Source organism: Salmo salar, chromosome 19 (assembly GCF_965601325.2).
Source record: "Salmo salar chromosome 19, fSalSal1, whole genome shotgun sequence".
Taxonomy (NCBI): Eukaryota; Metazoa; Chordata; class Actinopteri; order Salmoniformes; family Salmonidae; genus Salmo; species Salmo salar.
Window position 1 is genome coordinate 26,998,999 of NC_138309.1, and position 66,336 is coordinate 27,065,334.

Here is a 66,336-nt window from a genome sequence, read left to right on the forward strand (position 1 = left end):
CCGTTTTTTCTTTGTCATGGGGTTTTGTTTGTAGATTGAGGGGAAAAATATTTAAATCAACTTTAGAATAAGGCGTAACAAACGTAACAAAATGTGGAAAAAGTCAAGGGGTCTGAATACATTCTGAAGGCACCTCACACACATGGTTATGGGCTTTAAAAAAAGAGGAAACCTTGTCAGATATTATTTTTATTTAACAAGGCAAGTCAGTTAAGAACAAATTCTTGTTTACAACGACGGCCTACCGGGGAACAGTGGGTTAACTGCCTTGTTCAGTGGCAGAATGACACATTTTTACCTTGTCAGCTTGGGATTCGATCCAGCAATCTTTCAGTTACTGGCCCAACGCTCTAACCACTAGGCTACCTGCCACCCCTATAGAGTTGAAATGTATTACATGTTGAGTTTGCATCCCAATATTGCATCACACCACTTGACATAGAAACACCAAAACTGTTTAGTAATTATGAAATATATGAATAACATTCCACCCATGAGTCCACTAGGTTATTTAACTGCAGGAAAGGGCTAGTGGAATCCATTTGGCATGTGCTACTGTATGTCACTCAGGTACTGTATACAAATACAGTACACTATTTCACTTCATGGTGATCCAGAGGCAGCAAGCCAGGGGCCTCTTTCATAAAACGTCTGTGAGCACAGATATGTGCATATGATGAAATCCACCAGCCACAAGTGATTTAGAAAGCTTGAATTTGAAATGGAAATTTGCAATTTATTCAATATATTTTGCATGAATGTTTTTGATTTGTAATTGAAATATGGTAGCAGAAAATAAACGATGTGACCAGTTTCTGAGGGTGTCCTAATATAAACATTTGATACATACAGGGGGAATAAAGTGCATTTTATTCATCAAAGCAATTAAGCGCTAAAGGAAAGAGGCAGCTTCGGCTATGCAATATTTCCCATTCTTGTTCTTTTTGAATTAATCCAATCCAAGGCAATTAAAAAAATGATATTCAGTCTAACAACACTGTACTTTTGTTTTGACCACAACCCAATATTCAAGTGCCTGAAACACTTTTGGTAATTATAACAACACAGAATGAAAGTCTATCATTCTAAACAATAACCCCCAAAAATTGGGTTTGGAATGAAAATATTTTTTGACAAAATCACTACGCATTTACAGTACCCATTGTTTACTTTCCAATTCAGAGCAAAGTTAATTGATCTGTTACAGAAAAATAAATCATGATTGTCTTTTTTGAATGGGCATTACACAACTCACTGTAGGATGTTCTGTCCATTTCTGGGGATGGAAGATAGGTGACAACTTCCTAGTCAGGAGGAGAAACTCCTAATAACTCAGGGAGGATCTGTGTTCAAAGACGTACTCCAACGATTTTATTTTACTTTTCATGTTGAAAAACAATATCCACATATAAAAACAGTAATTTACACACACTTAAGGGCGAGGCCAGATTGGCCTGTTGATTTGTTCCATAGTCATGATTTTCAATAGTTTCTCATTGGGAGTAGTACATTGACTGTCAGCAGAGATGCTACGGAGATGCACACAATTTTCATCCATTGAAATTTTGACGGGCCGACGGATACGTAACCATCATTTAGCTAATTACAGTACCTACCCCCACGCAGTTTACGTAACACACTCCACGCATGCACAGACCACGGACCAAAATGTATCCGTTCTAACTTGGTGTCCGTTCTCCACGGATCAGTCTCACACTAAGGGTAAAAAAATATGTCAGGAAAACTTCATGGATCTTCAAGGAGCTGGTCTGACAGTGCCTTCTGATGTCATCGACCTCTCCCCTTGCTTGAGGAACAATAGAGTAAATTACCACCCCCCCACTTGTGCCATGTCAGAGGACAACTGTACCGCCTATTGAGATGTGGCTTTTGTTAAGTAAATCAGGTGATAAATAAAAGGAGCTTGGAGTACGAATTTTGACAGGCCAGAGCCTGTCAAAAGTAGTGCACTATATAGGGAATAGGGTGCCATTTGGGATGCATTTGGTGTTTAAATGAAGGCTAAGGCTGCGGAAAAGTTGGATCAGCAGCCACTCCGTTAAATGAAAGGCAATGGAGGGAGACGGGCCACTGCCTCCACAGTCTTTAATTAAACCCTTAGAGACTGGAGCCTGGTTCCTAGGAACAAGGGCCAAATTACTCTGTAGGTCATGTGCATGTTTCTTAGCCCATGAATAATACAACACACTGTAGACATTCACACAGAGAATGTCGCTGTCGCCGCCTTCACAGCTCTGCCAATGACAGCCTAATCCAGAGCTGTTCTGAAGAGGTCTTTTCAATGAAGGAAGGTGTGCAGTTTCAAAAGAGGGTAGCATCCCAAATGGCACCCTATAACCTATTCCCCACACTATATTCCCCAAAGGCCTCTGGTCAAAAGTATTGCACTATATAGGGATCGGGTGCAATTTGAGACACAACCGAGGATTTCACTGGTCTATTCTGCTCTGTTTATGCTGCCCAATTTAGACCTTTTTTTCGATTGAACTTTTCCTTGAATTTGAAGCAACCTAGAATACAGACTTTGAAGTAACCTAGAAGAATAAGGTGTTGAACAAAAATAGGTAATTTTGAAGTCTGAATGCTTTTTTCGACCAAGGACTGTGGGAAAAATTAAATCAACACGTATAAATTGCAATATTCATGAAAAGCTAGTGATGCTTGAAATGTTTTTCCACTTAGACCATGTCACAATATAATGCATACAATTCATAATTATACAACTACAGTACACATGTAGCACAATGAATACAAGGCCACGCGTCATATTGAAAGCAGCATTTCAGATGCCATCAAAATGATCACAATGAGAGAAAGGATTCAATATGAGAGAGAAAGGATTCAATAGTCCATTACTTCACTACCTTTGAAACATAGTGCTTTCTATCTTTATTAAAGGATAATGTGTCATATATCCCTCAAAAACCACATAACCATATGAATACATAGCCATTATCTGTTGGACATGAAGCTTTACTGGTGGATGTTTACAGAAAATGAAACAATCATTCCATCTCCCCTGGCATTGGGCATGAATAAAAGCAAATTGACAATAAACTAAACAAACAAACAAAAAAAATCTGATAAAATAGTTATGAAAGACATAAACATGTTCAACACTGGGACTTCCATCCGAGGTTTCCATCCCAACCAAAGCAGTGAAACGTAAAAACCAAGTGACAAGCCTTTGTGAGAGGCTAGAAAGGGAGACGGCTACTCATGCAGTTATATGGGCACAATTCAGATTACAGTAGAACGATGCTAGAGGGGGGAAAGGAAGCTATTGTACATGAAGGGGTGAGTGACTGCCCCAATACAGCAAGTCTTTACTTTGCTATTACTATTCTCTTTGGTGTAGATAGCAAGAATATTTCCCTCAACACAGACAAAAGCTACAGTATTTTCCTGTATGTTTTCTGCATCAATCAGATGCATTTTATAATGACCTTTTTACATCAGCAGTTGTCACAAGGTGCTTTTGCAACTCCATCTTCTTCTTTCCTTTTTGGTCTTTAAGCCAAGCTCTGTGATCTCTCTGGGCACTTCACTCTCTATCCTCATATTGGTCTTTAAAGGGACAGTTCACCCAAATTCACTTAAATCATTTCTATAAACTCTCTCTTTAAGGTTTAAAGACCCACCTATACCTAAAATGGCCGTCAGCGTCTCTGACATCATTACAGTACTGTTGCAGGCTCTTCCAGACCATTCACACCCATTAGACTTACTTCGACCCTGCAGATCCCTTTAAAAAAAACTAACTAGAAACATTTCTGAAAGTACGTTTGATGAAATATTGAGCATTCCATTCAGAGGAGACCAATTATGACAGCACGTGTGCATGCTCATGCTAAGGTCCTCCGGGCCAACCATCTATTTGTGATGAATACAAAATAATGAAAAACAGAACTGCCCCTCTCTACTGACATCTGGGGGGGGGACGATAAATAAACTGCAGAGGAGCCATGAGGAGAAAACAGAGGAGCTGTTGGTTGAGAAAACAGATCTTGAGAAAGTCTAATGTCTTCCATAAACGACATCTAATAAGATTTGCTGCTTGCGCTGAGCAGTTGATAGGCAAGGGGAGGCCTGGCACAGTGATGGGGTGGTGGGCTGGCATGATCAATGTAGACGGTTTTAAGTAGGTTTGCAAAATTCCGGTAACTTTTTTCCAGAAATGTCATTCTCAGTCCCTCTTGATTCCAGGAATCTTGGAACAGGAATTTAAGGAAAAACCTACTTAGTTGTGTTAATGTCACATCTACCGATGCTCTTCCCCTCCGGGTGACACGTACAGGGAAGGGCAGACAAAAGGCGGGGCTTTAGAACGAGGCACCAATTCGAGGAGCCAATCGAGGTGTTCTCTTCTTTTTGAGCTCCGCCTCCTGTCTCCAAGGATATTTGTTCCTCTTAGTGTCCATGTGTCCTATGGAAAAATTGTTGTCAAACGACAGGGAGGGCAAACGACCATATTCTATTGGGTAATAATCTACAGAAAATTGCATGCTACTTACCTCAGCAGAATGTATATCCACATTTCTAGATTTTTTCCTCAAACCTTAATTATTGGCATTATAACTCATCAGGCAAAGCTTAAACAATGTCCTGGTAAAATTGCAAACTCTGCTTATCTTAAAAACTGTGAATTTGCTCAAATCCACCCTCAGTCCACCCCAACAACAATGGAGGCCTCATTACAACCCTTGTGTGTCAGTGTGTGTGAGATAATTGCAGGGCTTTTGTGTTTGACCCCGTGATCCCTGGAGGAAAACAGAGGATGACCTTTGACCCTGAGTCATTACACTGCAGAACAACAGAGCCCTCTAATGAACTCATTCCCCTCAATGTTGAACTCAACCAGTCAAACATTGCTGCCTTTGTCAATGGCCCTTTGTTTAGCCACCCGCTACAACAGCAACCAATTAGCCGGCATTATTAAGGTGTTAGCTCGTCTTTAAACAAAACTTAGCTTGGCGGCCGTTGATTAATCCATGCGAAACAAATACCACCTTACGTGTAGTCTACAGTCAACAACTTTAGAGACTGCTGTTCTAAATTCATCAACAACGTAAAAGTTTGAAATAAATATAAATATTTGTCCCTTTCAGTCTCAGCAGAATCCGTAGTTATTACAAACCTCTTGAAAATGTCTTATTCAAATTTCAAATGCTGTGGTGTAAAGTACTTAAGTAAAAATACTTTAAAGTACTACTTAAGTACTTTTTGGAGGTACAGTATCTGTACTGTACTTTACTATTTATATTTGACAACTTTGACTTCATTACATTCTTAATGAAAATAATGTACGTACTTTTTTACTCCATACATTTTCCCTGACACCCAAAGTACTTATTACATTTTGAATGCTTAGCAGGACAGGAAAATGGTCCAATTCATAAACTTATCAAGAGAACATCCCTGGTCATCCCTACTGCCTCTGATCTGGTGGACTCACTAGTGTAAGCGTGCTATCTCGTATTTTAAAAAACAAGAAAATGGGACCATCTGGGTTGCTTCATAAGTAATACAAAATTATTTATACTTACTTTTGATACGTATATTTGAAAAATACTTTTAGATTTTTACTCAAGTAGTATTTCACGGAGTGTCTTTCACTTTTACTTGAGTCATTTTCTATTAAGGCATCTTTACTTTTATTCAAGTACGACAGTTGGGTACTTTTCCCACCACTGTTCAAATGTACTTTATAAGCCCTTTGTACATCAGCAGTTATAACAAAGTGCTTTACAGTCTACTCTAGAACACCTGTCCTTAGTCTCTAGACAGCTCACAGACACCAATGACCATTATGTAGGCAAATTTGCATCAAAACATTTCACAACCGGCCTGTTCCTGGGTCTCTCTATGCGGCCTCCCCACAGCAGACGTTTTCTCCCCAGGAGAGAACACTAGATTGGGGGACACACCTCTGGCGAGTCCCAGGCTCTGTAGCCCGCGCTCCTCGCCTTCCTCCAGGGGGTTCTGTGAGGTGTTCCTCAGGTAGCGTTGGTGGGAGGGGAGACCAGGGAAAGCGTTCTGTTGCCAGTCCTCATCTTCCAGACCTGTGGGGGTAGTCAGTTTAGTTAAAGGACGTTACTCTGCTTGCTTAGTGAGTACCACTTTCTCCTGATTCGACTCACACCGAGGCTCGAACCCAGGACTTCTGTCTTACAAGCACACGTAACCTCCTTCTCAGAAGCGTCTAAGGAGTCGGTGGCACCGAAAGTTAACTGTTCGGTGCGCAAGTGGCAACACTTCAGGCTGAGGAAGAAGTTTCACACATCCCCGTGTGCTACACAAACAGAACACACATCTGTAAACCTAAAACTAGCTTTACTTTGCAGAGATAGGGGAATGACGGTCCCAGCTCTGACACCTCCGAGTTGTTTTCCCCACGAAGGGCAACATGATTCCCCGGGAGAATCAGATCAAAAAGGCCACCCATGGAGAAGTGGATGATTCTGAGCTGTCCAAACCATTTTATACCTTTGAATTATGATTGCGGGGAGGGAGAATCTCCTTTATGTCGCAAAATGAAGCCTGAGTGTTGACCAGTATTAATCACACAGCACAATTACAGGCATCATCTGTTGTGCTCGTTGAATAGGGACTGGTCAGAATAGAGATGTTTAAGTACCATTTGACATCCTTGACACAAAGAACACAATCAAAGTGAGAACAAGAAGCTCCTCTCATGACATGTTGTCTACAGAGAACACAAGTGAGTCAAACCTCTGTAGCTGTGCCAGAAAAACAAAGAGGATAAAACGCAAATATCTTCAAACATCCCCTCTGGCTGCAGCAACCCTTTCATACCGCAACCATAGACTTCATTCATATTTCATGTGGGTTTGTTTTATTGTGATTAGTCATGTAAATAAAAATGCATTTTCCCTTGGTAATTTACATTTATATTGAATTAGTGGCAGCGTATATGGGAAGAGAGGGGAGACTTATTATGCATTGAGATTATACGGGCTGATTTTGTCGCCATTGTGTTTTGTAATTACGGCGGGGGGGTAGAGAAGAAAGGAGCCAGATGCTCTCTCATGCCGAACCGGTTTCATTTAGCGAGAGATCTGCACCAGCTTTCAAACCCCCTCCATCATCCTTCCATCATATCCAACAGTCAAGCCTTTAACAAATCACATGTTATTAGAGTGACATATCAAACCAGTGGATGTGCTTAGGGACGACACAGCGACACACTGCCCAACTTGCTTGGAATAAGAGCAGGCCAGAGTGCTGCACTGGATATAAACTGCATTGAACAAAAATTGCCTTGGAGGACCTCTCTCACTAATTATTCAATCTAAGTAGTTGTTGAAGCTCCATTTCCAGAGTTATCTAGCTCCAAATCTTATCCCTTTTGCAGACATGGCAGAAAAAAAAACAGGTGGCAAGGATGTTGAAAGGTAGTGGAGAATTGGATAAGCCGGTCCTTACTCAGGCTGTAATAAGCCTTGTCTGAGACAAAGGAAGAAGCATGGTGAGACTGTCTTTCTCTCAAATGGCACCCAATTCCCTGTATAGTGCATTACTTTTGACCATACCCTAATCAGAAGTAGTGCACTACATAGGGAATAGGGTTCCATTTGAGATGCAGATTTCACCTGGATGAATAGACTTCTTATTACCATGAAGTCAGCGATTGAGACCCTGGCAAATGTTCAGTCTATGTTGCGATAGGCCTGCCGGCGCAATAGTCTTTTAAATGCTGCCAAACAAATCAGATGCCAAAGTCCACTTCCCAAATGGAGGTTTGACACCACAGAGTGATAATCCCCCTGGGTGGAATAACAAACACAATTGGTGGTTTACAGTTTCGGTAAGGCCTTCCCCTGGCTCCTTCCAGCTTTGAAAGACCACTAATCCAAGTGATTATTCCCTTTTGCAGACTGCCTGAAGATCTAATCAGTTTTGCATTGGAGAAATGGAGAGTAATTGCATGTTACCTTGTGAAAATCCAAGGCTGTGCAGCACATTGTCAACATGTCCCTGTTCTGTGGATCAACATTTGATTGTATTATGGAGGTGGTTACCTCTGCGATAAGACTCCCGCCCCACAGAGCAGTGTAATCCATTATCATTTAATGAATTTCAACAAAACAATATCAAAGAACAATGACAACAATGAGCTCTTTTAATACTTATAAAGGCTGCCTTTTATTTCCTAGATCAAAGACTTAATTGGTACTACAGAGCAGACGTTCCCGCTTCTCCATGCATACATTTAGAGCTATTGTCTGAAGGGCGCCTGTCATTTGTTTTGTTTCAGTCCTGTGTGTACAGGTCTATTTATAGGCTGTTTGACTGACAACATCCAGACACCTGACACACATACAGTGCATACACCACACACACACACACACACACACACAGTGCCCGCACACACACACACACACAGTGCCCGCACACACACACACTGTGCCCGCACACACACACACACTGTGCCCGCACACACACACACACACTGTGCCCACACACACACTGTGCCCGCACACACAAACACCTGCAAAAACATATAAATAAACCAGTCATTGCTATTCTCAGAGAGAAACACAATTTAAACCAATCTCATGTGTTGTCTAGAGCTGTTGCAGTGACCGTACTACCGCCACACTGGCAGTCATGAGTCATGACCGCAGTAAAATTCCACATGCACTCTGGTTATGTGTTGCTAGTACCCAACTCGGTGACGATCATCAGGTCCTAACTGCCTGGTACTCAGCGTTCTGTTGTCCCTCTAACCACTCTGACATCAATTCAAATGTAATCGAAAAACCAGATCAAAACCCTGTCATCAAAACAGCATTTTGCTTTAAAAACTCACCTCACTGTGATTGATCACTTTGAAGAAAGAAGTTCAACAACCGGTTGAAACTGAGTGGAACATGGTCATTGTGGATGTTGTTCAAAGCCTAACACAACGAAAATGGACAGCACTCTCTGAGGTGACGATTCATTCAAAACACCCATACGCATATTAGAACTTATGCATAGCATACGCCTATACAGTTGAAGTTGGAAGATTACATATACCTTAGCCAAATACATTTAAACTCAGTTTTTCACAATTCCTGACATTTAATTCTAGTAAAATTCCCTGTCTTAGGTCAGTTAGGATCACCACTTTATTTTAAGAATGTGAAATGTCAGAATAATAGAAGAGAGAATGATTTATTTCAGCTTTAATTTCTTTCCTCACATTCCCAGTGGGTCAGAAGTTTACATACATTCAATTAGTATTTGGTAGCATTGCCTTTAAATTGTTTAACTTGGGTCAAACATTTCGGGTAGCCTTCCACAAGCTTCCCACAATAAGTTGGGTGAATTATGTCCCATTCCTCCTGACAGAGCTGGTGTGACTGAGTCAGGTTTGTAGGCCTCCTTGCTCACACACGCCTTTTCAGTAATGCCCACAAATTTTCTATGGGATTGAGGTCAGGGCTTTGTGATGGCCACTCCAATACCTTGACTTTGTAGTCCTTAAGCCATTTTGCCACAACTTTGGAAGTATGCTTGGGGTCATTGTCCATTTGGAAGACCCATTTGCGACCAAGCTTTAACTTCCTGACTGATGTCTTGAGATGTTGATTCAATATATTCACATAATTTTCCTACCTCATGATGCCATCTATTTTGTGAAGTGCACTAGCCCCTCCTGCAGCAAAGCACCCCCACTACATGATGCTGCCACCCCCGTGCTTCACGGTTGGGATGGTGTTCTTCGGCTTGCAAGCCTCCCCCTTTTTCCTCCAAACATAACGATGGTCATTAGCAGTGGCTTCTTCCTTGCTGAGCGGCCTTTCAGGTTATGTCGATATAGCACTTGTTTTAATGTTGATATAGATACTTTTGTACCTGTTTCCTCCAGCATCTTCACAAGATCCTTTGCTGTTGTTCTGGGATTGATTTGCACTTTTCGCACCAAAGTACGTTCATCTCTAGGAGACGGAACGCGTCTCCTTCCTGAGTGGTATGACGGTTGCGTGGTCCCATGGTGTTTATACTTGTGTACTGTTGTTTGTACAGATGACCGTGGTACCTTCAGGCGTTTGGAAATTGCTCCCAAGGATGAACCAGACTTGAGGTGGTTTACAATTTATTTTCTGAGGTCTTCGCTGATTTCTTTTGATTTTCCCATGATGTCAAGCAAAGAGACACTGAGTTTGAAGGTAGGCCTTGAAATACATCCACAGGTACACCTCCAATTGACTCAAATGATGTCAATTAGCCTATCAGAAGCTTCTAAAGCCATGACATCATTTTCTGGAATTTTCCAAGCTGTTTAAAGGCACAGTCATCTTAGTGTATGTAAACTTCTGACCCACTGGAATTGTGATACAGTGAATTATTTAAGTGAAATAATCTGTCTGTAAACAATTGTTGGAAAAATTACTTGTCATGCACAAAGTAGTTGTCCTAACCGACTTGCCAAAACTATAGTTTGTTAACAAGAAATTTGTGGAGTGGTTGAAAAACAAGTTAACGACTCCAACCTAAGTGTATGCAAAGTTCTGACTTCAACTGTACATGAGCCAAAACGTAAAAAAAACTGAATTCAAATAATGATTGTGTCATTATACAATAAATAGTCTACCGCATATTATGCACGGCAGAAAAACAAAAAAATACTTTAGATGTCTTTGGTACATAATTGGTCTAGCATTAGCCTATACTCTAAAATTAAACAAATTCTAGTAATCACCTTTGAGTGTGGACTGTATTATTATATATACACTGGATGGACTGGTTACCTTATGCTACACTCCAAATGTTCTATCCACGAGTCTGGGAGAGAACGTATAGGCCTAGGCGATGCTGTTGGTTCATTGATTGTGCAGGGCGGCTTACAGAGTTGACATACAATTAAATTGAATAGGCTGACACATTAGCTTCAGCTACAAAATATCACACGCACACACAAACTCATGTAAACAAACCACTCACTGCTATTCTCAGAGAGAAACACTATTTAAATCTCATGCAGACTTTTGCATTGATAATAGTCGATTACGTTGATGGGGGTCGGAGGTTGAAGCCCAAACAACGGTGTGTAGACTTATCCTGAGCAGTCAAATCAAATCCAGGCCTACGTAAGGTTTGGCCAACACACATATCCCCCCCAATAGTTTCTCCCACCTCATGTTTTAATATATATTACCTGGGCAGACGGACAGCAGCAGTGATCTGCTGAGGTGACACCATATAGTGACTAGGTCGCAAATGGTACCCTATTCCCTGTATAATAGTGCACTGTATAGGGAATAGGATGCCATTTGCGATGCAGGCAATGTCTGTGCCCTTGTTTAAACAGGGTTAGGCAACAGCTGGGTTGTTTCCAGTGTTCGCTTCCATCTCCTCAATCTTTCATAAAGCAGCCGGCAGCCATGGGGTTGATGCTGGCGGGGACAGTCGCGCGGAATGCAATTCAAACAGTATGCCGCCTACTGCAACCAGGAAGCCATTTTGTGGCCCCGGGACAGGAAATCAAAACATGATCTGTCATTAGTGATGGATGAGCATGAGATCCACCTGAGCGCTCAAAATCATCCAACCTTTCAGTTTTCAATCATAAAAGCTTACTGGTGTTCATTTTTCACATTTTTAGCTTTGAGGAAGTTAACAGCATGACCAACTGCAAGACCAATAGAATCCTCCTGGGCTCAAGGAGGTGGTGGCAACTTGCCCATAAAGTGGCTTGAGACATGGATAGTAGTATTATATCATTGCTCATTCCACCTAGTTGTGGTAGTTAAACCAGTAGGGCTAGTCAACACAAAGCAAGACTAATGCAAAGAGAGTAGTACACTATATGGGAAATTGAGTGTAATTTGACACGTACCCTAGAATCTACCTTAAACTGTGCTAGCCACATTAATAATGCATACACACCCTTAAGATGAAGAAATAATATATACTGTCATATCAGACATTTGGGTTACAGAGTGTGTAGTTCAGTGTGATTTTGACTTTGGGCCAGGATATTTAAAAAGCACAAAAAATAAAATAGCCTACCTGTTACTAAGCTGGAATACATTTTACCTTACATTAATCAAATACAAGTTGTTTGCTGCAGTCAAGTAATACAAGTATAAAATAACAAAACAGTTGACCTGGAGAAGGTAGAAAAGAACAGTGATGTCATCATTTCCTGTTAATGTAGAAACAGTGCCACCTAGTGGCAGACACATTCTACAACACAGCGAGAGAGGAAGGTTTAGGCTACACTCAGTCTTCAGGCTGGCCTTTAGGCCTTTCAACATTTATTGTATACAACCTACATAATTCATTTGTAATAAATACATCTTCAATTATTAATAATATAAGAAGAAAAAAAATCACTGCTCTATTGAGTTAAACAAAGAAATGCAATGGCAGTTTTCAGTCAGCAGGAGGAGCTATTGCACCATGGAAAAATACTTCTTACCCACTTGAGAAAATCTCTAAATTCAAGCCCTACATTAATTATGACTACGTTTTCATACCAAAGCTGTAATTTGCCCCTGGCTCAAGCAGTTATTAAAAAGCAAAAATACTAAATTCAAGCTGCTTTTCTGACATTATAAATATACAATTTTTCCCACTGAGGGCAAAATGTGTAATAGCCTAACTCAATTAAATGTCAGGCCTTATCGGGAATTGTTAGCATTTTAAACAACAGTGATGTGATAATTCTGGTATTGAGCCTGGGGCCTGACTCTACGCACCCGGTCAGCTCTACCACATTGGAGGGTATGCTAATCTCCACTCATCAGCACATCTCACACACACACACACACACACACACACACACACACACACACACACACACACACACACACACACACACACACACAGGTCACCTAGCCACAAGGACAGAGCCACAGTGTCAACTAGCAACTGCACTACTTGCAAATGCTCAGCCACCGCTTCAATCAACCTTCAGGTGAGAAGAAAAAAAGTCTAGAGCTGCAGGGTGAGTGAGAAATGGCTGCCACAGCTGAGGGAAGAACAAAATGTAGCTACAGCGCCAGTAAGCCAATGTCGTAAAATGCAGGGTTGTATTCACTAGGCACCAAATGGAAGAAAACGGACAAACGGAGCGACTACCTGAGCTTGTCAAATAAGAAACGCTTCTGTTACAAAACGTTTCACTACAATGTGCAAAAATACAACAGAAAATGTTAGATAAGGAGTAGGTCTGTGTATTATTTATTTATTTTAGAAACATTTCCATTGAGAGGATAAGGGTTCTTACACAAAACAAACCGGATGGTAAACTGCTATGAGGGACCTGTTCTTTCTGCTTTCTTGTTGCTAAACAGTGACAGCTTTCGCTGATCATGTAACTACTCTCAAAAAAATGCACTTGTGTAAATCAACTAACCTCCTTTTGGAGCGGCAGGGTAACCTAGTGGTTAGAGCGTTGGCCTAGTAACTTAAAGGTTGCAAGATCGAATCCCCGAGCTGACAAGGTAAAAATCTGACGTTCTGCCCCTGAACAAACACGCACTTCACCTTCTGCCGCAGGCCAGGGCATAATAAACAGCTGTAAGCCCTTCTGCTCACTGCTGCCAGTCTACCACCATCTGTGCCACCAGTTTCAGACAGTGGCACGGATGCACGGCATCTGAAGATAACACATCAGCCCGGCGCTGAGAGGGACAATACAACCCCGGTTACATCACAAATGGCACCCTATTCCTTATTTAGTGCACTACTTTTGACCAGGGCCTGTAAGGGTCTGTTCAAACATAGAAGTAAAACTATTTAACTAGTGCACTACAGGTAACTGCCAAAATAAAGGAAACACAAAGTGTCTTAATATAGGGCATTGGGCCCCCATGAGCCAAAGTAGCTTCAATGCACCTTGGCATGGGATGTTAATTGGTTAACTCAGGAACTAAAACTGTGTGGACGCACCTGCTCTCAATACACTGTACTTTGTATTCCTCATTTACTCAAGTGTTTCCATTATTTTGTCTGTTACCTGTATGTAGGTTTCAGGGTACCATTTGAGAAGCAGACCCATCTCCAATATAAGGTATTGTGTTGAACATCCAAACAGTGTTGATTTGATTTTAAACCTAGCTTCCCCAGACAACACACCGGCAACATCTTACAAAACAGCTTACATATTACTAGATGAAAAGACAAAAACACACCGTCTGCATCCCAAATGGCACCCGATACCCTATTTAGTGCACTTTATAGTGAATAGGGTGCCATTTGGGACACCTCTGTGAAGGCTGGGGAAACTGAGGTGAGAATGTGTATGACTCCCATTCTCTAAGCAAACGCATCATCAACACATTTAAGGCTGCTAGGAGAAGACAGGAAGGGCAAGGGAGGTCTTCAAAAACATGGGACACAGCTTAATGGATTCAAGATGGGTGTGTGTGTATATATGTGTGTGTGTGAGAATACATACCTGTTGTTGAGATTAACTCCATTCTTGATTAAAGGCAACTAACACTGACATACTGTATCTTACGTTGAAGCTAGCTAATAATTCCATCTTGCAAATCATGATAGTCCATGAAGAGACAGCTATCACTGAATGAATGACACAATGGACCACTGTAAGAATGCAGGTGTAATCCAAAAGCATAGCAGTAAAACTATTTTATTAGTAGGTTAAAATGAACACTTGTGAGTATGATGTGATTAGTGTGTGAGTTTCATTGAAAGGCAGCATGTGTGGTTTCTTTTTTTCTGTGTGTTGGTGTGAAGCAGGTGACATCAAGCAAGCACACACAGTTTGTGGAAGTAGGTGTTGGGACGGCTGTGAAAGTGTCACTCAAGCCAAACAGAATCATCACAGACTCATTGTGACTGCAACAGACCTTAAAAAAGGGTCAAGTTTTAATAACCGTTTTGTTTTTACCCAAAATCCCCTGTATTTGGTCCATATACACTACCGGTCAAAAGTTTTAGAACACCTACTCTTTCAAGAGTATTCTTTATTTTTACTATTGCCTACATTGTGGAATAATAGTGAAGTCATCAAAACTATGAAATAACACATACGGAATCATGTAGTAATCAAAAAAGTGTTAAACCAATATATTTTGTATTTGAGATTCTGCAAATAGCCACACTATTCTTCTTCTTGGTAAAATAGCCCTTACACAGCCTGGAAGTGTGTTGGGTCATTGCCCTGTTGAAAAACAAATGACGGTCCCACAACACAGCTGATTGGCTCAAACGGATTAAGAAGGAAAGAAATTCCACAAATTAACTTTTAAGAAGGCACACCTGTTAATTGAAATGCATTCCAGGTGACTACCTCATGAAGCTGGTTGAGAGAAAGCCAAGAATGTGCAAAGCTGTCATCAAGGCAAAGGGTGGATATTTGAAGAATCTGAAATATAACATATTTTGATTTGTTTAACACTTTTTGGGTTACTACATTATTCCATATATGTTATTTCATAGTTTTGATGTCTTCACTATTTTTCTACAATGTAGAAAATAGTCAAAAATTCAATAAAAACCCTAGGGAAATGAATGAGTAGGTGTTCTAAAACCTTTGACCGGTAGTGTGTGTATGTATAGAAAAAGAAATACACACACACACAGTGCTTTGCAAAAGTATTCAGACCACTTGGATTTCTTCACATTTCATTATTTTTACAAAGTGGTATTAAAATGGATTTAAAATTGACATTGGAAGAACAATTCTAAAATGTTTTAAAGATTCATAAAATTTGTACAGCTATAATATATTAGTTGCATAAGTACTCAGCTCCCTGAGTCCATACAGGTTAGAAACACCTTTGGCAGCAATTACAGCTGTTAGTCTTCTTGGGTAAGTCTCCAAGAGCTTTGCACACCTGGATTGTGTAATATTTGCCTATTATTCTTTAAAAAACTCTTCAAGCTCTGTCAAGATGTTGGGGATCATGGCTAGAGAGAAAATGTTCTAGTCTTGCCATAGTTTTGATTTAGATCTGCTTGAAATACTAACTCTGCCACTTAGGAACAGTCATTGTCTTCTTGGTAAGCAACTCCAGGGTAGATTTGGCCTTGTGTTGTAGGTTATTGTCCTGCTGAAAGGTGAATTCCTCTTCCAGTGTCTGGTGTAAAGCAGACTGAAGCAGGTTTTGCTCTAGGATTTTCCTTGTGCTTATCCCAGTTTCATTTTATCCTGACAAACCCAGTACTTGCCAATGTTAAATCATACCTATACCATGATGCAGCCAACACCCTGCTTGAAAATAAGGAGGCAGTTACTCAGTGATGTGTTGTGTTTGCCCCAAACATAGGGCTTTGCATTTAGGCCAAAAGGTTTTTTCCTTTGCCACTTTTTTTTTTTCAGTATTACTTTAGTGTCTTGTTGCATACAAAATGCATGTTTTGGAATATTTTGTATGTTTGTGTTCTTATTATGACTGTCATTTAGGTCATTATTGTGGAGTCACTACAATGTTGTTGATCCACCCTCAGTTCTCTCCCATCATAACCATTGAACTCTGTAGCTGTTTTAAAGTCACCAATGCCCTTATGGTAACATCCCTGAGCAGTTTCATTCCTGTCCTGCAACTCAGTTCAGAAGGATGACTATTCTTTAGGTGTCTGGGTGGTTAAATGCATAACGCACAGCATAATTATTATTAACTAGGTCATACTTAAAATAGATATTCAATGTCTGATTCAATATTGTTACCAATCTACTAATCACTACCCGTTTGAAAAGTTCCCTGGTCTTTGTAGTTGAATCTGTGCTCGAAATTCAATACTTGTCTGATGGAACCCTTACGGGAAAAAAAACACATGAATTTCACATGATCACCGCAACTAGACAAAAACGTGCAGGGGACCATGACACAATGTTCTAAGAATGTCCTTGGGGATGTCCCTGGAACAAACCGGGAACTAGATAAAACCTGCAGGGGACCATGACTGTTTAAAGTGAACTCATGTAAATGATGCACTTCAAAGTAATATAGTCTAAATTACATTTGACAGCTGGGTTTTCACGTGCTCAAATGTTGTAAGTTAGTGTAAGTTAAAAGCACTGTGTGTGTATTATAACAACCCATTTTGGTTTGCAGGGAGTCACAAGTGAAATCTCATGTGAAAATGTGAATCCATATGTGATCCACATATGTGATCCAAATGATTTCACGTGACATGTGAAACATGTGGTTTGTCTGTAAGGGACCTTACAGTAACTTTTTATGTGATTTGTTAAACCAAATGTGACTCCTGAACTAATGTAGGCTTGCCTAAACAAAGAGGCTGAATACTTATGCAACTATTATAATTTTATATTGCTCATATAAAAAAAAAAAGTAATTGTTCCTTCCACTTTGACAGAGTATGTTGTGTATATTGTTGACAAAAAATTACAATTAAATCCAATCCCACTTTGTAACACAATAAAACAAGTGAAGAAATCCAAGGTGTCTGAATACCTTTGCAAGGCACTGTATATTTAGTCTGTTTAGGGTTTATGATGAACTGATGGAACAGTTAGTCAGAACACGAACAGCCTTGTCAATCATGCTGAAAAAACACTTGTATTCAAAAACAAAGACAAAAGCAAAAACAAGTTCACATTAACACTATATAAATTTATTAACTGTCTAAAATGGGTCATCTAAAGCTCATGAACATGAACAGTATACAGGTTAGAGAGATGAGGTTAGATTTTCTTTTAAATAGGCAAAGGGTTAAAGCTGAGATAATTTGACAGTTAATAAAAATAAAAAAAATGAACAGACGCAAAGCCGTCAAAATGTACATCTTGTTGTGCCCCTGGCTTCTAGAACTAAAAGGTAAAAGAAGTCCACCCACGGAAAAACTGTAATACAGCAAAATCAGTACAGCAAAAAAAGTCATAAACAGTGGTCCTAGTAAGAGAATGGTCCCAAAACAAAAAAGGTAAAGCTGGAATTAATTACAACCCTATCTGATCGTCCCTCGCTCCAGCGGCTAAACTAAGATGAGAACACATTTCCTCGCTGTGAAACACGGGAACTACGAATGTCAACAGGGGAGAGAGAGGAGAGAAACCAACCCGCCGTAAGATTGCGACCCTGAGCAGCATCGTCACGCCGAGTTAGTTTGGTTTGTTTCCAGTTCAGGTGTGAGCATTTCAAACGTTGTGCAGAGGTTATCACTTGTTATCCAGTCTTAGGCGCTGCTCCTTACCGTTGACGGTTAGAGACTTCAACTGACCGTCCTCCTCCACCTCCACCCTCTCCTGGCCATTCTCCACAATCCTGCATGAGACAAAACAGAGTTAGGATAAAAGACAAGAGTTATTTTAATCATGCATATCTGTTTTTGGTAATAATTTAAAGGGTTTATAAAGGGTACGTTATTGTTAAGTGTTACACAATTCTTCAATATTCAAAACTTGTCTTGGTGAATTGACCACAGCCAAAGTAAATAGGAAAACAGCCTAGAAAAATCATGTTTGTTTTTATTTTGAGGAAACTATTCCCAGGTCACAGAGTGAAGACAGGAACAAGTTAGTGACAGATGACTACATTGACTGACTAGCTGTACCGTTTTGTGGTGATTTGTCTGCCGTTGATAAACTTGGTAGAGGTGGATACTGAGCGGATGTTGCCCATCCCCCCTCCTCCGCTACCCCCGAAAGATGAAGAGGAGATCGTGGAAAAGCCCCCTCCACCCATATGCCCCAGCGAAGTGAAACCTAGGAGTGAAACACACACACACACACACGATTTCATTGTACTGTGTACACTACACTGTAATCTGTGCATATGACAAATAAAACTTTGTTTTGGCCTCGCAAATGTTGATCTCAAAATGAAGCTAATTATATGATCTAAATAGCATATTTTATAATATGCAGTGAGATTTATGTTGTAACAATTTCCGTGAGGAGGAAGTTAAGCTTAACCAGAGTTTTGGGAGACGCATGTTAGAAATACAGTATTACCGTGCTGCAGGGGAGGCCCACCTGAATCAAACACTGGGAAGCCTGCCCCGAAGGGGGGGAAGCCCCCGAAACCGTGGAAGGGTCCCCCGGTCCTGCTCCGGCTCACCCCTTGCTGTCTTTGACCCCCGCCGAAGAAGTCATCGTCCGCTGGGGATAGGGGACAGACAATGACAACACATTAGTCTAGTTCAAGTTAATTACACCGAAAAATAGTCAATAAAAACTGAAATCCATGAGCATACAAAAGGCATAGGCCATCTAAATACATATTTACACAGAACAAAAATAAAAAACGCAACATGCAACAATTTCAAAGATTTTGATGAGTTACAGTTCATAAGGAAATCTGTTCATTTAAATAAATTCATTAGGTCCTAATCTATAGATTTCACTTGACTAGGCATAGGCCATAGGCCACTGTGGAGCTAGGCCCATCCAATCAGAATTCGTTTTTCCCCACAAAATGGCTTTATTACAGACAGAAATACTCCTCAGCACCCAATGTCACAACAATGGGCCTCAGGATCTTGTCACGTTATCTCTGTGCATTCAAATTGCCATCAATAAAATGCAATTGTGTTAGTTGTCTGCACCTTATGCCTGCCCATACACATGGTCTGCAGTTGTGAGGCTGGTTGGACGTAGTGACAAATTCTCTAAAACGACATTGGTAAAGAAATTAACATTAAATTATCTGGAAACAGCTCTGGTGGACATTCCTGCAGTCAGCATGCCAATTGCACGCTCCCTCAAAACTTGAGACATCTGTGGCATTGTGTTGTGTGATAAAAGTGCACAATTTACAGTGGCCTTTTTAAAAGCTGAAAGAAATAAGATTTTCTTCCGTATGGAACATTTCTGGGATCTTTTATTTCAGCTCATGAAACATGGGACCAACACTTTACATGTTGGCTTATTCATTTACATATTATTCCATAGGTTAATGTACTTTCTTCAACTGCACTTGAAGAAACGTTCAAAGTTCAGCCTACTTTAAGCAAAACATTGGGACATGTACCTGGCTACAATCTTTGTGATAAACAGAGATATGATGGCCACGCATTGTTTTTGCAAAAAAGATCTTGCTTTTTCATTGTAAGCTCATTAACTTGACTGCCAGCCAAATAGCATTGCACTTCTGCTGTCAACTGATTCATGTGTTGCACTAATATATACTGCTCAAAAAAATAAAGGGAACACTTAAACAACACATCCTAGATCTGAAGGAAAGAAATATTCTTATTAAACACTTTTTTCTTTACATAGTTGAATGTGCTGACAACAAAATCACACAAAAATAATCAATGGAAATCCAATTTATCAACCCATGGAGGTCTGGATTTGGAGTCACACTCAAAATTAAAGTGGAAAACCACACTACAGGCTGATCCAACTTTGATGTAATGTCATTAAAACAAGTCAAAATGAGGCTCAGTAGTGTGTGTGGCCTCCACGTGCCTGTATGACCTCCCTACAACGCCTGGGCATGCTCCTGATGAGGTGGCAGATGGTCTCCTGAGGGATCTCCTCCCAGACCTGGACTAAAGCATCCGCCAACTTCTGGACAGTCTGTGGTGCAACGTGACGTTGGTGGATGGAGCGAGACATGATGTACCAAATGTGCTCAATTGGATTCAGGTCTGGGGAACGGGCGGGCCAGTCCATAGCATCAATGCCTTCCTCTTGCAGGAACTGCTGACACACTCCAGCCACATGAGGTCTAGCATTGTCTTGCATTTTGAGGAACCCAGGGCCAACCGCACCAGCATATGGTCTCACAAGGGGTCTGAGGATCTCATCTCGGTACCTAATGGCAGTCAGGCTACCTCTGGCGAGCACATGGAGTGCTGTGCGGCCCCCCAAAGAAATGCCACCCCACACCATGACTGACCCACCGCCAAACCGGTCATGCTGGAGGATGTTGCAGGCAGCAGAACGTTCTCCACGGCGTCTCCAGACTCTGTCACGTCTGTCACATGTGCTCAGTGTGAACCTGCTTTCATCTGTGAAGAGCACAGGGCGTCAGTGGCGAATTTGCCAATCTTGGTGTTCTCTGGCAAATGCAAAACGTCCTGCACGGTGTTGGGCTGTAAGCACAACCCCCACCTGTGGACATCGGGCCCTCATACCACCCTCATGGAGTCTGTTTCTGACCGTTTGAGCAGACACATGCACATTTGTGGCCTGCTGGAGGTCATTTTGCAGGGCTCTGGCAGTGCTCCTCCTTGCACAAAGGCGGAGGTAGCGGTCCTGCTGCTGGGTTGTTGCCCTCCTACGGCCTCCTCCACGTCTCCTGATGTACTGGCCTGTCTCCTGGTAGCGCCTCCATGCTCTGGACACTACGCTGACAGACACAGCAAACCTTCTTGCCACAGCTCGCATTGATGTGCCATCCTGGATGAGCTGCACTACCTGAGCCACTTGTGTGGGTTGTAGACTCCGTCTCATGCTACCACTAGAGTGAAAGCACCGCCAGCATTCAAAAGTGACCAAAACATCAGCCAGGAAGCATAGGAACTGAGAAGTGGTCTGTGGTCCCCACCTGCAGAACCACTCCTTTATTGGGGGTGTCTTGCTAATTGCCTATAATTTCCACCTGTTGTCTATTCCATTTGCACAACAGCATGTGAAATTGATTGTCAATCAGTGTTGCTTCCTAAGTGGACAGTTTGATTTCACAGAAATGTGATTGACTTGGAGTTACATTGTGTTGTTTAAGTGTTCCCTTTATTTTTTTGAGCAGTGTATTTTCTGTGAAGGAAAACTATAGTTGCAAGTCCCTGATCACTCTATTGAAGCAAAATAAACTATTGACTTTCAATATAAAACGTGACACCTGTCAATACACAGCTCGACTCACCTGCTCCCGCTTTCTCCCGTTGTGTTTTTTACAAACAAACACGAGACTGGCTCAACTGTTCTGGGGAACTATGGTGAGCTTTATAATGTAAATAATGGGACAGGTAAAATGAATAATGTTCTGTTTTTTCCCCATAACTTATTGTACAAGTTGACTGCAGGTATTTACTTAAAAAGTACCTACAAAATAACAAATTGTATTTAGGACAGAACGTTAATTGCTTTGCCATATTTTAGTGCCTTGTTGCAAACAGGACGTTTGAGAAGAAAAAAAAATTCTGTACCTTTTCGCTCGGTCAATTACGTTAATATTGCGGAATAACTACAGATACATCCTCACTTCTCCCATCACAGCCATTAAACTAACTGTTTTAAAGTCACCATTGGCCTCATGGTGAAATCCTCTCTGGAAACTCAGTTAGGAAGGATGCCTGTATCTTTGTAGTAACTGGGTATATTGATTGAGATGAGGTAATCATTCTAAAATCATGTTAAACACTATTATTGCACACGAGTGTGTCCATGCATCTTATCATGTGACTTGTTAAACCCATTTTTACTCCTGAACTTACTTAGGCTTGCCATAAAAGGGGTTGAATACTTACTGACTCAAGCCATTTCAGCTTTAGATTTTTTGTAAACAATTTTTAAAACAAAATTCCACTTTGACATGATGGATTATTGTATGCATTTAATCCATTTTAAATTCAAGCAATAACACAACAAAATGTGGAAAAAGTAAAGGGTGTGAATACTTCCTGAAGGCACTGTAAAAGGGTTCCTTTGTGCTTTTAGCATCTCCAACAGAGATGTGACATTTCTGGGTGCATTCTGGCAGGAGTGTAGTAAGTCCGATGAATTGCAATAGTTTATGGCTTAGGTTGTAGGATCAGGTACGAATATTTTCACATATCTGTGATCAATGGTTCTACTCAATTTCTTCCTTTAGATCTGTTGCCCATTGTTTCCTTATAGGTTCTGAGCCATCAGGTAGAGCTTCAAATCAGCCCTTGATATAACTTGGCCATCAACTTCTTTGGCGTAGCAGCTTCTTTCAGTATTTTGTCTATGCTAGATGCCTTAGGTTCATCCATATTCTGTTGAAGTGGTTGAATACAATTTCTGAGTTGTAAGAATGGAAATAAAAATCAGCCTTGGATAATCCAAATATGTATTGTAATTGAAGGACAGTAGAGATAAGTCATAGTACACATGTTCAATATTCAAGACGTTGTCAATGTCATCAATGTTGCATACGAACAGAAATGTTTGCTTAGAAAGGATCGCACGCATGGTTTTGCAAAGTGTGGGATTTATCAACTTGAGAATATGCGTAAATTTAAGCACACCTCTGACCATGTGTACGCACAGCACCTTGTGGTAGGAAAGTCAAACTGCTAATGAAATACCATCCGCCAAATGGAGAAAGGATTGAGATACTGGACCAAATCATAAACTATGAAGAAAAAAGATAGTTATAGTTTATTCATGTGTTTCTTTTATAGACAGATTTCTGGCTCCCAGGTGTCTTTTATACAGGTAATGAGCTGAGATTAGGAGCACACTCTTAAAGGGAGCGCTCCAAATCTCAGCTTGTTACCTGTATAAAAAGACACCTGTCCACAGAAGCAATCAATCAATCAGATTCCAAACTCTCCACCATGGCCAAGACCAAAGGGCTCTCCAAGGATGTCAGGGACAGGATTGTAGACCTACACAAGGCTGGAATGGGCTACAAGACCATCGCCAAGCAGCTTGGTGAGAAGGTGACAACAGTTGGTGCAATTATTCGCAAATGGAAGAAACAGAAAATAACTGTCAATCTCCCTCGGCCTGGGGCTCCATGCAAGATCTCACCTCGTGGAGTTGCAATGATCATGAGACCGGTGAGGAATCAGCCCAGAACTACACAGGAGGATCTTGTCAATGATCTCAAGGCAGCTGGGACCATAGTCACCAAGAAAACAATAGGTAACACACTACGCCGTGAAGGACTGAAATCCTGCAGTGCCCGCAAGGTCCCCCTGCTCAAGAAAGCACATATACATACCCGTCTGAAGTTTACCAATGAACATCTGAATGATTCAGAGGACAGCTGGGTGAAAGTGTTGTGGTCAGATGAGACCAAAATGGAGCTCTTTGGCATCAACTCAACTCGCCGTGTGTGGAGGAGGAGGAATGCTGCCTATGACCCCAAGAACACCATCCCCATCGTCAAACATGGTGGAAACATTATGCTTTAGGGGTGTTTTTCTGCGAAGGGGACAGGACAACTTCACCGCATCAAACCTGGTGGCCAACTACAAGAAACATCTGACCTCTGTGATTGCCAACAAGGGTTTTGCCACCAAGTACTAAGTCATGTTTTGCAGAGGGGCCAAATACTTATTTCCCTCATTAAAATGCAAATAATTGTATAACATTTTTTATGTGTTTTTCTGGATGTTTTTGTTGTTATTCTGTCTCTCACTGTTCAAATAAACCTACCATTAAAATTATAGACTGACCATTTCTTTGTCAGTGGGCAAATGTACAAAATCAGCAGGGGATCCTTTTTAGGTTTGCGGTGTGCTCCACAACATTACAATCAAAAATGGCATTCCACTGAAAGATCCACCCAGACCCAATGAGCCCATGCCTGACAGGGAGTGTTTCCCACCACCCATAGCTCTGGCACTGAGGACAAGAGTCAATATCATACAACAGTTTGAGGTATCTGTTCTACCAAATATTGTAATCAAATCGACAAGGAAAACACATTTACATTGCACCAGAATTTGTCTCACATGATTGACACAATCAACAGGTTCCTTCAATTATTGATTTCTCTCTATTGCATACATCCTCCAGCTGCTGTTTGAGTCCAAGAATTGATGCGTTGATCTCTTCTTGTTGTTTCAGGACTGCATCAGTCAAAACATGAGGCACAACTGAAGCGCTCGCCAAAGAGGACATCCTTCTGGTAGGCCTGGAGATGAGGGGTCAGGCAAATCACCCACATCTGTCAAGATTTCATGTTTTGTTATTCATTTTGTCACACATACATACATACATACATACATACATACATACATACATACATACATACATACATACATACATACATACATACATACATACATATTATATTTCATTTTCAAGAAAAAATATTTAGATGTGGTCCATGTCTGAATATGGTTGCGAAAATAAAGCTCGACTTGCCATCAGTTGGTGTGTCTGGGAGAGGTTCCTCAGTATCACCATCACAAATGATGCCAGACACCGAGATCTCTCCAATTATGGTGTCAATGCGCTGGTCCATAGCAGACAGTGAAGAGTCACTCTGCCCTCCTCCTGTTGTACTTATATCCCTTTTGTGGATCATCATTATTATGCTTTTTTGCATACGTTTTAAAATCAAACCATTTCATTTCAGCGGGGGTTTACTGTGTGTTATGTTCAAGCTTCAAAGTGCTCCACTGTTGAAGGGTGTCAACATTTCTAAGTCATGGATTTTCTGTTCTAGTATTTCAATTTTTTTATGGGTCTTCTCTTATGTGAAGAGTAAGACATGATGCAACCGCTCATATATGCTTTAAGAGCTACCCAGACAACAGTTGGGCATACTTCATCGGCTACATTTATTTCCAAAAACCATGTCTGTGTTGAGATGAGGTAAACTCATCTCAAAGTAACATTGTGTTGAATCGCCATGTCTTTGCTATTGGCAAAGGAGGTTTGAGTTTAAGGTGAAGGACAATGAGCTGTGGTCCGGAATTATTCTAGGAAGGTATGTACATTCAGAAAAACAGTCAATTAAATAAAAGTTTGCAATTACAAAAGTCAATTCTTGAAAATGAGTTGTCAACATGAGAGTAATAGGAGTATTGTCTTTCAGTTGGATGTTTCTATCTCCACAGTTCACACAGACCATCTCTTTGATGTTGTGGTTTAATACCTTAGACATGTTAGGAAGAGGATATAGTTTAGTTGACGACTTCTCTAGAGTTGCATCCTGCATACTTAAAATCCCCCCCCCGCATATAATATTCCTGTTACATTGAGGTAGTTTTAGTACAAGGTCATTCATTAACTTTGGGCAATAACAATTCAGTAAAGTTACTTTCTTGTGCCAGGTTTCCTTTCACCATTATAAAAACATCCATTTGCATCTGTAGTAACTTCTGTAGACTTAAATGGGACTTTATTATCAATGAGAATTGATACTCCTATGGACCTTGAGGAGTAGGTTGAGGAGAATGCCAGCCCATCCCAAGCTCAGCCAAATCTGGAAGATGTTTCTAATGGGATTGACCTTAACATAATTTAAGATCTAGGATTAAAGCCCTTGAACCTCCGGGCCATCTTCTTATCTTGGTGTCCCTTGATTTATAATTATTTATAACAAATGACTGCGAGGCATCCGCGGTTCAACCCCAGAGCTATAAATGTGGAGGCGAGCCTCAGAAAATGGACAGATAGGACAGCCTACATCATTCATCATTCAGCTGGAATGCTTTCAAAAATAGCTTCCGTATTAAAAACAAGAGCAGTTGTAATAGCAGCAGACCCATGTGTCTGTGTGTGTGTGTGGAAACATGTGAGGTGAGGGGGTTACAATAACACTCGAATGCGTGTGGTGTATGAGTGTGCGGGAAGTGCATGTTAAAACATCCTGGTTTAAATTAACAAGATGAAACGCTTTCATAAACACAAATGGCTCTGACAAATAAGACTAGAAAAGGCTGGATGCTTTTCCTGTATCTAAGAAGGCAAACACTTCCATGTTGATATTTGGATTTCTGTCTGTAAACTCTTCCATGTATCATGACTCTACAGATTGTAAATGCCCAGTGTATCTTTAAAACACAGTCTACGTCCCAAATGGCACCATATTCCCTATAAAGCACACTACTTTTGACCAGGACCTATGGGGTTTTGGGCAAAAGTAGTGCACTCTGTAGAGAATAGGGTGCCAGTTTGGACGCATGCACAGACTGAGTGCAGAGGACAGCTGTTGCTGTTTACTTCCATGTTGGCAGTGTCCAGCATCAGACAGCATGTCCTCAATGCTTTCGGTAAGAGGATAGTAAATGCTAGGCTGATGGCACAGAACACCACTATGGTCCTGGCTCAGGTAGGTGTCCCTGTTTGCTCTTAAAACTTGAACCCAGAACATCCATGCTCTCCAGTCTGTGCTTAGAAAGAGACTCTAAAAGGATGCAATGGGGGTTCTACAGTTGAAACTAAAGCCTATGGCTATACAGTACCCAGCCTGTAGCCAGAGGTGTGGTTATTGTATGGCTGGCTGTCATAATGCCAGCTGGTGCTGGGGGTCTGTCGGTCGGTCTGTCAGCAGGAGCCTGGGATCCTGCTAAGACTAATAACATACAGGAGGGGTCAACTGACTGCTAACGTCCTGAGTCACACCCAGGCTACTACAAAGTTAGGCTAGACGGCACTCTGAGCACAGTCCTGAGAGTCAGGCTACCCCACAGTTAGGCTAAAATGTATGGGTAAGTGTGTGTCTAATCAAGGGTCCAGGCTATCTCACCGTCCCCTGAATCAGGACATGGGCATTAATATGGAGTTGGTCCCCCCTTTGCTGCTATAACAGCCTCCACTCTTCTGGGAAGGCTTTCCACTAGATGTTGGAACGTTGCTGCAGAGACTTGCTTCCATTCAGCCACAAGAGGATAATTGAGGTCGGGCACTGATGTTGGGCAATAAGGCCTGGCTCGCAGTCGGTGTTCCAATTCATCCCAAAGGTGTTCGATGGGGTTAAGGTTAGGGCTCTGTGCAGGCAAATCAAGTTCTTCCACCCCAATCTCAACAAACCATTTCTGTATGGACCTCAATTTGTGCATGTGGGCATTGTCATGCTGAAACAGGAAAGGGCCTTCCCCAAACTGTTGCCACAACGTTGGAAGCACAGAAACGTCTAGAATGTCATTGTATGGTGTAGCTTTAAGATCTCCCTTCATTGGAACTAAGTGGCCTACCCCGAACCATGACAAACAGCCCCAGACCATTATTCCTTCTCCGCCAAACTTTACAGTTGGCACTATGCATTTGGTCAGGTAGCGTTCTCCTGGCATCCGTCAAACCCAGATCCATCCGTCGGTCTGCCAGATGGTGAAGCATGATTCATCACTCCAGAGAACGCGTTTCCACTGCCTCAGAGTCCAATGGCGGCGAGCTTTACGCCATTTAAGCCAATGCTTGGCATTGTACATGGTGAACTTAGGCTTGTGTGCGGCTGCTCGCCCATGGATGCCCATTTCATGAAGTTCCCGACGAACCGTTCCTGTGCTGACGTTGCTTCCAGAAGCAGTTTGGAACTTGATAGTGAGTGTTGCAACAGAAGACAGACGATTTTTAAGAGCTACGCGCTTCAGCCTTTGCCGGTCCCATTCTTTGAGCTTGTGTGTCCTACCACTTTGCAGCTGAGCCGTTGTTGCTCCTAGAAGTTTCCATTTCACAATAACAGCACTTACAGTTGACAGGGGCAGCTCTGGCAGGGCAGAAATTTTACAAACTGACTTGTTGGAAAGGTGGCATCCTATGACGTCACGGAGCTCTTCAGTAAGGTAATTTACTGCAAATGTTTGTCTATGGAGTTCGCATGGCTGTGTACTCGATTTTATACACTTGTCAGCAAAAGGTGTGGATGAAATAGCCAAATCCACTAAATTTGAAGGCGTGTCCACATACTTTTGTATATATCGTGTATATAACACTCATGCAGAGCAGCAAACAGCCCAATCTCTCTTATCCAGCCAGCTAGGCTGACCTAGATGTGTGCACAATTAGTAGCATGTCCACAGGGGTTTAAAACTGCAATTAGTTGTGGGCATCTGACAGCGAAAAGGTCGGGAATGTTCCTGGAATCAAAAAGCAGACCGCTCGAGAAAGCGTTGATAAACTTAATCACAATGCCTGCTTCAGTTATTAAAGCCATAGTGAGGTCTCTTGCTCACTCTGGCCTCAGTGGGGGGTGGAAAGACTTACCGAAGAAATCTGCAAATGGATCTCGTCCCCCAAAGAATTCCCTGAAGACGTCCTCTGGATTACGGAATGTGAACCCGCCACCGAAGTGATCAGCGTTGTGATAATGCCCTCCTGGAAGAAAGAGACACAATCATCAACTCATTTCCAACAAGAGTTATTGAGAGATAGTAAAGCAACATATTCCTGGTCATACAAGTACACATGGCGATCTGAATATACTTCAATTATTCAAGGACACTATGATAGTAGCATGACTCGTAGTAATGCCTCGTAGTAATGCCTCGTAGTAATGGCTTAGTTGAAAGTCAGACCCCCCCCCCCCCCAAAAAAAAAGAGGTTGGTATTGCCCTGTCAGATTTATGGTAAACCACTGAAGTTGACCCCATAGAGTTGTACATTGGTAGAAGAAAATACACTCCTCCTTGGCATGTTTGCTGTATGTGGTATTTCAGACATTGTGTCATATCATAAAATACTGTCCTTTTATATTCATTTATAACCTCCATATCTCCTAGATAAGCCTATCAAAACATCAAAGAGTAATGTTCAATGTTTACCTCCTCCCCCTCCGCTTCCTGTTAGGCCTTCTTTACCATATTGGTCATACAGGTTCCTCTTGTTTGCTAATGGAAAGGGAAAAATAAAAATAAGAAAAATGGGGATTAAATGCTGGGAAGAGCCATAGTAAGAAATCGGAGGGTGCACAGTGCTGACAAGCCATGGGAGTTAGTGGACATAGTGTCGCTGCCCAAGTTCATGCCCATTTCCATAAGTCCTAAATTACCACCCCAGAACTTGATAGACAAAACGAGCCAAATGACATCAAGAGAGACTACTCAAAGGCTTGTACAAGAACCAAAAGAGGAAAGTCGATGTTGAAGTGTGTGTACTCCACAGCTCAAACAGCCCTGACATAACAATTACTGGCCTGGTTTTAGCTGCTGTTGCCAGGTGAACAGTATATAACAGGAACAACTAAATCAAGACATTACAGTTGTCTGTTGTGCGCTTAGGCCTATAACGGTGTCCCAAACAGCACCCTAGTCCCTATGTAGTGCACTACTTTTGACCAGAGCCCTGATCAAAAGTAGTGGACTACATAGAAAATAGGGTGCCGTTTGGGACATACAACACCTCAAGTACATTACATAATGTTTGGTCCTGAAACAGACAGACAGAAAGGTCATTCTGGACAAACAAACAAGAGTGATGTATGTTCACTATCTGGCAGCAACACATGACTGATCATATGTTTGTGTGAATTTTTTTTTTGGTATTGGTGAAAACATCATGAAGACAGCTAGGGGCCATACTTGCAAACATTAGAAAAAGTTTAAGTTCAAGGTTAAGCATTAGCCAATTAAAATCGTAGATGTAGTGTCACGTGATAGAACGCTGCATTGTAGCTAGTCCCATCAGAACCAGGAACACATTAGCCCTATGCTAACCTCACAAGGTGGTAGTGATTATATACTGTAACAAAAACCTCATTCATATTTAACTAGGCAAGTCAGTTAAGAACAAATTCTTATTTACAATGACGGCCTACCGGGGAACAGTGGGTTAACGGCCTTGTTCAGGGGGTAGAACGACAGATTTTTACCTTGTCAGCTCATGGAATCGATCCAGCAACCTTTTGGTTACTGGCCCAATGCTCTAACCACTAGGCTACCTACCACTCCTTTTCAATCTCTCATCTTCCTATCAAAGATCTTAAACTTTTTCGACACAAATTAATGGCATTTCTTAAAATAGGTCAACTCGGACACCAGAGGGATACATGTAATACAATATGTATAGCAGAAAGACACCACTTATCACCACTACTGTGTGTACCTAGCTAGCATACATTTCTAGACACCAGATAATAAGTTGTAGTCACTCATTATTATATTAGCAGCAAGCATTTCTCCATAACATGTCTTGATATTTTTATTTGATTTTACAACCGGATGTGGTATTGGTATCCGTGATTCCAGACATGTGCAATAGCGTTTGATTTGATTTTAGCATTTAAACTGTCTTATGTGGGGGGGGGACTCTTACCGTCTGACAGGACCTCATAGGCTTCTGAAAGCTCTTTGAACTTTCTCTCTGCGTCCTCCTTGTTGTCAGGGTTCTTGTCTGGATGCCACTTGAGTGCTAGCTTTCTGTACCTACAGTATGGCAGAAATACATGTACACTACATTATAGTGCTGAGCGACTAGTGCTTTTTAAGGTCGGTTCAATTTTGGTTCGATTATTAAAAAATAAATCACGGTTTTCGATTTCGATCATTTGAAATGCACTATGTGGGTTGAATGCTGTAACAGAATAAAACAATTAATACATTTCCCATGATGGTAATAACTGCCCATTACTGCTTGTCACTTATTAACAATCAATTATTCACATTATTTTAAATTAAATCTTTCAGTGGTGTATATTACATTTGTTTTATTTGATGACTATATTTTCATTCCAAGTCAGCTCATCTTTATAGAGCTGGTGCCTATGCTGTCTGACAAAATCCCTATTTTGTGGTTCTTCAAAGAAAATAAGGTATACTTTTATGACTGCTGAATACAAACTATCAAATCACTTAGATCAGGGATGGGCAACTGGTGCCGGCGCCCCCTCCTCCTTGTAGGCTCAACCCCCCCCCCCCCCAAAAAAAAACACTCAGTCGGGTTCTCAACTTACTGTTGAGAGTTAGAATACACAAGGTGCAATTTAGAAATTTGGTTGTGCATCAGCAGTCACTCAATTAGACCATGTACTCTAAAATGGTTTTAGATTGGTAAATTGTCTAGCAGCCAGCTGTCTAAACTTGTAGGAACATGGTCGAATTAAAGACCGGGTGGGGTCCATTGATCATCAGTTTTATTAAACTGCAAGCTTTTGCCTCCTATGGCCAAATGTGTAGAATTTGAGGAAATTAGCTGTAAAACTGCACACATCTCTCCGCCGTAGAATTGCTTGAAATTAGCTATAAAATTCTAAATTCTTCTCTCCACCCCTTGGCAAAATGTGTACAATTGCAGCAAACGTGCCTTAAAAACGGGGGGGGGGGGGGGGGGGGTATAATAGATGTGGCAACGCAGCTCATGATGAGTTCTGTTTTTTTTTTTGTGGCCCCACCCCCCCATCAAAGTTGCCCATCCCTGACTTAAATGTATTTTCAGGTAGAAATACAACAGCTGCTCTCTTTATCACCTCACGATCGCACACTCTTCTCTCTTCCTGTAGCAGCAGTCGTAAAATAAACACAGACCGGGCAAGTAGATGCGCAATGAATTATGGTCATTGTAGTTAATTACAACGTTTTATGCGTTAAGCTATGTAGAATATTGGACCGTTAGAAACTACAACTCCCTACTACAATGGAATTCAAATAATTGAACCGACGTCGGACAAAATGAAAAATAACCAACATTTCAGTTAATCGCTCAGCACTACATCATCTACACACAGAAAGACTCACATTGGTCATACACCTCAAAAAGCACAAGAGGTTTGACACCGACCATCTCAGATTACATTTTTTCCTGTTGTTAGAAACAGATAAGATTAGCATTCCTGCAACATTACTTTGTAAAACAAATTGATCTCTGAGAAACTAAGCTAATTGATTGCACACAAATTGGTCATTTTAAATGTATAGGATTCATCTGATATTCAATAAATATAGTACCCAACATCCAATGAGCTAGACATGAGAAATCCAAATAAATTGTCAAAACCATCCACAGACACACCCACCCCGCAAGAATATAGTATTAGTTCTCTATGTCTGACAAGTAGTATGGAGCTCCAGCTCAGAGTATTGATCTTCATCCCATGTAATGAATACCCAGTGAATATGGTGGTGGGGGTGGGGGGATCCTGTTCAGAGAAATTAGTCATTTAAGTTGTTAGGTTTATGTCCCATCCTACATCCTGCTATTACTAGGTTGACCATTCGATGGTGTTGTTCCAGATCATTTATTTCTGGTTTCCTCAGTCTATGGACAAGGTATGACAGCAATCCATGCATTGGTTTTGTTGTCCACTGTTTCAAATGCTAAACCTTTTCAGCATTTGTGGCACAGATCCACAAGTTAAATGGTATCTATATTAGCATTTTCACGTATCATCCTGAAGCATCTAAAAATGTATTGTGCAACTCAATGACATTACCTATAGATGATTTGGATATGAAGCGAGGAAATGCTAATACAGGTAACATTGACATGCATTGGATTTGTGCCACAAATGCAAAAAAAGTTAGCATTTGAATCAGTGGCCAGGTAAACAAAACCAAAGCATGGGTTGCTGTAATACCTTGTCCATAAACTGCTTACATGGTTGTTCTTCAAAAGTGCCTTCCTCACCATCTTAAATAAGCATGCCCCTTTCAAAAAAAAATGTAGAACTAAGAACAGATATAGCCGTTGCTTCACTCCAGACTTGACTGCCCTTGACCAGCACAAAAACATCCTGTGCAACTTTTCCGGGAAGTTAGGAACCAATATACACAGGCAGTTAAGAAAGCAAAGGCTATCTTTTTCAAACAGAAACTTGCATCCTGCAGCACTAACTCCAAAAGTTTTTGGGGCACTGTAAAGTTAATGGAGAATAAGAGCACCTCCTCTCAGCTGCCCACTGCACTGAGGCTAGGAAACACGGTCACCACCGATAAATCCACGATAATCGAGAATTTCAATAAGCATTTCAGACAGCTGATGTACTGAAAGCTGCAGAATCTGGATCCCTACAAATCAGCTGGGCTAGACAATCTGGACCCTTTCTTCCTAAAATTATACGCCGCCATTGTCGCAACCCCTATTACTAGTCTGTTCAACCTCTCTTTCGTATCGTCTGAGATTCCTAAAGATTGGAATGCGGCCGCGGTCATCACCGTCTTCAAAAGGGGAGACACTCTAGACCCAAACTGTTACAGACCTATATCCATCCTGCCCTGCCTTTCTAAAGTCTTCGAAAGCCAAGTGAACAAACAGATCATCAACCATCTCGAATCCCACCGTACCTTCTCTGCTATGCAATCCAGTTTCCGAGCTGGTCACGGGTACACCTCAGCCATGCTCAAGGTCCTAAACGATATCATAACCACCATCGATGAAAAACAGGACTGTGCAGCCATCTTCATCGACCTGGCCAAGGCTTTCGACTCTGTCAATCACCTAATTCTTATCGGCAGACTCAACAGCCCTGGTTTCTCTAATGACTGCCTTGCCTGGTTCCACTAACTAATCCTCAGATAGAGTTCAGTGTGTCAAATCGGAGGGCCTGTTGTCAGGACCTACATTTCTCGGGATGACTCTTTTCTCAGTATATATCAAGGATGTCGCTCTTGCTGCGGGTGATTCTTTGATCCACCTCTATGCAGACGACACCATTCTGTATACATCTGGCTCTTCTTTGGACACTGTGTTAACTAACCTCCAAACGAGCTTCAATGCCATACAACACTCCTTCCATGGCCTCCAACTGCTCTTAAACGCTAGTAAACTAAATGCATGCTCTTAAACCGATCGCTGCCCACACCTGCCCAGCATCACTACTCTGGATGGTTCTGACTTAGAATATGTGGACAACTACCTAGGTGTCTGGTTAGACTGTAAACTCTCCTTCCAGACTCACATTAAGCATCTCCAATCCAAAATTAAATCTAGAATCGGCTTCCTATTTCGCAACAAAGCCTCCTTCACTCATGCTGCCAAACATACCCTCGTAAAACTGACTATCCTGCCGATCCTTGACTTCGGCGATGTCATTTACAAAATAGCCTCCTATACACTCTACTCAGCAAACTGGATGCAGTGTATCACAGTGCCATCCGTTTTGTCACCAAAGCCCCATATACTACCCACCATTGTGACCTGTATGCTCTCGTTGGCTGGTCCACGCAACATATTCGTCACCAAACCCATTGGCTCCAGGTCATCTATAAGTTTTTGCTAGGTAAAGCTCTGCCTTATCTCAGCTCACTGGTCACCATAGCAACACCCACCCGTAGCACACGCTCCAGCAGGTATATTTCACTGGTCATCCCCAAAGCCAACACCTCCTTTGGCCGCCTTTCCTTCCAGTTCTCTGCTGCCAATGACTGGAACGAATTGCAAAAATCACTGAAGTTGGAGACTTATCACTAACTTCAAGCATCTGCTGTCAGAGCAGCTTACCGATCGCTGCAGCTGTACACAGCCCATCTGTAAATAGCCAATCCAACCAACTACCTACCTCATCCCCATATTTGTTTTTTTTTCTGCTCTTTTGCACACCAGTATTTATACTTGCACATCCTCATCTGCACATCTATCACTCCAGTGTTAATTGCTATATTGTAATTACTTCGCCACTATGGCCTATTTATTGCCTTACCTCCTTACTTCATTTGCACACACTGTACACAGATTTTCTATTGTGTAATTGACTGTACGTTTGTTTATCCCATGTGTAACTCTTGTTGTTTTTGTCGCACTGCTTTGCTTTATCTTGGCCAGGTCACAGTTGTAAATGAGAACTTCTTCTCAACTGGCCTACCTGGTTAAATAAAGATGAAATAAAAAATTTAAAAAAACAGTGTAATGAAACCAATGTCAATTAACAACAGTATAATTTGTAATCTAATGAGAAGCTAATCTCACCATTTATTACATAATGACACAAATACTAACTACACCATAACTATTAATACGTTGGGAGAGGCATTATTTTATAATTTGCTAATAAAATAAATTGGGGGTTGATTGCTGAGGGCTGACCAGGAACAATAGTGTAAGTATTATTTTTTAACAGATTCAGTAATCCCATTTCACCATTCAAATTACACAACATAGTGTTGTGACACTTATTAATTGGAGAAAAAAAATGTCCTAACTAAATGCTTCATCAAGAAGGAAAAAAACTACATCAACCACAACAAGAGACATGCAGAGCAGCAGGGCTTTTTTAGGCTGCCAGCCCTACTCCCCTCCCCCCCAAGCAAGGGATAACAATAGGGAGGCAGTGTAAACTCCATGGCTCTGCAGTCCAGGACAGCACAGTACAGAGGTTTGTGCTGAATCAGCAATTCTCTCTGACTAAACCCTTCCTGCAGGAGACAGCGTCTCTGTCCCATTTATAGTATACAACTTTTGATCACAGCCCAATAGACACACAGATGCCACAGAGGATGGGCCAGACTCAGAGGTCATCTATAGGGCTGGATTCATGGGTTGCATGTTTCATCACAATATTGTTTTTCACATTCGTTTTGAACTTATGCCTGACTGAGCGTTCTACTCAATGCATTGTCAATGAGCGCTGACTAAGATTTCAAAAGTGCATTAGAGTGGATTGGAAATACTATGACATTCAAATGGATAATTAGTAGGAACACCTTTTGTCATTTCGATGTTGCCAGATTGACTTTAGATGCAGTGTAACGTTAGCTATCTAGCTATAATTGAAGGGAGGACACCGGATTTTAGCTAGCTAACATTAGCATTGCTATTTTTGAAGATATTGCCATCTCTCTAAAGTAAATTTCACAACATGATAAGGCTGGCAACATTGTTTTCTACTAGATTTTTGACTGCTTTAGTAACATCATCGCATGTCCAGGCACTATAGTGTAATTTAGACAGAACAGTAGTTAGCCTCTGTCCAGATTGACTGGGCTTATCACCACTTTAGGGCACCACTATGGCGCCCCCGGCAGAGGGCAGCTTGAGAACGTTCCTAACAACGGCATGACGCGACAGACTGACGCAGGTGAAACCTACGTATACAGACTACCCCTTACAAAAAAAAGATAGCACTTTTGAAACTGCAGTAAAAGTGCAGTAACTGCAGTCAACTGTGGTATGTTGGACACAGTAGTTGCAGAATAACTACAGTTATACTGCACTCTGACTGAAATCTTTTTTCATAAGGGAAAGAGGATTTAGTGTCTTATGACACTATTAGAATCTGTAGTCAATACATTCTGCTGGGAATCAGAACATTAAAAACTGGTCTTCCATACAGAACTGGGGCCATAAGTATCAAGCTTCTCAGAGGAAAAGTGCTAATCTAGGATCAGGTCTTCCCTGTCATTTTAATATTATTCATTATATTCTAAAATACACCATAAGAGGACCGGTAGGGTGCTTCAGGCCTTAGGTAGACCACACCTTGGCCGTAAGGCATCACTCTCACCTGAGCAAATCCAGTGCATTCGGAAAGTATTCAGACCCCTTGAACTTTTCCACATTTTGTTAAGTTACAGCCTTATTCTCAAATTGATTAAATAATTTAAAAAATCCTCATCAATCTACACACAATACTCTATAATAAATACCTTATTTACATAAGTATTCAGACCCTTTGCTATGAGACTTGAAATTGAGCTCAGGTGCATCCCATTTCTATTGATCATCCATGCGATGTTTCTACAACTTGATTGGAGTCTACCTGTGGTAAATTTAATTGATTGAACATGATTTGGGAAAAAAGGCACACACACCTGTCTGTACAAGGACCCAAAGTTGACAGTGCATGTCAGAGCAAAAACCAAGCCATGAGGTCGAAGGAATTGTCTGTAGAGCCCTGAGGCAGGATTGTGTCGAGGCACAGATCTGGGGAAGGGTGCCAAAACATTTCTGTAGCATTGAAGGTCCCTAAGAACACAGTGGTCTCCATCATTCTTAAATGGAAGAAGCTTGGAACCATCAAGACTCTTCCTAGAGCTGGCCGCCAGGCCAAACTGAGCAATCATGGGAGAAGGGCCTTGGTCAGGGAGGTGACCAAGAACCCGATGGTCACTCTGACAGAGCTCCAGAGTTCCTCTGTGGAGATGGGAGAAGCTTCCAGAAGGACAACCATCTCTGCAGCACTCCACCAATCAGACCTTTATGGTAGTGGCCAGACGGAAACCACTCCTCAGTAAAAAAGGCACATGACACCCCGATTGGAGTTTGCCAAAATGCACCTAAAGACTCTCAGAAACAAGATTCTCTGGTCTGATGAAAGCAAGATTGAACTCTTCGGCCTGAACGCCAAGTGTCCCGTCTGGAAGAAACCTGGCACCATCGCTACGGTGAAGCATGGTGGTGGCAGCATCATGCTGTGGGGATGTCAGCAGTAGTGACTAGTCAGGATCAGAGATCCTTGATGAAAACCTGCTCCAGAGCGCACATGACCTCAGACTTGAGCAAAGGTTCACCTTCCAACAGGACAACGACCCTAAGCACACAGCCAAGACAATGCGATATGGGACAAGTCTCAATGTCCTTGAGTGGCCCAGCCAGAGCCCGGAGTTGAACCCCATCGAACATCTCTGGAGAGACCTGAAAATAGCAATGCAGCAACACGCCTCATCCAACCTGACATGGGGTTGAGAGGCTCTGCAAAGAACAATGTGAGAAACTCCCCAAATACAGGTGAGCCAAGTTTGTAGCATCATACGCAAGAAGACTCGAGGCTGTAATCGCTGCCAAAGGTGCTTCAACAAAGTACTGAGTAAAGGGTCTGAATACTTATGTAAATGTGATAGTTGTTTTATACATTTGCAACAATTTAAAAAAATATATGTTTTTGCTTTATCATCATGGGGTATTGTGTGTAGGTAGATTGATGAGGGAAAACAATTGTTTAATCCATTTTAGAATAAGGCTGTTACGTAACATAATGTGGAAAAAGTCAAGGGGTCTGAATACTTTCAAATGCACCATCTACAAATCCTTCAGTGCTTTTCCTGTACATGAAAGATTTCTCAGAAGAGCTACTGTTTGCAAGCTACTTCAGTTCATTGTGTGACTATCACAGAGGTGTCAACTGTGGTTTTCATTGATCTTATCCAATGGTGGTGGATACGATCAATAATACTTTTGTTAATAAAAAGGTCATATGCAGCTGTTTTAAGTACCTTACTGTGATTGTTTTCAATGAAAATGGTAAAAAAAAAAAAAAAGTTTGTGAGTGGTCTGAGTGGGGAGGGGAAAACTGAAAACTAGCTGTTATTGGTTTGGAACTCTCATATTGGTCTATTGATTTCACCAGGCAGGCCAAAACGCCCTCCCACCAAAACAGGTTGGAATTTCAGGCGGTCTTTTCAAACAGCTCTGACACTAAAAGGGCATTCTAACAATTTCACAGTATTATTCCAACCTCAGTGTGTAAATACATATAAAACACAGAAGGGAAAAAATCCAGTTTTTGACGGCACTGGAATTAGAAGTGGGCAGCCCATTGGTAAGAGTATCAACTGAATCAGAGAGATGTTGTTAAACAATTGACCTAACCTTATGACCTTTGTCTAGGGTGGTATCTATTCAGTCAAAAGGTCAAATGCTGGACAGTCAGCACTAAGAATGAAAGTAAAAACACTGAATTAGTACGACTTCTGATTGTGTTTAAGTTACCACTACCCAGTTCATTTAGTGACTAAGATGGTTGTTTGACCTTGTAGTCAACACTAAAACTGGGAAAAAAAACAGTATAGGGGAAAAAGAGTTCTTCACAATTGAGTTAGTTTTAAGTTCAGCCAAACCCTAAAAACCAAGCATACCTTAGATTCCACAAGCCTAGCAGCACTAATGGGCAGATCATACTCTCACAATCATGATGCTGTTTTAAAAGAGTGTGTGTGTGTGTGTGTGTGTGTGTATGTGTGTGTGTGTGTGTGTGTGTGTCAGTCATTCACAACATATTACTGGCAAAACAACAATACACACAACACTCATCAGTTCTCAAATGACAATAGGGAACATTGATCAGAGGACGTGAGTAGGGCGTGTGTGTGTGTGTGTGTGTGTGTGTGTGTGTGTGTGTGTGTGTGTGTGAGAATGTGAGTGAAACGGCAAGGTTACAAGAAGAGTGAGCAGAGTGGAAACTTTCGAAAGCCTTGCAGTTAGCACTCTGTCGGTTTCTATTCAGTTTCTATAATTAGTCTACTACATCCTTCGGAGTGTCACACGTTACTAACGTCAACATGCGTGTACAAATAGAGGCCATGCCGGACTGGGGTACTCACGCTTTTTTAATGTCCTCCGCCGACGAGTTTCTCTGGACCCCTAAGATCTGGTAGTATTCTGTCATGGCTGTTTCTCTCTGTGGCTCTCAGTCTTTAGCCGTCGCTCTGCAGAGGGAGCAAAGCAAGGTCTAAAAACAATGTGGAGGAACTCAAGGAGGAGGAAAGCACAGCAAAGTGGGCCCATGACAGATGCAGCCATGTGTGACAGCTAAGAAACCTCCCTTCTGGCCCAAAAGGGCTAGAAGACGGGGGAGGGACAGGGTATTTCACAGGGTGGCAAAGCTAAACAAAGTAATCAACTGCCCTGAAAATAGAGCCCCCTTAAGGGAGAGAAAGCGATGAGCAGCGGACAGGACTTAAGCTAACATTAGCTCTAATATTACATAAAGATGAGGTAGAGTGGATAACCTGCGGCTATAAGTCAGATTGAAAGTTAATGATTGCTTAGGGAAGGACAAATTAAGAACTGAAGCCACAGCCAAGTAACCCCTTTTCATAAGCATGACTTTATATCATAAGCAGCCTGGAGCACCTGGCAAAACATGTCCAGAATCAAATATACTTCCATCCAATACAAGTCTTCCATTTCATCTCTGGTTAATGTGGCAGGTGAGAGGCAACTTTGAAAAGAGAATAAACTCCAGGGGAAGATAACGTCTTACGCTATCAATTTTCAGTGTCAACATCACTCCACCACCACACCATCAACCCCCATTCTCACCCCAGCAACACAATGCAAACTTTATTAATGTATATATTAATGAACAGCCCAATTACCACTCAATTAATATAAACTCAGCAAAAAAAACTAACATCCCTTTTTCAGGACCCTGTCTTTCAAAGATCATTTGTAAAAATCCAAATAACTTCACAGATCTTCATTGTAAAGGGTTTAAACACTGTTTCCCATGCTTGTTCAATGAACCATAATTAATGAACATGCACCTGTGGAACGGTCGTTTAGACACTAACAGCTTACAGACGGTAGGCAATTAAGGTCACAGCTATGAAAACTTAGGACACTAAAGAGGCCTTTCTCCTGACTCTGAAAAACACCAAAAAAAGATGCCCAGGTTCCCTGCTCATCTGCGTGAACGTGCCTTAGGTATGCTGCAAGGAGGCATGAGGACTACAGATTTGGCCACGGCAACATACTGCAATGTCCGTACTGTGAGACGCCTAAAACAGCGCTACAGGAAGACAGGACAGACAGCTGATCATCCTCGCAGTGGCAGACCACGTGTAACAACACCTGCACAGGATCGGTACATCCGAACATCACACCTGCGGGACAGGTACAGGATGGCAACAACAACTGCCCGAGTTACATCAGGAACGCACAATCCCTCCATCAGTGCTCAGACTGTCCACAATAGGCCGAGAGAGGCTGGACTGAGGGCTTGTAGGCCTGTTCTAAGGCAGGTTCTCACCAGACATCGCCGGCAACAACGTCGCCTATGGGCACAAACCCACTGTTGCTGGACCAGACCGGACTGGCAAAAAGTGCTCTTCACTGACGAGTCGCGGTTTTGTCTCACCAGGGTTGATGGTTTGAATTTGAGTTTATCGTTGAAGGAATGAGCGTTACACCGAGGCCTGTACTCTGGAGTGGGATCAATTTTGGAGTTGGAGGGTCCGTCATGGTCTGGGGTGGTGTATCACAGCATCATCGGACTGAGCTTGTGGTCATTGCAGGCAATCTCAACGCTGTGCGTTACAGGGAAGACATCCTCCTCCCTCATGTGGTACCCTTCCTGCAGGCTCATCCTGACATGACCATCAAACTTGACAATGCCACCAGCCATACTGCTCGTTCTGTGCGTGATTTCCTGCAAGACAGGAATGTCAGTGTTCTGCCATGGCCAGCGAAGAGCCCGGATCTCAATCCCATTGAGCACGTCTGGGACCTGTTGGATCGGAGGGTGAGGGCTAGGGCCATTCCCCCAAGAAATGTCCGGGAACTTGCAGGTGCCTTGGTTGAAGAGTGGGGTAACATCTCATAGCAACAACTGGAAAATCTGGTGCAGTCCATGAGGAGGAGATGCACTGCAGTATTTAATGCAGCTGGTGGCCACACCAGATACTGACTGTTACTTTTGATTTTGACCCTCCCCCTTTGTTCAGGGACACATTATTCAATTTCTGTTAGTAACATGTCTGAACTTGATCAGTTTTTGTCTCAGTTGTTGAATCTTATGTTCATACAAATATTTACACATTAAGTTTGCTGAAAATAAACGAAGTTGGCAGTGAGACGTTTCTTATTTTGCTGAGTTTATCTATTACATCTACTATGAAAATGAATGAAATCCTTTTTAAAACAGGTCGATTCAAAAATAATTTTAATTCATCACTTATTTCTGTTTATTTGTTCCACTTCATTTAAAATCACTTCTACTCCACGTCTGATACTATAACGTCATTGGAATGCGGACACACACAATATATATATATATATATACATATACGTGCTCATATAAGTGATGAATTAAAATGCAGACCACATGGAGGTTTTGCCTGGCCTGGACCTGGCAGCTCACACCACAGAGGAAAGGGTATTCTCAGTATCTTCTGCGAATCTCACCAACCTGGCAACCTCACAAAGGAGTAGTAGATGGAATCTCACTCGCATAACAGCACAGATAAGAGATCTTCTAGCGTGTATAGACTAGAGCATACATAATGTATACCTAGCACGTACAGTACTAATCAAAAGTTGGGACACACCAACTCATTCAAGGGTTTTTCTTTATTATTACTGTTTTCTACATTGTATAATAATAGTGAAGACATCAAAACTATGACATATGGAATCACGTAGTAACCAAAAGTGTTAAACAAATCTAAATATAATTTATATTCTTCAAAGTAGCCACCCTTTGCCTTGATGACAGCTTTGCACACTCTTGGCATTCTCTCAACCAGCTTCACCTGGAATGCTTTTCCAACAATCTTGAAAGAGTTCCCACATATGCTGAGCACTTGTTGGCTGCTTTTTCTTCACTCTGCGGTCCAACTCATCCCAAACCATCTAAATTTGGGTGAAGTTGGGTGATTATGGAGGCCAGATCATCTGATGCAGCACTCCATCACTCTCCTTCTTGGTCAAATAGCCCTTACATAGCCTGGAGGTGTGTTGGGCCACAGTCCTGTTGAAAAACAAACGATAGTCCCACTAAGCGCAAACCAGTTGGGATGGCATATCGCTTCAGAATACTGTGGTAGCCATGCTGGTTAAGTTTGCCTTGAATTCTAAATAAATCACCAACAGTGTCACCAGCAAAGCACCACCACACCTCCTCCTCCTCCATGCTTCATGGTGGAAACCACACATGCAGAGATCATCCGTTCACATGCTCTGTGTCTCACAAAGACACTGCGGTTGGAAGCAAAAATCTCAAATTTGGACTCATCAGACCAAAGAACAGATTTCCACTGGTCTAATGTCTAATGCTCATGTTTCTTGGCCCAAGCAAGTCTCTTCTTATTGGTGTCCTTTAGTAGTGATTTATTTGCAGCAATTCAACCATGAAGGCCTGATTCCCTCCTCTGAACAGTTGATGTTGATGTGTCTGTTACTTGAACTCTGCGAAGCATTTATTTGGGTTGAATTTCTGAGGTGCAGTTATCTATAATGAACAGATTCTCTGCAGCAGAGGTAACTCTGGGTCTTCCTATCCTGTGGTGGTCCTCATGAGAGCCAGTTTCATCATAGCTCTTGGTGGTTTTTGCGACTGCACTTGAAGAAACCTTTAAAGTTCTTGAAATTTTCCGGATTGACTGTCCGTAACGTCAGACTGTCTTTTCTCTTTGCTTATTTGAGCTGTTCTTACTATAATATGGACTTGGTATTTTACCAAATAGGGCCATCTTCTGTATACCACCACTACAACTGATTGGATTCCACAAATTAACAAGGCACACTTGTTAATTGAAATGCATTCCAGGTGTCTACCTCATGAAGCTGGTTGAGAGAATGCCAAGAGTGTGCAAAGCTGTCATGAAGGCAAAGGGTGGCTACTTAACTCTTGTTTTGATTACTACATGTGTTATTTCATAGTTTTGATGTCTTCAATGAGTTGGTGTCCAAACTTGTCACTGGTACTGTATAGACTAGAGCATACAAAATGTATACCTAGTGTTAGAGCAGGGTAATATATCGCCTTTTAAGGTATACCGGTATGAATCCACATATGGTATGGCTCCTATAATGATACATTGCTACAGTGCTATATAAAGGAAATATTCTACAAATTGGACAACTTCAATGTCAGTCTAGTCCTAGTTTGGTTAGGTATAAAACAAATCAAAATGGAAAACGCCCATTAAAACCACTTAAAATGATGGGCTGTGTTTATCATGCGTCTCAGAGTAGAAGTGCTGATCTAGGATAATTTTTGCCTTTTAGATCACAATGAATAAGATTACATACACAGAGGGAACCTGATCCTAGATCAGCACTCCTACTCTAAAATGCTTGATACATACCTGATCTAACAGTAGAGAGTGCTGAAGGAGATCCATCACACAACACAGGAAGAAATCTCCCTGATTTCATTACTGTGGCCTCACATTGTTCAACACCTAATCATTAAGACTAAGTAGGAGTCATTATGTGAACAGGGCTGGTATTCCCTGTGTCTTTTAAACATTGTATGTGATTTCAAAAGAGTATTGATTAATTACAGAGGGAGTGTTGTGAAACAAAAAAGAGAATGAGTGAAAGACAGAGAGAGAAAGAAAGAGGGTGAGAAGCAGAGAACAGGACATACAGAGATAGAGAGATTAGGAGAGAGAGAGCGAGAGAATACAACACCACAGTAAAATGGCCAGTCATCAAAATGACACACGCCCTATTGAGCAAGATCACCACAAAATGTCAATAGCTCAAGGTGCTTACCTACTGGTAGCCATGAGGCTGTTCAGCAGAAACAATGTACTAACATACAGAGGTATCTTAAATAATGGTGTTAGGGTTTCTATGCATCCCAATGGAAGTCCCTTAGACAGCAGATCCCAAGGCAGTTAACCACTGTTGCCCGGGCGCCGAAGACGTGGACGTTGATTAAGGCAGACCCCCGCACCTCCGATTCAGAGGGGTTGGTTTAAATGAGGAAGACACATTTCAGTTGTACAACTGACTAGGTATCCCTCTTTTCCCTTTCCCAATGGTAGATGGACACTGAGCAGTGAGAACAGACCTGAGGCACAGCGCTATGCTCTAGTGTTCCTCCCAAAATGACACCCTACACCCTAGAGAGAGAACAAGAGTGAGACACAGATGTTTCCAGATTAATCTACGCTGGGAGAAGCTCTATGCTGTACGATGGCCAGCAAATGATCTTAAAACAAACTTGACATGTCTCCACTAACTGCTCCCGAGTGGCGCAGCGGTCTGAAGCACTGCATCTCAGTGCTAAAGGCGTCACTACAGACCCTGGTTCGATCCTGGGCTGTATCACAACCGGCCGTGATTGGGGTCCCATGGGGAGGCGCACAATTGGCCCAGCGTCGTCCGGGTTAGGTCGGAGTAGGCCGTCATTGTAATTAAGAATTTGCCTAGTTAAATAAAAATACAAATATATATATGACTACAAAACACCATAGCTGTGTTCAAATACGCATACTGACATACTACATACTATTAGTTCATTTTAGTATACTATAAACAGACAGTATCGTTTCAATTGAGCATACTAGCGCTTCGCCCTTCTACCGTCTAAGTTGATGCAGTTGCTATGCAACCTCTTGCTAGCTTGTTAGCATAACAAATAAATATACATTTTACGATTTCGGGTGTGTTCGTAAATTCAATCTGGTGTGCCAGAGTGTGCTCTGGGCATTTGTAAATCCAGAGCGTTGTCAGATTGTCTCTTCATAAATTCAGAGCCTTTCACTCTCAGTGTTCAGAGCGCACACACTGGACGCTCTGGCCGAGGAGTAGGGTTGATCCAAGCGTTCAGTCAAGCACCCAAGCTAACTGGCTAACATTGGCTAGCTACTTCCAGAAACAAATGAGAGAACACCTCACTCTGACCATTTTACACACCCTACCAGAGCTGGTTAGGCTGTTTTCATGTTATCCAGAGAGTTGGTGACTGACTGTGCTGCTGGCAACAATTGAATTAGACTTTTTTTTGCCAACGTTTACTGACACCGGCCATATTCAACTGGTGTTGAGCGTTAGTAAATTCGTTAGTTATTCTGTGTGAGAGTGCTCTGAAATCGTAGTATATAGCCAGAATTAACAATGTCCATTAAAAACGCACAACAACTATACCATTTAGCTAAGAAATATGAGAATAATCAAGTCAATAAACATTGGGTAGTTAGTTAATATACTGCCTGGCAAGTTCAATGTATTAGTAGCCAACTAACATTAAGTAGCTAGGCAACATACCGGTAACGTTACATACTGCTTTAATGCTATGCGGTTCGTAAGGATAGCGTAGGTAAATAAATTGTCAGCCAACATAACGTGTAACTTATTTGAAAAGTCATTACATTGCTCAACATATTCTTAACATAATTAGTTAAAACAATGAATTTTTATCTGCTTTCGTCGGACTTCAGATACATATTTTCCGTAATTTTCTTCAAATAAAAAGAAGTTGTGAAACCACACCCATTTTCTGAAGATTATGGGCGCTAAAAGTACAGCGATAGTGTCCACTGCTTGTATACTTTGTATTTTGGTGAATTTAGTACGACATCTGGGAACTTTTGGCATACTAACTATATCCATACTCAATTCACATCACAAAAAGTATGGTTAGTGCGGATAGTATGAGTATTCAAAGACAGCTCATGATTCCACTCCACACTAACGATGGGTGAAATCAGCTCTCGTCCTCAACTAAACCTGAAACCGTTGTGCAGCCCATGTTGTCCAAAGATAGACAGACAAAAAGCGACCAACGAAAGTCCTATACATGTTCAAAGCTAATTTAGCCATGTCAACTAGATTTATTACCAAACATCAAAACACAAATGGGCCCAAGCCCAGATTTAAAACAAACTGATAAATGAATTGTGTTTGTCAAATAATATCTTCTTAACTATATAAACAAACTGATAAACAATTAAATCAACGTTGTAGAGCGATCAGTTACCAGTTCCTCTAGGAGTCCAGTTGTATCCTGTTTGTTTGCTATTAATAGCCTCTGTGCCCTTTTCTGTTCTGTTGTGAGAGTGAGAGTGAGAAAGACATGGCAACAGACAGATGACGGGTTCCTCTCTCAGATGAAGGCACACACACACCACAGGGGTTTAGAATGGGAATTAGTTGTGGACAGCGAAAAGGTCAGGAATATTCCCGGAATTAAAAAGCAGACCGTTTGAGGAAGCGTTGATAAACAGTGATAGAAAGATACTGAATCGCTCTTTTCCTTCTGTCCCGCTCCCTCGCTCCCTTCCAATAGAACTAGATCATGAATAAGACAGTCATGCTCAAGGCACACATTCACAGCTGAGAGCAGAGCCCTTGTTCATGAAGTGTTTTATCATGGGAATGCGGATATAGGATCAGTGTTGCCTTTTAGATCATAATAAAATCAGGTTGCATGGACAGGGAGGACCTGATCGCAGATTAGCACTCCTACTCTGAGACATTAAGAAAACGGGGCCCGGACACCGATCCATCCATGATTGTTTGGCCCTTTCATTTTCTCCACAATCATCTCAATGTCTTGACCCGAGGCTCCCTCATCCCCTATCATTCCCCTCAGGCAGGTTTGTAATGCTAGCTAATGGATCAGACTACTGTCTGTGCTTGCTTGCGTGTGTGTGTCCAAGCAGTGAATGTGGGTCAATCAATCCCACATTTCTCCTATTTCACAGGGGTGCACCTACACCTGGTATCTTTTGATCTGTGGAATGGGAGGCACAAGTGCTCACGCAAGATTTGGTACTTGGTTGCCAAGTTTAGGTCAAATCCTACATTACATCCATCAATTGACAAATATACACTGCTCAAAAAAATAAAGGGAACACTTAAACAACACAATGTAACTCCAAGTCAATCACACTTCTGTGAAATCAAACTGTCCACTTAGGAAGCAACACTGATTGACAATAAATTTCACATGCTGTTGTGCAAAGGGAATAGACAACAGGTGGAAATTATAGGCAATTAGCAAGACACCCCCAATAAAGGAGTGGTTCTGCAGGTGGTGACCACAGACCACTTCTCAGTTCCTATGCTTCCTGGCTGATGTTTTGGTCACTTTTGAATACTGTCGGTGCTTTCACTCTAGTGGTAGCATGAGACGGAGTCTACAACCCACGCAAGTGGCTCAGGTAGTGCAGCTCATCCAGGATGGCACATCAATGCGAGCTGTGGCAAGAAGGTTTGCTGTGTCTGTCAGCGTAGTGTCCAGAGCATGGAGGCGCTACCAGGAGACAGGCCAGTACATCAGGAGACGTGGAGGAGGCCGTAGGAGGGCAACAACCCAGCAGCAGGACCGCTACCTCCACCTTTGTGCAAGGAGGAGCAGGAGAAGCACTGCCAGAGCCCTGCAAAATGACCTCCAGCAGGCCACAAATGTGCATGTGTCTGCTCAAACGGTCAGAAACAGACTCCATGAGGATGGTATGAGGGCACGACGTCCACAGATGGGGGTTGTGCTTACAGCCCAACACTGTACAGGACGTTTGGCATTTGCCAGAGAACACCAAGATTGGCAAATTCACCACTGGCGCCCTGTGCTCTTCACAGATGAAAGCAGGTTCACACTGAGCACATGTGACAGACGTGACAGAGTCTGGAGACGCCGTGGAGAACGTTCTGCTGCCTGCAACATCCTCCAGCATGACCGGTTTGGCGGTGGGTCAGTCATGGTGTGGGGTGGCATTTCTTTGGGGGGGCCGCACAGCCCTCCATGTGCTCGCCAGAGGTAGCCTGACTGCCATTAGGTACCGAGATGAGATCCTCAGACCCCTTGTGAGACCATATGCTGGTGCGGTTGGCCCTGGGTTCCTCCTAATGCAAGACAATGCTAGACCTCATGTGGCTGGAGTGTGTCAGCAGTTCCTGCAAGAGGAAGGCATTGATGCTATAGACTGGCCCGCCCGATCCCCAGACCTGAATCCAATTGAGCACATCTGGGACATCATGTCTCGCTCCATCCACCAACGCCACGTTGCACCACAGACTGTCCAGGAGTTGGCGGATGCTTTAGTCCAGGTCTGGGAGGAGATCCCTCAGGAGACCATCCGTCACCTCATCAGGAGCATGCCCAGGCGTTGTAGGGAGGTCATACAGGCACGTGGAGGCCACACACACACTACTGAGCCTCATTTTCACTTGTTTTAAGGACATTACATCAAAGTTGGATCAGCCTGTAGTGTGGTTTTCCACTTTCATTTTGAGTGTGACTCCAAATCCAGACCTCCATGGGTTGATAAATTGGATTTCCATTGATTAGTTTTGTGTGATTTTGTTGTCAGCACATTCAACTATGTAAAGAAAAAAGTATTTAATAAGATTATTTCATTCATTCAGATCTAGGACGTGTTATTTTAGTGTTCCCTTTATTTTTTTGAGCAGTGTATTTTATCCATATATGCAGAACAACTCTGTTGCAGTAAAATCTCAATACAACAAGTGAGTGTAACAAGCTGTTAATGACCTTTATGTTATGAATGCCTATAGGTTATGAATGCCTATAGGTTATGAATGCATACATGTTATGAATGCATACATGTTATGAATGCATATAGGTTATGAATGCATATAGGTTATGAATGCATATAGGTTATGAATGTATATAGGTTATGAATGCCCAGACAGATGGGGCTGGAGAAATGTAACCACTCAAATTCATAAATAGAGCTATCGATGCAAGGACTGACCATACATGATAGTGAAAAAAAAGCTTATATTTTGTACAGTTTATACAGTGTGTAAACAGGATGAACAGAATGAATCCAAACAGAGCAGAGCTAGGCCAGGAACTACCAAAGAGGTTCCATCCTAGTTCCACCACTCGCACTAGTCGAACATCTAAACATCTCCCCCAGAACCTAAATGGAGCGCTCTTGCAAGATTTGATTCTGGGTTTCCGAGATTAAAACCATTCTCAGTTCTTTTTTAGTAGTGCTGTGCCAAATTAAACTTCAAGGTGGAAGCTTATGAAGACAATATTTGATGAAAGCAACTAAAAAAATCTTTCATGTGGATTCAGTGAGTACACAAGGGTGCCAAGATATTCAATCTTCCCAGAAGGTTTGATTCGATTTCAAAATTAAAATGTTGTAAAATGAGAACTAATTGTTTGAGTTTGGATGGATACCATGGGGCCAGCACGTCAAAAGAAGGCGTGTGTCCACATGCTCATAAAATCTATTTGACTGGATCAACTACAGATTACTATCTAAAGCCCATACTAGTATCAATATCCCCATACATACCCAGTTTGTACAACTAGGGTTGCAAAGGGTCGGAAACTTTCCAGGACATTTTCCATGGGAAGTTAAGCCTGGGAATTTTGGCAATTTTACTTAAAATTCATTTTAAAAAGTTAGCTTATAACACTGAACTTTTTTGTGGGATACACATAAGGCAATTCTGGGTCTTGTGGCATATTTTGGTTAAACTATCCCCAATTCAATGGAATTGCAATGCTCTGCATGCACAGTGCATTCTTTCATCACATGTACAGCTGATTCTCAAGGTCTTGCACACTAATGAGATGCTATTGAGCCCACACCACTACTAGACTAAGATTTTTTATTCAACAAGCAGGATGCACAGGATATACTGAGAACACCCGACAAGGCCGACATCCCCGTTATCGGCAAGAGAAAGAGATGCAGGTACAGAGGACACAGAGCAGAGTGCGTCGTAAGGATCCGGAGAAGGCGAGTGGGAAAGCTGCCATTAGTCAATATTATTCGCCAATGTACAATCATTGGACAGACTAGACGAAGTACGATCACAAATATCCTACCAACGGGACATGAAAAACTAACATCTTATGTTTCACAAAATCGTGGCTGAATGATGAATGGATATTCAGCTAGCAGGATATACGCTGCACCGGCTAGATAGAACAGCACACTCCGGTAAGACGTGGGGGGGAGGTCTGTGCATATTTGCAAACAGCTGGTGCATAAAAACTAAGGAAGTCTCTAGATTTTGCTAGCCTGAAAAAGAGTATATTATGGTAAACTGTAGACCACACTTTTGGCCAAGAGAGTTTTCATCTATACTTTTCGTGGCTGGTTATTTACCACCAGAGACGAAAGCTGGCGCTAAAACCGCACTCAGTCAGCTGTATAAGGAAATAAGCAAACCGGAAACCGCTCACCCAGAGGCGGTGCTCCTAGTGGCCGGAGACTTTAATGCAGGGAAACAAATCAGTTCTACCTAATTTCTATCAACACGTGAAATGCGCAACCAGAGGGAAATAAATTCTAGATCACCTGTACTCCACACAGAGATGTGTGCAAAGCTCTCCCTCGCCCTCAATTTGGTAAATCTGACCACAATTCTATCCTCCTGATTCCTGGTTACAAGCAAAAATTAAAGCAGGGAGCACCAGTGACTCGGTCTATAAAAAAAGTGGTCAGATGAAGCAGATGCCAAACTACAGGACTATGTGCTATCACAGACTGGAACATGTTCCGGGATTCTTCCGATTGCAATGAGGAGTACACCACATTAGTCACTGGCTTTGTCAATAAGTGCATTGAGGACATTGTCCCCACAGTGACTGTATGTACATACCCCAACCAGAAGCCATGGATTACAGGCAACATTCGCACTGAGCTAAAGGGTAGAGCTGCCGCATTCAAGGTGCAGGACTCTAAGCCGGAAGCTTACAAGAAATCCTGCTATGCCCTCCGACGAACCATCAAACAGGCAAAGCACCAATACAGGGCTAAGATTGAATCATACGACACCGACTCCGACGCTCGTCTTATGTGGCAGGGCTTGCAAACTATTACAGACTACAAAGGGAAGCACAGCCGCGACGCCCACCCTCCGCCACCTCCGAGAGCATCAGCTGTTCCGGACGACTGTGTGATCACGCTCTACGTAGCCGATGTGAGTAAGACCTTAAAACAGGTCAACATTCACAAGGCCACGGGGCCAGACGGATTACCAGGACGTGTGCTCCGGGCATGTGCTGACCAACTGGCAAGTGTCTTCACTGACATTTTCAACATGTCCCTGACTGAGTCTGTAATACCAACATGTTTCAAGCAGACCACCATAGTCTCTGTGCCCAAGAACACTAAGGCAACCTGCCTAAATGACTACAGACCTGTAGCACTCACGTCCGTAGCCATGAAGTGCTTCGAAAGGCTGGTAATGGCTCACATCAACACCATTATCGCAGAAACCCTAGACCCACTCCAATTTGCATACCGCCCAAACAGATCTACAGATGATGCAATCTCTATTGCACTCCACGCTGCCCTTTCCCACCTGGACAACAGGAACACCTACGTGAGAATGATATTCATTGACTACAGCTCAGCGTTCAACACCATAGTGCCCTCAAAGCTCATCACTAAGCAAAGGATCCTGGGACTAAACACCTCCCTCTGCAACTGGATCCTGGACTTCCTGATGGGCCTCCCACAGGTGGTGAGGGTAGGTAGCAACACATCTGCCACGCTGATCCTCAACACTGGAGGCCCTCAGGGGTGAGTGCTCAGTCCCCTCCTGTACTCCCTGTTCACCCACGACTGCGTGGCCAGGTATGACTCCAACACCATCATTAAGTTTGCAGACGACAACAGTGGTAGGCCTGATCACTGACAACGATGAGACAGCCTATAGGGAGGTGGTCAGAGACCTGGCCAGGTAGTGCCAGAACAACAACCTATCCCTCAACGTAACCAAGACTCAGGAGATGATTGTGGACTACAGGAAAAGGAGGACTGAGCACGCCCCTATTCTCATCGACGGCGCTGTAGTGGAGAAGGTTAAGAGCTTCAAGTTCCTTGGTGTTCACATCAACAACAAACTAGAATGGTCCAAACACCCCAAGACAGTCGTGAAGAGGGCACGACAAAGCCTCTTCCCCCTCAGGAAACTAAAAAGATTTGGCATGGGTCTTTAGATCCTCAAAAGGTTCTACAACTGCAACATCGAGAGCAACCTGACTGGTTGCATCACTGCCTGGTACGGCAACTGCTCGGCCTCCGACCGCAAGGCACTACAGAGGGTAGTGCGTATGGCCCAGTACATCACTGGGGCTAAGCTGCCTGCCATCCAGGACCTCTACACAAGGCGGTGTCAGAGGAAGGCAAGCGATACCAGAGCACCAAGTCTAGGATCAAAAGCCTTCTCAACAGTTTTTTCACCCAATCCATAAGACTCCTGAACAGGTAATCAAATGGCTACCCAGACTATTTGCTTTGTGTGCCCCCCCCCTCTCTTTTACGCTGCAGCTACTCTGTTTGTCATTATATTATATTATAAATAAATAAATATATATACACATAGTCACTGTTACTATACATTCATGTACATACTACATCAATTAGCCCGATTAACCGGTGCCCCCTGCACATTGGCTACCCGGACTATCTGCATTGGGTTGGCCGGTCACCTCTTTTATGCTACTGCTACTCTGTTTATCATATATGCATAGTCACTTTAACCATACCTACATGTACATATTACTTCAATTAGCTTGACTAACCGGTGTATGTATATAGCCTCACTACTGTTATAGCCTCGCTACTGTATATAGCCTCACTACTGTTATTATTCACTGTCTTTTTACTGTTGTTTTTTTATTTCCTTACTTCCTCTATTGTTCACCTAATACCTATTTTTAACTTAAAAATTGCACTGTTGGTTAGGGCCTGTAAGTAAGCATTTTGCTGTAAGGTCTACACCTTTTGTATACGGTGCACGTGACAAATAAACTTTGATTTGTTGTTGTTTATACTAATCTTTACAGGAAAATGCCACGGGCACCATCTGATGTGTGGACACATTTCACTGCACCTAATGTAGAAGGAAAAGCGGTGTACATTTGCAAATAATGTGCCAAATCATATGTGAAGAATGCAACAAAGATGCAGAATCATCTGGCCAAGTGCATAAAGTTCCTTCAGCGCTCACAACAAGCAACCTCTGACAAAAGTCACTCTACATCTATTCGAGGTGAAAATGATGAATCAGACACCATATCGATAGCAGCAGCTCATTGTCCTCCTGGAATCAGAAGTTTTTTTTTACTCAATGGAGGAACGTAGTCAGAGAAATGCTGATGAATGTCTTGCTCGAGCTGTGTATGCAACTGGTTCACCTCTGATGCTCACAGGCAATGTCTATTGGAAGAGATTTCTGAATGTTCTTCACCCAGCATACACCCCTCCAACCAGACATGCTTTATCTATTCATTTGCTGGATGCAGAGTTCAACAGAGTTCAAGTGAAGGTCAAGCAAATCATAGAGAAAGCAGACTGTATTGCAATCATCTCTGATGGGTGGTCGAATGTTCGAGGGCTACATCATCTCCACTAGAAGTCGACCGATTATGATTTTTCAACGCCGATACCAATTTTTGGAGGACCAAAGGAAGCCGATACAGATTAAAATCGGCCGCTTTTTAATATATGTAATAATGACAATTACAACAATACTGAATGAACACTTATTTTAACTTAATATAATACATAAATAAAATCTATGTAGTCTCAAATAAATAATGAAACATGTTCAGGTTGGTTTAAATAATGCAAAAACAGTGTGTTGGAGAAGAAAGTAAAAGTGCAATATGTGCCATGTAAGAAAGCTAACGTTTAAGTTCCTTGTCCAGAACATGAGAACATATGAAAGCTGGTGGTTCCTTTTAACATGAGTCATCAATATTCCCAGGTAAGAAGTTTTAGGTTGTCATTATTATCGGCATTATGACGCGTCAACTATTTCTCTCTATGCCATTTGTATTTCATATACCTTTGACTATTGGATGTTCTAATTGGCACTTCAGTATTGCCAACCTAATCTCGGGAGTTGATAGGCTTGAAGTCACAAACAGCGCTGTGCAACAAGCATTACTAAGAGCTGCTGGCAAATGCAGTAAAGTGCTATTTGAATGAATGCTTACAAGCCTGCTGCTGCCTACCACCGCTCAGTCAGACTGCTCTATCAAATCATAGACTTAATTATAATATAATAAACACAGAAATACGAGCCTTTGGTCATTTATATGGTCAAATCCGGAAACTATCATTTTAAAAATTAAACGTTTATTCTTTCAGTGAACCGTTACGTATTTTATCTAACGAGTGGCATCCCTAAGTCTAAATATTGCTGTTACATTGCACAACCTTCAATGTTGTGTCATAATTGTGTAAAATTCTGGCAAATGAATTACAGTCTTTGTTAGGGAGAAATGGTCTTCACACAGTTTGCAATGAGCCAGGTGGCCCAAACTGCTGCATATACCCTGACTCTGCTTGCAATGAACGCAAGAGAAGTGACAATTTCTCTAGCTAATATTGCCTGCTAACATGCATGTCTTTTAACATTTGGAAGGATTTAATCATTTGCAATTATGTCTACTTATGATAAAGGTAAAAGGTTTGTTTGTCTCCGTATGATATGGTAAATATATCGAATGCAAAAAACATCTACATTTAAATGGTATTAATAATAATTTGCATACATTTCCATTAATTCCCCTATATTCCCACCTCTGAATATTCCCCAAAATGTGCAACCCTTTGTACAACACACTTGACAAAGCAGTGATCGAACAGAGTTTGTCTGCACAAAAACAATTTACACAACTGTTGCGTCACAAGAATATCAGTTGTATCATAACCATTGTGGTGTGAAATGCGTTGTACATCGGTTATACAACCCGAGTGTGTACGGGGTCAGTATGAAGAAGTCAAACCTCATCAGTAATGCCTTGGTAAACGAGAGGTAGTAGAAGTAGGCTACTGGAACAGTTCCCATCGCTCGGGGCAGGTTCTAAAATATGACTCACGTCTTTGCCAGCTTGTGAAAACAGAATTAGAGGGAACAGAGCGAAGTAAGCCAGGCAACAGAATTAGGGAGGAGTACTATCATTAGCTCTTCCTAAAAACTCTTTGCCTATCTCTGTGTAAAATGCAGGTGAAATAAGCCTAGCGAACTTCTTTTAGATTCCCATTAGTCTGGGATGGTAAGCATCGGGTCTAGTAGTGTGGGGGATGCAAATAACTACACATCAGACATTTGACTTCTGTATGTAGGCTGCATGTAAGGTAACTGATTTTTATAACTGGCATCTAGTGAGAATGTGGTTTCTGTGACATAGGGAACAAAACATAAATGTTAAATGCCCAGATTAGTGGCAGCATGCTGTAAAGTCATTGTGAGCCCACTAGAATTCAGGCATCCTCATGGACTCCTGTCCTGTGTTGGTCAGAGGTGGTGGCCCTCTTGTCACTGGCTCCCTTTTTAAAAAAAGAGGCGTTTGGGGTTGTTACATCCATTTTTGGACTTGATATTGAAGAACTTAACTTATAAATGCCTTATGAGCTTAGTTCAACTGTCTTACCCCTTCAGAATGCAAAATATAAAACTTGTTTTACTCCATTGTTATTAAACACTAGATGGTTAAAAACAAAAAAAATGGTTAAAATTGTAATTTTGATCTCATTGATGGTCAGTCCTTGCATCCATAGCTCCAGAGCCGGCCCGCCCATTAGGCAAGATTAGGCAGCTTCATAGGGCATCATATTGACAAGTATGGCATTTTCTGAGCTAAACTGACGAAGACGCACATCCAACGTTCCTTCCCAAAAACAATTCATCTCATCCAGTGGCATGAGCTACTGAGGTGAGCGCTGATGCCGCCCCCTGATAAGCAGTGCCCACCTTGCCAAAGTCAGCGGCGATAAATATTTAGCTTGTTGATGCCCAACGCGTCTCTCCAAGGCACTGTTGGAGAGACAACGCTTCGGCGCTACACCAACATTACGTCAAAGTATCTGACATAAATCATATAGCCTATGTTAGAAAGACTTGCATTTTCTGTAGCCTACAGGCTGGAGATCATATTTATGACAATGTCATGAGACTGGCACTTTTTACATCATGCACGTTTCTCGGATCAAATAGCGTAAAGGTTCCTAAAAGCTTCACTCCGTTGATCTACGTGTGTGTGTGTGTGTGTGTGTGTGTGTGTGTGTGTGTGTGTGTGTGTGTAGTGGGATTTTTGTAGCAGTGGACACCTTTTGCTAACATGATATCCTTGCCGGTCCAACTCACAAAAAAACTCCTCGCTTGGTGAGCAAAAATAAATAAATAAATAAAAATAAAACACCTGCTAGAGAAGACAGATTTTGGGCCCAGTTATCCCTTTGCCTCTTCCTCTCTGATAGTAGCTGGCAGCCTGGCTAGCTGGCTTTAGCCTGGATAAAAACAGCCTTTTTAGCTTACCACATATCCATGTGAAATAATCAGATTTATAATTTAAAAAAATATGCCCTGGAAAATATTCTTGTACTTGCCGGTGTAACCTAAAACATTATTCCAGTTTGATGTGCTGCTTGTCTATTAATTTCCATATCAGCTAAAAATAGAACCTCATGTTTTGGTTACAGAGAAAAAAGCACATGGGAGAACCTTCTGTAGCCAATTTCACAATAGCCTGGATACCCCTAGTTATTACTTCTAAACAAAATACCTTTTGGGGTGGATTCTTGTTGTTTGGTTTACTGTTTGAACAGTCGCTGAGATTATATTTGGTTATCAATGCAAAATAGGCTACTATGATGAATAGCCTATAGATCAGATCAAGGAACCAAGCGACTACACTGCCCCCACGTATGCGGAAGGAATGATATGCCGAATGCCGGAGCGTATAACAAGGAGCCGCCCCTTTTGTGAAGAAAAAAAACCCGACATAGAAGATACTAGACACTAGCTCAGTGTTTCAATCTCCACAGTCTGTGAATTTACCTTAACCTGGCACCCAATCAAATAAAAAAATTGCACTTTGATGTGAATATGACATGACCATATCCTAAAAACAGGTGAAAGTAAAATGGACAATAAGGAATGGAAAATCAGGCTACTCACAACTGCTGTCCTTGAGTTTCACCCCGTGGGCTAAATTGTTATGATAATCAGTGATTACAAGTTTGTATGCCTCAATTTTTGACGAGCTGCATCATAGCAGGGGGAAAAAAATGCATCTACATTTCCCGCTGTGTAAACACATGGATTATCATTGCTAATAGGCTCAGGATAACTCCTGAGCAAATTGGGTAGCTGACATTGAGTTTAAATTGCTAAATTATTAGTCACAGGAATCAGGACTATTAAAGCCAACGCAACTGCTTTGTCGCACATAGTTCTGAGTTTTAGTTTGAATCAGAGTTGAATTATTTGTTAAATTGTATCCCCCCCGCTTTGGTCTTACCACATGCGGAAGGAAACAACGTACTAGCCACTAACTGCATCGTGAATAGGCTATATTCAGTAGCCCATATCCCCAGTATTGACCCCGTCTACCCTAATCTGCGTTGGATGTGCTCATAAATACGCTGTTACTCACTCAATGCTTCAGAGATAAAGTTATGGTGCTGCGTGCATTTCATCAAACGCTCGCAGTCAAACAACCAATAATACTGCGTGCCTCTGGTTCTTTTCCTGTGTTTGGTGAGTGTGGATAGTGTTCACACCAGTTCAAACGAACTAAGGGGGAAAACGAACCAGAGTTCGGAAGAAAAAAAACCCATTCCAAACCAATTTGGTGTGAACAAACAGTAGGTCTACCAATTCCATTGCGGAATGACAGTGTAGTTTACACTATCTAGTTTTGCAGGGTTCCTTTTTTTGTGTGCCTTGCCTAGGGCGGCAGAACTGCCAGGACTGGGCCTTCATAGCTCTCTCTATGAATTTGAGAGCGGTTACATTTCTCCAGCACCATCCCCTCACCAAAAAAATCGTCGGGGTGCCGACTTTGTTGTTGTTTGAATACCAGATTATCCCTTTAAAGCCTTATTTTTTATTTTTTAATGTTAAGCTTAGCCCTGCTCTCTTTCAGGGAGTTTACTCTTAGAAGTATTGCTTATGAGAGTGTTTAGGTGAGGTATGTGACATTTTGAAAGTGTTATGTGGCCAAAAGTAAAACTAAGTAGCCCAAAAGTTAACAACCAGACGACATATTAAATTCAGAGACCTCAAATATCACAGAGTAGACTGTACATTAATCTGTTTTATCACTTAACCAATGTAACTTATCACTACTGTTAGAAAGTAAAAATGCCCTCTGTGAGCTTTCCAGTCTGAGTGAAACAGACATTAACCTTTACATTCTGGGAAGATTTGCTATAAGCCTTGCCTCAAACTGTTAGTTTACAGTGATGGAAAATCCTATCTAACAGAAATTGAAAATAAGAAATTCTCTAGAACAGCACCTATGAGGACACCTTCACTAGGGGGAGCAATAGACATGTCAATACTCTTCAGTTCTAGTAAGTTCCAGAAAGTTCAAGATCACTTGTAAATTGAGGTGGTAATTGAGTGACAGAATTACCAGTTACTGTGCTCTATTGATGAGGAAAGCATCACCTATGCCTCATTGCATATAGTAAAATACTTTATGCTTAATATTTACTAATAACCTTTAGTGGCTTATAATGGCAATTGATAAGTATTGACGATAACGTTGATCATTCGTTCTGCCTGTCATTCTAGATGTGATAATAATACGTATTCACCACTACCTCCTTGAAATGTTATATCAAATGCATGTCATTGTAGTATTGTATTCTCTTCTGCTGCCAATGCTGCACTGACAAATAAACAAATACACTAGGAACTGTGAATACATTGAACTAAGTTAGCACACATTGTAAATGCATGGCAATAACTAATACGGCACTTATAGTCGTGACCGCGGCTCTCCAGGTTGCGACATTGAAACACATTGCGCGCATCTCCGTAGGCTCTCGACGCTGACAGTAGCGAAATGCCAGGTGGATTTTAACGCTGACAAAATGAACCCAAATGTATAATCACCAGCGACAGCATTCATGTCAAAAGTGAGATAAATATGATAGCAATAAAGAGAGAAAATGCTCTCACCTTCCACCCCAGCCGAGGAAATGTGCCCGTGTCTTCGTTTACTGACCTATGTGACTCCCAACCCACTGTGTTAGGTTTTAGTGATCCCTCTATGGTTGTAAACTGTGCGTCTACGGAAATTGTGCTTGGGCTGCCTCATCAGCGTTTGAACTGAGCAACTCCTACACGCTTTTTCAGATCTCAAACACACATTGATAGTCTCGTGAACTCTGACTGTAAAACATCCGTATGCCTATATGAGCTGCAACTAATGCGCTCTGCGTACATGTGTTTGTGAATACCACTGTCACTTCCTGCGTCAGACTGAAGGGGTCGGGAACAATGTTGGGAACAGTTGGGAATGAAGAATTGCCCATTTGCACGAAGGTTGATTACTCAACACTGTTTAGTGTTTCCACGTTAGAAGTGTAGGCTATGAAGGAATACGAAAGTATTGGGTTATGGTAAAATGGCGATTTTAGCAAGTAAATCTTGGAGGGGCAAACTCCCCAATTTTTTTGTACATGCATGCCAGCAAAGCCACTACACAACACAACACTAAACAATACATTAATTGCACTATAACGTTGACAAACGTTGCCCACAAACTGTTAGGGTCTACATAAAGCTGTCCCAACAGCAGTCCCAACACTGTTACACCTGGCTATCAGTGAAACCTTGTCTGGTAGCGAAACAGTTCATTCAGGCTCATTTACTTACTGCCTTTAAGAAAAACATAGCTGATATGGCAGACTTGCTTAAACAAATGTGGGTTTACTGACAATTGAGATGTACAATCTATGGCATAAGGGGACGAGCGCATGAAAGACAATCCGTAATTTCAATTAAGACATTATTGAGCAAGCTAGGATGGACGTAGTCAATACAACTATTTGTTCAGCACTTTTGAAATGCACAGTGACAGAATTAATAACATGTGCCATTCTTACAGTATTCTCATTGTACACCAAGTCTGAAATGTTGGATTAAGAAAGGTGCACATAAGCAGACAATGAAAGTTCTTACAATATTCAATGATGAAATTTCTCTATAACAGGCCCCAGGCTACATGTGCACCACCTGGTCAGAACAGAAAGCTAAATTATGAGGGGAAAAGGGACCAAATTATTAGGGTGAGGCACATGGGCTACTAACAACTTACTACACAACATACACTTAGTTTTATTTTCTTAGCTAAAGTATACATACCTTCCTGGCATATTACATAATTTACAGTTGAAGTTGGAAGTTTACATACACTTAGGTTGGAGTCATTAAAACTTGTTTTTCAACCACTCCACAAACTATAGCTTTGGCAAGTCGGTTAGGACATCTACTTTGAGCATGACACAAGTAATTTTTCCAGCAATTGTTTACAGACAGAATATTTCACTTATAATTCACTGTATCACAATTCCAGTGCGTCAGAAGTTTACATACACTAAGTTGACTGTGCCTTTAAACAGCTTGGAAAATTCCAGAAAATGATGTCATGGCTTTAGAAGCTTCTGTTAGGCTAATTGACATCATTTGAGACAATTGGAGGTGTACCTGGGATGTATTTCAAGGCCTACCTTCAAACTCAATGCCTCTGCTTGACATCATGGGAAAATCAAAAGAAATCAGCCAAGACCTCAGGAAAAATATTGTAGACCTCCACAAGTCTGGTTCATCCTTGGGAGCAATTTCCAAACGCCTGAAGGTACCACATTCATCTGTACAAACAATAGTACGCAAGTATAAACACCATGGGACCACACAGCTGTCATACCGCTCAGGAAGGAGACGCGTTCTGTCTCCTAGAGATGAACGTATTTTGCTGCGAAAAGTGCAAATCAATCCCAGAACAACAACAAAGGACCTTGTGAAGATGCTGGAGGAAACGGGTACAAAAGTATCTATATCCACATTAAAACGAGTCCTATATTGGCATAACCTGAAAGGCCGCTCAGCAAGGAAGAAGCCACTGCTCCAAAACCACCATAAAAAAAGCCAGACTACGGTTTGCAACTGCACATGGGGACAAAGATTGTACTTTTTGGAGAAATGTCCTCTGGTCTGATGAAATTGAAATAGAACTGTTTGGCCATAATGACCATAGTTATGTTTAGTGGAAAAAGGGGACACTTGCAAGCCAAAGAACACCATCCCAACCGTGAAGCACGGGGGTGGCAGCATCGTGTTGTGGGGGTGCTTTGCTGCGGGAGGGACTGGTGCATTTCACAAAAGATGGCATCATGGGGATGGAAAATTATGTGGATATATTGAAGCAACATCTCAAGACATCAGTCAGGAAGTTAAAGCTTGGGATCAAATGGGTCTTCCAAATGGACAATGACCCCAAGCATACTTCCAAAGTTGTGGCAAAATGGCTTAAGGACAACAAAGTCAGGGTACTGGAGTGGCCATCACAAAGCCCTGATCTCAATTCTATAGAAAATTTCTGGGCAGAACTGAAAAAGCATGTGCGAGCAAGGAGGCCTACAAACCTGACTCAGTTACACCAGCTCTGTCAGGAGGAATGGGCCAAAATTCACCCAACTTATTGTGGGAAGCTTGTGGAAGGCTACCCGAAACGTTTGAACCAAGTTAAACAATTTACAGGCAATGCTAGCAAATACTAATTGAGTGTATGTAAACTTCTGACCCACTGGGTATGTGATGAAAGAAATAAAAGCTGAAAGAAATAATTCTCTCTACTATTATTCTGACATTTCACATTCTTAAAATTAAGTGGTGATCCTAACTGATCTGAAACAGGGAATTTTTACTAGGATTAAATGTCAGAAATTGTGAAAAACTGAGTTTAAATGTATTTGGCTAAGGTGTATGTAAACTTCCGACTTCAAATGTATGCAGCACCATACAATACATTTTTGGACTCGCCTTGTGCTGTGCTCACTTGAACAGGAAAGTGGGGCGGTAGTCCTTCGCGGGAAAATGTTGTCATCAAACGTTGTCATCAAAGTCTGGCATTCTCAGGATTTATGGTGTTTTCAAGACAACTGGGAACTCAGAAAAAAACTAGGTTTAATCATGACGTTAGTGATCCCCATTGAGACCGTGTCTGTGCCTCGATCTAGGTTGGGCAAAATTAAAGATGGCGGTGTTCGCTTTAGCAATCTCACTAGTATAAAGACCTCCATTCCTGCCATTATTGAAAGAGATTGTGATACCTCACATCTCAAAATAGGACTACTTAATGTTAGATCCCTCACTTCAAAGGCAGTTATAGTCAATGAACTAATCACTGATCATAATCTTGATGTGATTGGCCTGACTGAAACATGGCTTAAGCCTGATGAATTTACTGTGTTAAATGAGGCCTCACCCCCTGGTTACACTAGTGACCATATCCCCCGCGCATCCCGCAAAGGCGGAGGTGTTGCTAACATTTATGATAGCAAATTTAAATTTACCCCAAAAAAAACAACAACGATGTTTTCGTCTTTTGAGCTTCTAGTCATGAAATCTATGCAGCCTACTCAATCACTTTTTATAGCTACTGTTTACAGGCCTCCTGGGCCATATGCAGCGTTCCTCACTGAGTTCCCTGAATTCCTATCGGACCTTGTAGTCATCGCAGATAATATTCTAATTTTTGGTGACTTTAATATTCACATGGAAAAGTCCACAGACCCACTCCAAAAGGCTTTCGGAGCCATCATCGACTCAGTGGGTTTTGTCCAACATGTCTCTGGACCTACTCACTGCCACAGTCATACTCTGGACCTAGTTTTGTCCCATGGAATAAATGTTGTGGATCTTAATGTTTTTCCTCATAATCCTGGACTATCGGACCACCATTTTATTACGTTCGCAATCGCAAAAAATAATCTGCTCAGACCCCAACCAAGAAGCATTAAAAGTCGTGCTATAAATTCTCAGACAACCCAAAGATTCCTTGATGCCCTTCCAGACTCCCTCTGCCTACCCAAGGACGTCAGAGGACAAAAATCAGTTAACCACCTAACCGAGGAACTCAATTTAACCTTGCGCAATACCCTAGATGCAGTTGCACCCCTAAAAACTAAAAACATTTGTCATAAGAAACTAGCTCCCTGGTATACAGAAAATACATGAGCTCTGAAGAAAGCTTCCAGAAAATTGGAACGGAAATGGCGCCACACCAAACTGGAAGTCTTCCGACTAGCTTGGAAAGACAGTACCGTGCAGTATCGAAGAGCCCTCACTGCTGCTCGATCATCCTATTTTTCCGACTTAATTGAGGAAAATATGAACAATCCGACATTTCTTTTTGATACTGTCGCAAAGTTAACTAAAAAGCAGCATTCCCCAGGAGAGGATGGCTCTCACTTCAGCAGTGATGAATTCATGAACTTCTTTGAGGAAAAGATCATGATCATTAGAAAGCAAATTACAGACTCCTCTTTAAATCGGCGTATTCCTCCAAAGCTCTGTTGTCCTGAGTCTGCACAACCCTGCCAGGACCTAGGATCAAGGGAGACACTAAAGTGTTTTAGTACTATATCTCTTGACACAATGATGAAAATAATCATGGCCTCTAAACCTTCAAGCTGCATACTGGACCCTATTCCAACTAAACTACTGAAAGAGCTGCTTTCTGTGCTTGGCCCTCCTATGTTGAACATAATAAACGGCTCTCTATCCACCGGATGTGTACCAAACACACTAAAAGTGGCAGTAGTAAAGCCTCTCTTGAAAAAGCCAAATCTTGACCCAGAAATTATAAAAAACTATCGGCCTATATCGAATCTTCCATTCCTCTCAAAAATTTTAGAAAAAGCTGTTGCGCAGCAACTCACAGCCTTCCTGAAGACAAACAATGTACACAAAACGCTTCAGTCTGGTTTTAGACCCCATCATAGCACTGAGACTGCACTTGTGAAGGTGGTAAATGACCTTTTAATGACGTCAGACCGAGGTTCTGCGTCTGTCCTCGTGCTCCTAGATCTTAGTGCTGCTTTTGATACCATCGATCACCACATTCTTTTGGAGAGATTGGAAACCCAAATTGGTCTACATGGACAAGTTCTGGCCTGGTTTATGTCTTATCTGTCGGAAAGATATCAGTTTGTCTCTGTGAATGGTTTGTCCTCTGACAAATCAACTCTAAATTTCGGTGTTCCTCAAGGTTCCGTTTTAGGACCACTATTGTTTTCACTAAATATATTTACCTCTTGGGGATGTCATTCGAAAACATAATGTTAAATTTCACACAGCTCTACATTTCAATGAAACATGGTGAAGCCCCAAAATTGCCCTCGCTAGAAGCCTGTGTCTCAGACATAAGGAAGTGGATGGCTGCAAACGTTCTACTCTTAAACTCGGACAAAACAGAGATGCTTGTTCTAGGTCCCAAGAAACAAAGAGATCTTCTGTTGAATCTGACAATTAATCTGGATGGTTGTACAGTCGTCTCAAATAAAACTGTGAAGGACCTCGGCGTTACTCAGGACCCTGACCTCTCTTTTGAAGAACATATCAAGACTGTTTCAAGGACAGCTTTTTTCCATCTACGTAACATTGCAAAAATCAGAAACTTTCTGTCCAAAAATTACGCAGAAAAATTAATCCATGCCTTTGTTACTTCTAGGTTGGACTACTGCAATGCTCTACTTTCCGGCTACCCGGATAAAGCACTAAATAAACTTCAGTTAGTGCTAAATACGGCTGCTAGAATCCTGACTAGAACCAAAAAATGTGATCATATTACTCCAGTGCTAGCCTCCCTACACTGGCTTCCTGTTAAGGCAAGGGCTGATTACAAGGTTTTACTGCTAACCTACAAAGCATTACATGGGCTTGCGTTCTACCTATCTTTCCGATTTGGTCCTGCCGTACATACCTACACGTATGCTACGGTCACAAGACGCGGGCCTCCTAATTGTTCCTAGAATTTCTAAGCAAACAGCTGGAGGCAGGGCTTTCTCCTATAGAGCTCCATTTTTATGGAATAGTCTGCCTACCCATGTGAGAGACGCAGACTCAGTCTCAACCTTTAAGTCTTTACTGAAGACTTATCTCTTCAGTAGGTCCTATGATTAAGTGTAGTCTGGCCCAGGGGTGTGAAGGTGAACGGAAAGGCTGGAGCAACGAACCGCCCTTGCTGTCTCTGCCTGGCCGGTTTCCCCTCTTTCCACTGGGATTCTCTGCCTCTACCCCTATTACGGGGGCTGAGTCACTGGCTTGCTGGTGTTCTTCCATGCCGTCCCTGGGAGGGGTGCGTCACTTGAGTGGGTTGAGTCACTGACGTGGTCTTCCTGTCTGGGTTGGCGCCCCCCCTTGGGCTGTGCCGTGGCAGAGATCTTTGTGGGCTATACTCGGCCTTGTCCCGGGATGGTATGTTGGTGGTTGTAGATATCCCTCCAGTGGTGTGGAGGCTGTGCTTTGGCAAAGTGGGTGGGGTTATATCCTACCTGTTTGGCCCTGTCCGGGGGTTTCATCGGATGGGGCCACAGTGTCTCCTGACCCCTCCTGTCTCAGCCTCCAGTATTTATGCTGCAGTAGTTTATGTGTCGGGGGGCTAGGGTCAGTCTGTCACATCTGGAGTATTTCTCTTG

At 41.9% G+C, this 66,336-nt stretch overlaps 1 protein-coding gene across 4 annotated transcripts; it reads right to left on the minus strand.

Annotated features, from left to right (window-relative positions):
- Positions 1 to 17,564: 17,564 nt before the first annotated feature.
- LOC106578614 (dnaJ homolog subfamily B member 6) lies at positions 17,565 to 60,028 on the minus strand. Of its 4 annotated transcripts, none has more exons than XM_014157617.3 (8): positions 59,813 to 60,028; positions 39,754 to 39,858; positions 30,821 to 30,930; positions 29,332 to 29,397; positions 28,775 to 28,885; positions 18,947 to 19,072; positions 18,526 to 18,676; positions 17,565 to 18,236 (listed from the first exon to the last, which is right to left on the minus strand). In XM_014157617.3, the coding sequence occupies exons 2-8, from the start codon at positions 39,816 to 39,818 to the stop codon at positions 18,131 to 18,133; spliced, it is 735 nt and encodes a 244-aa protein (XP_014013092.3). In that variant the 5' UTR covers positions 39,819 to 39,858; positions 59,813 to 60,028; the 3' UTR covers positions 17,565 to 18,130. The 4 variants fall into 4 exon arrangements, with proteins under 4 accessions (XP_014013092.3, XP_014013088.3, XP_014013091.3 ...); XM_014157613.3 differs by having other exon boundaries at positions 18,926 to 19,072; XM_014157616.3 differs by lacking the exon at positions 59,813 to 60,028 and adding an exon at positions 58,278 to 58,299 and having other exon boundaries at positions 18,926 to 19,072.
- Positions 60,029 to 66,336: the final 6,308 nt, after the last annotated feature.

Coding starts and splice junctions, on each gene's coding strand:
- LOC106578614 (XM_014157613.3), bottom strand. CDS start 39,818: ATGACAGAATACTACCAGATCTTAGGGGTCCAGAGAAACTCGTCGGCG. Junction 30,931..39,753: donor GCGGAGGACATTAAAAAAGC/GTGAGTACCCCA, acceptor GCCATACTGTAG/GTACAGAAAGCTAGCACTCA. Junction 28,886..29,331: donor AGGAAGCGGAGGGGGAGGAG/GTAAACATTGAA, acceptor TCTTTCTTCCAG/GAGGGCATTATCACAACGCT.